Genomic DNA, 71498 nt, shown 5'->3' on the forward strand with positions numbered 1-71498 from the left:
TTGTAAAGTTGAAGGGTAAATGCTAAGCAAGTGAAAACAATGGGAAACATCAGTTCCTGCATCTCTATCCATGAGTAGCCCAGAGCACTGGATCTTGTGAGACACTTCAGCTAATAAAGTTAAGGAAGAAGCACAAGAAAGATAGAGATAAGGAGAACTTCTTCAACGGTCACATTGCTTTGGGATTAGATGCAATTAGTCGGCAGAATGATCTCAGAAATGTTATCTGGCCCATACAGTTTTCAGAGGAAAGAGAGCTGCAGGATGTAATGTGCTCCTCGCCCCATGTGGAATTAGGAGCAAACTAATCGTCAAACACAGAGGAAAAAATTCTGTGAATGGAAGGAGTTCTCAAAGTTTGGTTTGTAACTAATTGGGCCTTCAGGAACAAAGGGCCTCTCAAGTCCCTCCCCCAGCCTAAAAACCTGTCCAAAACCACTCATGACTCAGGGGTCTTCTATCAGCTTTTTCTAATTCTCCAATGTGAACTAGGGAATCCTGTTCAATTCGCTCTCTCCATAACCATTCAGGCGCTGTGCTAGTGATCCTTTTATTTAATGACAGCCTCTTGCACAGACACTCTGTGATTCTGAACAGTGGGAAGGGTTTGGGACTTTTGTTGTTTCCCCCCTTCCCCTATTCTTGAGCTTCAGGCATTTATTTCTTCATAGTTTAGGACAGGGGCATGCGGCCCATCAGGGTAATCTGCTGTCAGGCTGTGAGATGTTTTGTTTACATTGATCGTCCGCAGGCATGGTTCCCTGCAGCTCCCAGTGGCTGCAGTTCTCCTTTCCTGGGCACTGGGAGCTGCAGCTGTCTTTCCTTATTCCTCTTTTTCTTTCTTCTGAAAACTTGGTGGGACAACTACATTCCTTCAATCATTCTACTAACTTCATAGATGCTTCGCTGGTATATTCAGACGCCTTGAATGGGAACTGTCCAATGCAGTTCAGGAGCAATGGGAAGTATGGGGAGGAGTAGTCACAATGACTGGTTTTATTGCTGACTCTGCCACTTGCTCCCTGTGTAACCTTCATCTCAATATGGTCTCTCAACCATTTTTTGGTTTCTTTCTGAAAATCCTGTCTCTCTCTCCCTGCCTCCTGCACCCCTTCAGAGAGAGCCCGCTCCCTGGAAGGTGGGTTGGGAATGCATCGGCCCACTGTGGAGTCCCAGACTCCCCGTGCCCTGGCCAGGGAGGAGTGGAGGAGCTGCGTATGGGAGAACCCCATCAATCGAATAATACAACCGGCTCCAAAGACAAGTCAGACAGCACCTATGGCTCTGCGCACACCTGCTTCGCACGTCTGCGGAGCCGCGGCCCAGAACCCCCGAGGAGGCTGCGCGGTGCAGGGCGCCTACCCCTGCTGGTGGCAGCAGCACAAATATCAAGGTGGCGCGTCTCACTGCCCTTGGTAACAGCTATTCCTCAGCTGCAGGGAGCTTAGGACTGAAGAACCGAATGCACAGCTCAGCAATTCCTCAGCAACAGCTGGGCGCTGCAGGGAGCTGCTGCTGCTTACTTCAGCAGACATAAATTGTCTTGTAACAAAACTTTTCCCATTCTGAATTCTATTTTGAGGTTTTTTCTTTCAGTACACATAAAAAAAATTCAAAAGTACACACTTACAATTCCTTTGGACCATTCTTATCCTCAGGTATAAAGAAGGCCATGTGGCAGACATAACCTGTGGTGTACCTCATTTCACACACCAGAAAGAATCCACTGGGGGAAGCAAAAGTGGATGGGAATCTGGGAGGCAGTGACCATGAGTTGGTTGAGTTCAGGATCCTGACGCAGGGAAGAAAGGTAAGCAGCAGGATACGGACCCTGGAATTCAGAAAAGCAGACTTCGACTCCCTCAGGGAACGGATGGCCAGGATCCCCTGGGGGACTAACTTGAAGGGGAAAGAAGTCCAGGAGAGCTGGCTGTATTTCAAGGAATCCCTGTTGAGGTTACAGGGACAAACCATCCCGATGAGTCGAAAGAATAGTAAATATGGCAGGCGACCAGCTTGGCTTAATGGTGAAATCCTAGTGGATCTTAAACATAAAAAAGAAGCTTACAAGAAGTGGAAGGTTGGACATATGACCAGGGAAGAGTATAAAAATATTGCTCAGGCATGTAGGAATGATATCAGGACGGCCAAATCGCACCTGGAGCTGCAGCTAGCCAGAGATGTCAAGAGTAACAAGAAGGGTTTCTTCAGGTATGTTGGCAACAAGAAGAAAGCCAAGGAAAGTGTGGGCCCCTTACTGAATGAGGGAGGCAACCTAGTGACAGAGGATGTGGAAAAAGCTAATGTACTCAATGCTTTTTTTGCCTCTGTTTTCACTAACAAGGTCAGCTCCCAGACTGCTGCGCTGGGCATCACAAAATGGGGAAGAGATGGCCAGCCCTCTGTGGAGATAGAGGTGGTTAGGGACTATTTAGAAAAGCTGGACGTGCACAAGTCCATGGGGCCGGACGAGTTGCATCCGAGAGTGCTGAAGGAATTGGCGGCTGTGATTGCAGAGCCATTGGCCATTATCTTTGAAAACTCGTGGCGACCCGGGGAAGTCCCGGATGACTGGAAAAAGGCTAATGTAGTGCCAATCTTTAAAAAAGGGAAGAAGGAGGATCCTGGGAACTACAGGCCAGTCAGCCTCACCTCAGTCCCTGGAAAAATCATGGAGCAGGTCCTCAAAGAATCAATCCTGAAGCACTTGCATGAGAGGAAAGTGATCAGGAACAGCCAGCATGGATTCACCAAGGGAAGGTCATGCCTGACTAATCTAATCGCCTTTTATGATGAGATTACTGGTTCTGTGGATGAAGGGAAAGCAGTGGATGTATTGTTTCTTGACTTTAGCAAAGCTTTTGACACGGTCTCCCACAGTATTCTTGTCAGCAAGTTAAGGAAGTATGGGCTGGATGAATGCACTATAAGGTGGGTAGAAAGCTGGCTAGATTGTCGGGCTCAACGGGTAGTGATCAATGGCTCCATGTCTAGTTGGCAGCCGGTATCAAGTGGAGTGCCCCAAGGGTCGGTCCTGGGGCCGGTTTTGTTCAATATCTTCATAAATGATCTGGAGGATGGTGTGGATTGCACTCTCAGCAAATTTGCAGATGATACTAAACTGGGAGGAGTGGTAGATATGCTGGAGGGGAGGGATAGGATACAGAAGGACCTAGACAAATTGGAGGATTGGGCCAAAAGAAATCTGATGAGGTTCAATAAGGATAAGTGCAGGGTCCTGCACTTAGGACGGAAGAACCGAATGCACAGCTACAGACTAGGGACCGAATGGCTAGGCAGCAGTTCTGCGGAAAAGGACCTAGGGGTGACAGTGGATGAGAAGCTGGATATGAGTCAGCAGTGTGCCCTTGTTGCCAAGAAGGCCAAAGGCATTTGGGATGTAAAAGTAGGGGCATAGCGAGCAGATCGAGGGACGTGATCGTTCCCCTCTATTCGACATTGGTGAGGCCTCATTTCGAGTACTGTGTCCAGTTTTGGGCCCCACACTACAAGAAGGATGTGGATAAATTGGAGAGAGTCCAGCGAAGGGCAACAAAAATGATTAGGGGTCTGGAACACATGACTTATGAGGAGAGGCTGAGGGAGCTGGGATTGTTTAGCCTGCAGAAGAGAAGAATGAGGGGGGATTTGATAGCTGCTTTCAACTACCTGAAAGGGGGTTCCAAAGAGGATGGCTCTAGACTGTTCTCAATGGTAGCAGATGACAGAACGAGGAGTAATGGTCTCAAGTTGCAGTGGGGGAGGTTTAGATTGGATATTAGGAAAAACTTTTTCACTAAGAGGGTGGTGAAACACTGGAATGCGTTACCTAGGGAGGTGGTAGAATCTCCTTCCTTAGAGGTTTTTAAGGTCAGGCTTGACAAAGCCCTGGCTGGGATGATTTAACTGGGAATTGGTCCTGCTTTGAGCAGGGGGTTGGACTAGATGACCTTCTGGGGTCCCTTCCAACCCTGATATTCTATGATTCTATGATTCTATGACCATTGCGTGACTCTGACCCACGACAGAGATGTATTTCTAAGAAAAGAAAAAGCAGTACACATGGGGCATGTGGTGACTTCATCCTGACAGGTGGTTTGACTTAAAGCAAGTTTGTGATGGTTGAATTACATATGGAGATTTCCAAGGCCACCGCACTCGTGGAGAAAATTGAAACTGACAGACTTGTAATTCCTATGGAGAAGTATTATCCTCATGTTTAAGAAGACACAGTGAAAGTGGATCAGAACATTAGCCATTTTCTCTAAATGTTGGTGCTTAGATCCAAGGATACAAACATTTTTAACCCAACATGTTACTAAGCTTGTCTTGGAACACAGTGTAACAGGGATCAACCTTGGGCTCAGCCTGTGGTAGGATGCGTCAGAAGTATTAGGGTGTATTTCTGTTTCTGCAGCTGAGCCCCATGTGACCTTCACCTCAATGTGCCTCTGTTTCTAGGCCTATGAAACAAAGAGAGTCAGGGTGTTAAGGCTGGAAGTTCTTCAGGGTGCTTCAAACTCAAGATTTCATAGCCCCTCGCAAACACGCACTGGTGTTTCACACATGGAAAGGGTAGTATTCTCAGCATATTAATAAATTGTTGTGGGAATTACACAACTCCGCATTGATTAATAGAGTCATAAAAAAAGTGGAGGCCAAAGTCACTAGTATCCTTCTGTGAATCAGGTTATCACTTAAAGCCACCCAATTTGGGGCTGTTTCATTTTCATTGAAAGAGAGTTTTGTATTTGGTATTGTGAGGGGGCAAGGCCCACTAGCTATAGAAAAGTAGTAGAAGATAGATATATTAGCTCCAGGCTAAACAAATCCCTGGTACCAGGATAAGTGAAATGGCAGCTGCTCCAGGTCAGTTAAGGCACCTGGGGCCAATGAAGAGCTTTCCAGAAGGCAGGGAGAATGGTAGGTTGATTGGGATACCTGAAGCCAATCAGGGGCTGGCTGAAACTAGTTAAAAGCCTCCCAGTCAGTCAGGTGGGTGTGCATTCAGGAGCCGTGGGAGGAAGCTGCGCTGTTGGAGATACTGAGCAGTACACACCATATCAGGCACAAGGAAGGAGGCCCTGAGGTAAGGGGGAAGTGGAGCCGGAGGAAGTGGGGGCTGTTGTGGGGAAGCCGCGGAGGGAATTGTACGTGTCATGTTTCTAAAAGGTCAGCTACTATAGCTAATAGTATTAGGGTCCTTGGGCTGGAGCCTGGAGGAGAGGGTGGGCCCAGGCTCCTCCCCTTTTCCCCCCTGATTAATCACTGAGACTGGGAGACAACAGAGACTGTGCAAGGGAGGATAGCTTCTCCTCGCCTCCGTCGCTGGCTTATGTTGAAAATGGCTCAGTAGACTGTGCTCTCTTGGTGTAAATCAGCACAGCTGATTCAGCTTCAAAGAGCTTCAAGTGGTTGCTTGAAATCAAAGGAAGATACTTCTGACTTCCTCCCTGCACATGGGACCCACTCTTGAGGACACATTTTACACTTCAAACAACATTCTGCTTCTGGCAGGAATGTTTTCTGCAACATGCCCTGTGGTTGGTCAGATTTTATCTCAAATCGCATCACACAGCCTCTCCTCCTTCTCCAAGAATACATGATTTTTGTTTCTCCTGGTCTTGTTGCTGGTCTAAGTCAGCTGAATTGTCGTACAACACCTCAATTTATTTCTATAAAAGAGCACTGCTTTCCTTCACTCTCTGCCATCCCTGAACTTGACCCATGACCGAAGCTGCTGGAGGAAGCCCTTTGAGACAGCATTGGTGACCCAAATGGAGGTCCAGTGGTAAGTCAAGTTGTACTCACCATAGGGTGAAATTCACCCTGAACAGCAGGTCATCGCAAAGGCTCCATTGAAGTCCCTGATAAGATCTAGTTTATAAATTCATTGTGGGATTAAAGTAGTCTATAGGCAGCGTACTATCTCCTGTGCCAAAGGGGGAATTTCAGACTAAGGGTCCAGACAGGAAACACACTGGAGGCAATGAATGAAACTTCAAAGGGACTTGGATCTGGCCCACTGGAGATGGAGCTGGTAAGAATGCAAAAAAGTGGCTCCCACCTTCCTAGCCGGTGTAGAATGAACTGCCCCGTGTCCCTAACAACAACCAGCATGAATGGAAAGGACCAGACTAGATTCCTTTCATCAGAGCCTGTCGTGCTACTGATGCCACTCAGAAACAGCCTGAAGCTCATTCTCACTGCAGCCCCCATGAAGTCAGTGGAATGACACGAGGAACGCAGTCGGCCTGTACAATTTTAAGATGAAAGAAAGATGAAGAGTGCAACGTGCGTCTCACGCCCACTGAGGCTGCAATTAGCCCAATCATCACAACCCCTGAGGAAAAGAGCTCTATCCAAAGGACGACATAGCAAGGCAATCAAGTTTGTTTTGTAACTAATTCAGACCTCCTCCACAAATGACATGGCAGATCCTCCAGGCAGTCCCAGGGACTGTATAAAAGCACACAAGACTCAGCGCTCTTCTAAACACTTCTCCGGACTTCATCTCCTCAGTGAATTAGGTAATTCCATTTCGACTCAATCTCTTACTAACCATAGAGATGTCACAGTAGAGTCCATTTATATTTAGGACTGAATCTTGCTCTTACTCCCTGTGATTTGCATCAGAGATCATGATTTTCTTCCACTATTATGTTGTGCAGTAACTCACTTGCAAGTGCTAGAGGATTCACGATTCGAAGCTGATCGGGGAATTTATGAGCAACATATGCATTTGGGAAACATAATTCCTGTAAACTGCAAATAGAATCGGGGCATTTACATCTTCTAGGTAACTCTTGGAAGTCCCTTCGCCATTTTTCACTTAGTTGGATTAGGAAGAAACCTGTTCAGGTTAGTCCAGAAAGGGCCAATTCAGTGGTCTTCTCCTTTACGCTGATCATAGAATCATAGAATATCAGGGTTGGAAGGGACCCCAGAAGGTCATCTAGTCCAACCCCCTGCTCGAAGCAGGACCAATTCCCAGTTAAATCATCCCAGCCAGGGCTTTGTCAAGCCTGACCTTAAAAACCTCTAAGGAAGGAGATTCTACCACCTCTCTAGGTAACGCATTCCAGTGGTTCACCACCCTCTTAGTGAAAAAGTTTTTCCTAATATCCAATCTAAACCTCCCCCACTGCAACTTGAGACCATTACTCCTCGTTCTGTCATCTGCTACCATTGAGAACAGTCTAGAGCCATCCTCTTTGGAACCCCCTTTCAGGCAGTTGAAAGCAACTATCAAATCCCCCCTCATTCTTCTCTTCTGCAGGCTAAACAATCCCAGCTCCCACAGCCTCTCCTCATAAGTCATGTGTTCCAGACCCCTAATCATTTTTGTTGCCCTAAAGAGGCACGCAGGCTGTTTACACTAACCCCGCAGGGTGAAGGCATCAGGGGCCTGAAGACAGGCATCATTTACATTTATTATCACTTGATGCTGCTGTTACTCCTCATTATTGGAGACAGGAGAATGGATGAAGCTGACAAATGGTGTGATCCAATCTATCAATTCCTATGTTCTTCTGAGCAGAAAGAGCCATTGGAGGTGCTTCTTCTCGAATGGTGTTATTTAGTGTCACTCCATGAAAGTCAGTGGACCTAAACCCACTGTACCCCAGCTTGTCCTTAGTGATTTCTTTGGAGAAAAGCAAAGTCTCTGTTTCTTCATCATCAAAGGACTACACTGTGATACCGGACTCAACTGGTTTGCGTGCAGAACTTAAGTCCTCAAATGAAGGGATGCAATTACCAATATCCCAGCCATCTTCTCTTTGAGAAATGTCTCAAATGAACACAGAATCCTAGGTGTCCAGCATAGAAATAGTTCCCCTTAATCCAGTTGGTGTTTTTTAGACAACGACATTGAGAGGGGCTCAAAGGGGCTGGTTGGGAGGGAAGTTTAGTGCGAGTGGACAAGAGGCGTAGAAAAAGGATATAGGAAATATATGTGACCATGAACATGGGGGCTAAGGCCACTTCTCCTCTCTCTCTCTCTCGGGACCCAGGAAGACCTCGCTGCAATAGTAACTGAGATTTGAAGCCTTTCATCCACTGGCACTTGTACCTTCTCTTTACTCTAGTTCCTGGTGTGTGTTTCAGGTTTACCTCCATCCCAGAAAGATGAGTTACTCCAGCTTTCGCTATCCAGAATGCGGGGTGGCCCGGCCCTGTCCAGTTACTGGCAGCTGCAACGTGCCATGGGTTAGGCAGTGCCCTGACTCTGAAGTGGTGATCAGACCGTCACCGGTGGTCGTGACCCTCCCGGGACCAATTCTCAGCAATTTCCCTCAACACAGTGAAGTGGGAGCCATAGGAGCACCTGTGGTCGGACCCGGTTTCGGGGGCTCCTTCGGTCCTGGGGGATTGTACGGCTATGGAGGCCGTTACGGAGGATGGTATGGTTTAGGGGGCTATGGTGGGTACGGGGGCCCTTGGGGTTACGGGAGATGTGGTTATGGGGGATTAGGCGGTTACCTGTGCGGTTATGGTTACGGGGGGGAATATGCGGTTCCGGGGTATCTTGCCATAGGTACCTCAGTGGAAGCTGTGGGCCATTGTAAAGCCTGCAGGAACATCTGTGGATGAAGGAAGAACCAGGAAATGAACAGCAACATCCAGATTCACCGCTGACCTTTTGGGCATGGCTTTCAGAAGTGCTGTGCAAACATGGCTCCAGTTGAGCTCAGTGGGAGCTGTGTGTGCTCAGCACCTTGGTCTGATAGCCCTGCTGCATTTCTAATGTTACGCTTTAGGACCCTTTGTGCAAAGGCTTTTCCAGTCATGTGCTGATTCTCGCTTACACATGTCGAGTCATTCTGAATTACACGCAGGCTGTTTACACTAACCCCGCAGGGTGAAGGCATCAGGGGCCTGAAGACAGGTATCATTTACATTTATTATCACTTGAAGTCCCTCGAGAGTGGGAAAAAGAGACCTTGCTGTCAAGCAGAATTAGGCCATATATGTTCTATCCTTTTCATCAATCCGTACCTCTGGTGTCTTACTTTGACCTTTGCTTTGGAAGATGTCTAATGGAGAAGCTGCCTAATTCCTGCTTCTCTTTTGCTTTGTCACATTACACATCGATTGGGGTAGAACAAAAAACTTAAAATGGTTACAATGGGGACTCATTTGTCAACCTCTGCATCTGCACCAATGCAAAAAGAACATTGTGTCTGAAATACGTCCCATTGAGGCCTTTGATCAGTCACAGCTCTCCTTGAGTCACTGGAAATACATTCTTTCTGCTCTGTATTATTTCTTCCTGTAACTCTGTACTGCCAATTGCATTTGCATTAAAACCTATGCAGCATCATAAGATCAGTCTCTGGTTCTCTTTGTTTCTCCCTCCTCATTTAAAAATTGCGCTGTAGGAGATTCATCCCTTTATCAGCGGCAGCACCAGGTACTTCTCAAGTTGCACCTTTTCAAAGCCATGCAGTGATCGGCGCCATTGAAGCGCTTCAGTTCACAGCATTATGAGAGCCGTCCTTAGATTGGTGGAGTTCCTCTTTGGTTTTTCTGTTTTAGCAAAGACTCTTTTCCTGCAAAGACCAGACAGCTTTTCCATTTAAGAAGGGAAGTTTTCCTATGGTTTGAAGAAGACCAGTCACATGGTCCACAGTAAGAGTGTTTGTGAGTCTTTGCGGGATAGCGACCCAGGTTTTTGGAAGGAAAAGACAAGTGGCCACCAAATGGCTTGGTTTCAGCAAGGTTAACTGTAGCCCCAACTCCTTGATTGGCAGAGCAACTTTCAGGACAGGCTGATTTTGCTTCTGGAGTGCTTTGAAAGTTTAGCTCTTCACGAGAAAGGTCTTCTCAACCTGAACTCCATAGACCACCCACCCTATTCGACGGAGCCTGCCTTCCCCTGGCTTTGAGTGTTTCAGTAGGGATTATTCAGAAAGACAAATGCCAGGTAAACATTATAAGACAGAAAATATCTTCTTGCCTCTAGATAAATCCAAGTCACACCCACATCTTGAATACTGCATGCAGATGTGGTCACCCCATCTCCAAAAAGGTATATTCGAATTGGAAAAGATTAAGAAGGGCACCAAAAAGCCGTAGGGGTGTAGAACAGCTTCTCTATGAGGAGAGATTAAGAAGACTGGGCCTTTCACCTTGGAAAAGAGATGATTAAGGGGAGATATGATAGAGGTCTATAAATTGATGACTGGGGTGGAGAAAGTAAATAAGAAATCTTATTTACTCCTTCTCATAACACAAAAACTAGGGGTCACTGAATGAAATTAATAGGCAGCAGGTTTAAGACAAAGAGAAGGAAGTATTTCTTCAGAGAATGCACAGTTAACCTGTGGAACTCTTTACCAGAGGATTTTTTGAAGGCCAAGACTAGAACATGGTTCAAAAAGAAAACCCTAGATAAATTCAAGGAAGTCAGGTCCATCAATGGGTATTAGCCAGGATGAACAGGGATGGTGTCCCTAGCCCCTATTTGCTAGAACCTAGGAATGGGAGACAGGGGATGGATCATTTGATGATCACCGGTTCTGTTCATTCCCTCTGAAGCACTTAGCATTGGCCATTGATGAAAGACAGGGTACTGGGCTAGATGGACCTTTGCTCTCACCCAGTTTGGCTTTTCTTATGTTCTTAATTTCTTCTCTGGAGCCCTCAGCAAATACCAATCCCTGTTTCCATTCCTATTGCTCTGCCTGGGGTAAGGATGAATGTTCAAACCTATGTATCTCTTGCATGTTATTTTGTTGCACATTTTGAAAAATAAACTCTCCAACAGAGACTGTGTGGAAACTTAATTGTGTAGCCAGCAGCCCTTTTTCAGAATAATTCTCTTTTTTCCAGGACATTCTTCTCTTCTGCTCTGCTGGGACCTCCCGTGACATGTAGCACTTAGCATCCATCTAGAAAGCCCACTACAACCTAGTGGGAGGTGTAAATTCAACCAGGTCTGCTCCTTGACACCAATTTTGTACTCATTTTGCAATGCTGGAGATGAACTGAGAAGTTTTAAGTTTTAAGGCAATGGGGCAGAAATAGTTCAGCTTCATATTGGGATTTAGGATTTCATTGCACCAATAAAACTCAGTTCAATTAATCTTCTCTAAGTCTTTGCCCACATGTGTTCATCAACTGGTCAGCAGCAATGTCCACTCCCTAGTGAAATGACATGACCTAAAGTTGATTTCAGAAGGATATTGCAAATACACCTGAGTGCATCCGTTCTGCCCGTATATGTAAATTGCATGACACCAAGTCATCTGCAGGAGTCACGAAAGACAATGTAGCAAATAATTAAGGGATCATTTTGCAGTTCCCTAGAAGATAAGAAATTATTAGTAATAGTGAGCATGTATTTATCAAGAACAAATTGCATCAAACAAACTAATAACTTATTTGACAGGGTAACAAGACTTGTGGATAGGGGGAAAGCTGTTGATGTGGAATATCTCAATTTTTGTAAGGCTTTTGATACTTTCTTGCATGATCGTCTCATAAACACACTTGGGAAATACAACCTAGATGCAGCTACTAAAAGGTGGATGTATAATTGGTTGGTAAACCATTCCCAGAGACTAGTGATCAGATGTCCACGGTCATGCTGGAAGAGTATACCAAAATGTGTCCCACTGGGATCAGTATAATCACCAATAACCACAGGAATCCCCATAACCGTACATTCCTCCTTAACATTCTTAGCCTCTCTGACCACATATACACCCATCACCACATCTGATGTCAGCTGCTCGTTGGGATCCCACTGTACTTTCCTGAATTGCTCCTGGGAAGGTCACAACAGCAGGTAGGGCTTGTATGAGCACTGTGGAGTCAGGACACTGTCTTACATATGGCCTGTTGTAGCTGTCCACACATGCTTTCTGGAATATCATTCCACACATTTGTGAAGCAAGACAGCTTTCTGCCACTGAGATAAATCTGAAGCATGCAGCATGGAAGACAGTAAACTTAATCTATAAGGGTCGTTTGAATAAAAACTTTAATGATAAGCTCCTATTGCAATTGAGGACATGGAAAGAAAGAAAGAAAGAAAGAAAAACCTAAACCAGCTCTTTTGAGTCCTTGTTACTTCCTTTGTCCTACAAAAATACTCTTTCGAAGAAGTATAAATGTGTAGAATTTTTATCATTAATGCTTGGGATTTACAGTCCATTAAAAATATATATCATGCAGAACATGGCTGGGATAGTATTAAAACCAAACTTTGAGAACTCCTTCAATGGATGTAATTTTTTCCTCTGTGTTTGTGACTATCAGTTTGTTCTTCGCTGAGGAGCACATTACATCCTGAAGCTCTCTTTCCTCTGAAATCTTTATGGGCCAGCTACATTCCTGGGATCATTCTGCTGACTTCATGGATGCTGCAATGGGATATTCGGAAGCCTTGAATGGAAACTCTCCAGTGCCATTCAGGAGTTTTGGTAAGTATGTGGCATGAGTAATCACTATAACTGTGTTTTATTGATGACTCTGCTGCTTGCTCTCTGTGTTACCTTCACCTCAATGTCCTCGTTCACCTCCACATAAACAGATCTCATAGTGATATTATGCTTGACGGTCATAGTCTTTCGCGGAATTAAATGCCCCCAAATTGTGGGCTGTAGGTTTCTCACAACAATATTTTTGGTGGCCTCTGACAAACTCATCTCTGTGTCCTGGCCTCCCATGGCCTTCAGTGCAGAGCCTGTCTCGGGGAAGGTGGTTGGGAACTCATTGGATGCTTGCAGAGTCCCAGGCTCCCCATGGCCCGGCCGGGTGGGAGCGGGGAAGCTGCCCAGGGAAATGACCAGCAACCCATGCCACAGACTCCTCTGCTGACAACCTGAATTCAGCCCCTTGTGCGTGCTGAGCTAGTTCTTAATTCCATGATCATATGCCGGCTTTCCACAGGACCCTGCCTCCAAGAGTCATGCTGTTTCCTTTCCTAACCCTTGCTGGCTCCTCTCCTCCCTGCACACCATGCTCCTGCCCTTCCCCATATCTTGGACCTGCCTCTCTCCCCCTTCTTGTAGCTATTGCTCTGCTCTACTCTGCGCTGATTAGGCCTCAGCTGGAATATTGTGTCTAGTTCTGGGTGCCACATTTCAAGAAAGATGTGGACAAATTGGAGAAAGTCCAAAGAAGAGCAAAAAAAAAAGATTAAAGGTCTAGAAATATGACCTATGAGGCAAGATTGAAAAAAGTGTGATTGTTTAGTCTGAAGACACAACTGAGAGGGGACATAAATACAACTTTTAACTTCATAAAACGTTGCTAGAAGTGTTACCCAGGGTTCTTTCAACCCAAAGCTCTTGGTAACTTTTACTCTGTGCGAGGTGGTGTCAGGAAATAAATCAGGGGAGACACAGCCGTCCGACCGATCGATGGCTGGCACAAACAGGACAACGCAAGAGTGCTTTCACTTAAAGCTAAACTTTACTAAGTCTCAAGCACTTACACATGTCCACAACAGATTAGCAAAACACCCCCAACCCTCGATAATTACTGAAGCTGAGGGTGTCTCTCTAGTGGCACAGTGGCAGCACATCTGCCGGTGGGGAACACAAGATGCATCCAGAGGGAGAGTCCCTGAACAGCCCCTTCTGAGAAGCCCCACTGCCTCAAACTTTCCCCCCTTAGTTATACATTAGTAATATAATGACATGTCACTTAAATAAAACTTGTCAAGCAAGCAGTTTCAATGGTCAAGCAAGAGGTTTCCTTCTGATTATTGATTAACCAGGTGTGGGTTTTTTTCCAGAGTTTGCACGCCTTGAGAGACACATTCCTGAGGGCACATCCTGCTCTTCTACAATGCATGTATCAGCAGCTTCAACACAATTCTGATCAGAAAGGATGCGGGGTCAGGCTGCCCTTTCTGTGGCACCCAAAACTCCCTCCCCCTCCTGTCTTGGTTAAGCTGGGGCTGCTGCATGGCCAATTTACGGCCTGCTGACATGACTGCTTTTAGCAATAAGCAATAATGGTTTCAGGCAATTTACTGGTTTGCCAAAATCTCCCCGTACACAAGGAAGAGGGAGAAAAATTATCTTTAATCTTTGAGGATAGGCCAAAAAACAATGGGCTTAATTTACAGGAAGGGCAGTTTGGGTTGCACATTAGGAAAAACTTCCTAACTGTCAGGGTAGTTAAGCACTGGAGTACATTGCCTATGGAGTTTGTGGAATATCTGCCATTGGAAATTTTTAAGAGCAGGTTAGAAAAACACCTGTCAGGAATGGTTTAGATAATACTGAGGCCTGCCTTGAGTGCAGGGGACTGGACTAGAAGACCTCTTGAGGTCCCTTACCTTCCTACTCTTCTACAATTCTATAATTCTTATATAAAAGTCCCTGGATATACCATGGCTTGACATTGCAGGAACTGCAGATGAAAAGATTACATTTCCCACTACATTTTTCTTCAAGATTTTTGTGGTTCTCCATTCCCAGAAGACAAACATATTTCACTAATCAATTTTTGTTATTTGACTACACAAAAGGAAAAATGTACTCTGATAGACTCAGGCCAGTTGGGTACAGAGTAGTAGAAGGCAGATATACTGGTCACTGGATAAGCAGTTTTCTGTTCCCTGACTGACTAGAGCGGGGGCTGCTCCAGGCTAGGCTGGATACATAGAATCATAGAATATCAGGGTTGGAAGGGACCCCAGAAGGTCATCTGGTCCAACCCCCTGCTCAAAGCAGGACCAATTCCCAGTTAAATCATCCCAGCCAGGGCTTTGTCAAGCCTGACCTTAAAAACCTCTAAGGAAGGAGATTCTACCACCTCCCTAGGTAACACATTCCAGTGTTTCACCACCCTCTTAGTGAAAAAGTTTTTCCTAATATCCAACCGAAACCTCCCCCACTGCAACTTGAGACCATTACTCCTCGTTCTGTCATCTGCTACCATTGAGAAGTCTAGAGCCATCCTCTTTGGAACCCCCTTTCAGGTAGTTGAAAGCAGCTATCAAATCCCCCCTCATTCTTCTCTTCTGCAGGCTAAACAATCCCAGCTCCCTCAGCCTCTCCTCATAAGTCATGTGTTCCAGTCCCCTAATCATTTTTGTTGCCCTTCGCTGGACTCTCTCCAATTTATCCACATCCTTCTTGAAGTGTGGGGCCCAAAACTGGACACAGTACTCCAGATGAGGCCTCACCAATGTCGAATAGAGGGGAACGATCACGTCCCTCGATCTGCTCGCTATGCCCTTACTTATACATCCCAAAATGCCATTGGCCTTCTTGGCAACAAGGGCACACTGCTGACTCATATCCAGCTTTTCGTCCACTGTCACCCCTAGGTCCTTTTCCGCAGAACTGCTGCCTAGCCATTCGGTCCCTAGTCTGTAGCTGTGCATTGGGTTCTTCCGTCCTAAGTGCAGGACCCTGCACTTATCCTTATTGAACCTCATCAGATTCCGTTTGGCCCAATCCTCCAATTTGTCTAGGTCCTTCTGTATCCTATCCCTCCTCTCCAGCGTATCTACCACTCCTCCCAGTTTAGTATCATCTGCAAATTTGCTGAGAGTGCAATCCACACCATCCTCCAGATCATTTATGAAGATATTGAATAAAACCGGCCCCAGGACCGACCCTTGGGGCACTCCACTTGATACCGGCTGCCAACTAGACATGGAGCCATTGATCACTACCCGTTGAGCCCGACAATCTAGCCAGCTTTCTACCCACCTTATAGTGCATTCATCCAGCCCATACTTCCTTAACTTGCTGACAAGAATACTGTGGGAGACCGTGTCAAAAGCTTTGCTAAAGTCAAGAAACAATACATCCACTGCTTTCCCTTCATCCACAGAACCAGTAATCTCATCATAAAAGGCGATTAGATTAGTCAGGCATGACCTTCCCTTGGTGAATCCATGCTGGCTGTTCCTGATCACTTTCCTCTCATGCAAGTGCTTCAGGATTGATTCTTTGAGGACCTGCTCCATGATTTTTCCAGGGACTGAGGTGAGGCTGACTGGCCTGTAGTTCCCAGGATCCTCCTTCTTCCCTTTTTTAAAGATTGGCACTACATTAGCCTTTTTCCAGTCATCCGGGACTTCCCCGGGTCGCCACGAGTTTTCAAAGATAATGGCCAATGGCTCTGCAATCACAGCCGCCAATTCCTTCAGCACTCTCGGATGCAACTCGTCCGGCCCCATGGACTTGTGCACGTCCAGCTTTTCTAAATAGTCCCTAACCACCTCTATCTCCACAGAGGGCTGGCCATCTCTTCCCCATTTTGTGATGCCCAGTGCAGCAGTCTGGGAGCTGACCTTGTTAGTGAAAACAGAGGCAAAAAAAGCATTGAGTATATTAGCTTTTTCCACATCCTCTGTCACTAGGTTGCCTCCCTCATTCAGTAAGGGGCCCACACTTTCCTTGGCTTTCTTCTTGTTGCCAACATACCTGAAGAAACCCTTCTTATTACTCTTGACATCTCTGGCTAGCTGCAGCTCCTGGTGCGATTTGGCCCTCCTGATATCATTCCTACATGCCCGAGCAATATTTTTATACTCTTCCCTGGTCATATGTCCAACCTTCCACTTCTTGTAAGCTTCTTTTTTATGTTTAAGATCCACTAGGATTTCACCATTAAGCCAAGCTGGTCGCCTGCCATATTTACTATTCTTTCGACTCATCGGGATGGTTTGTCCCTGTAACCTCAACAGGGATTCCTTGAAATACAGCCAGCTTTCCTGGACTCCTTTCCCCTTCAAGTTAGTCCCCCAGGGGATCCTGGCCATCCGTTCCCTGAGGGAGTCGAAGTCTGCTTTCCTGAAGTCCAGGGTCCGTATCCTGCTGCTTACCTTTCTTCCCTGCGTCAGGATCCTGAACTCAACCAACTCATGGTCACTGCCTCCCAGATTCCCATCCACTTTTGCTTCCCCCACTAATTCTACCCGGTTTGTGAGCAGCAGGTCAAGAAAAGCGCCCCCCCTAGTTGGCTCCTCTAGCACTTGCGCCAGGAAATTGTCCCCTACGCTTTCCAAAAACTTCCTGGATTGTCTATGCACCGCTGTATTGCTCTCCCAGCAGATATCAGGAAAATTAAAGTCACCCATGAGAATCAGGGCATGCGATCTAATAGCTTCCGCGAGCTGCCGGAAGAAAGCCTCATCTACCTCATCCCCCTGGTCTGGTGGTCTATAGCAGACTCCTACCACTACATCACTCTTGTTGCACACACTTCTAAACTTAATCCAGAGACACTCAGGTTTTTCTGCAGTTTCGTACCAGAGCTCTGAGCAGTCATACTGCTCCCTTACATACAGTGCTACTCCCCCACCTTTTCTGCCCTGCCTGTCCTTCCTGAACAGTTTATAACCATCCATGACAGTACTCCAGTCATGCGAGTTATCCCACCAAGTCTCTGTTGTTCCGATCATGTCATAGTTCCTTGACATCACCAGGACCTCCAGTTCTCCCTGCTTGTTTCCAAGGCTTTGTGCATTTGTATATAAGCACTTGAGATAACCTGTTGACCGCCCCTCATTCCCAGTATGAGGCAGGAGCCCTCCCCTCACAGACATTCCTGCCTGTGCTTCCTCCCGGTATCCCGCTTTCCCACTTACCTCAGGGCTTTGGTCTCCTTCCCCCGGTGAACCTAGTTTAAAGCCCTCCTCACTAGGTTAGCCAGCCTGCTGGCAAAGATGCTCTTCCCTCTCTTCGTAAGATGGAGCCCGTCTCTGCCCAGCACTCCTCCTTCATGGAACACCATCCCATGGTCAAAGAAACCAAAGCCTTCTCTCCGACACCACCTGCGTAGCCATTCGCTGACTTCCACGATTCGACGGTCCCTACCTAGGCCTTTTCCTTCCACGGGGAGGATGGACGAGAACACCACTTGCGCCTCCAACTCCTTTATCCTTCTTCCTAGAGCCACATAGTCCGCAGTGATCCGCTCAAGGTCATTCTTGGCAGTATCATTGGTGCCCACGTGGAGAAGCAGGAAGGGGTAGCGATCCGAGGGCTTGATGAGTCTCGGCAGTCTCTCTGTCACATCGCGAATCCTAGCTCCTGGCAAGCAGCAGACTTCTCGGTTTTCCCGGTCAGGGCGGCAGATAGATGACTCAGTCCCCCGGAGGAGAGAGTCCCTGACCACCACCACCCGCCTTCTCCTCTTGGGAGTGGTGGTCGTGGAACTCCCAACCTCAGGACATAGCATCTCATGCCTTCCAACCATCGGAGTCTCCTTCTGCTTTCTCGCCCCAGACATATCATCTGGGGCCTGCAGAGAGTCAGGTGAGGCCGTTAAGCTAATGGGAGCACCTGACTCTAATTAAGGCACCTCTGATAGTGTCAAAGAGTTCACTCCGGTCAGGCCAGGGGAAGGAAAAGGGAGCCAGAGGAAAGGGAGTGTGGCTGAAGGGCTGGGTAATGAAGACACCCTCAAGCCACTGGGAAGGGAGCCATAAGGTAAGGGTGAAGAAGGCGTTAAGAGAGAGAAGTGGAGAGCTGTGGGGAAGTGGCCCAGGGAAGAGTAGCAACTCTGGCAGTGAAAGGTTGGCTGCCAACAACTGCTGCCATTAGGGTCCCCCCAACCCGCCACTACAGAAACACCTCCTGGGAGGGGAGGACAGGCCCCTGTCAGGACAGGAGGCTAAACTGTTCTTGAATAAGCCTGTAGGGACAGCAGAGACTGTGGGAGTTCTCTCACCAACCTCCTTGATGGCTTATGATGAAAAGGGCTCAGTAGACTGTAACCCTGGCCCTAGAGAGAGAAGGGCTACGTGGAGGGTTGCAGTGAGCCTCTGAGGCTAGCATAAACCACCTGGAAGTGTGGGACTCATGGCGACAAGGTCAGAGCTCTGCCACAATATCCAGACCATTCTGCCTCTTTAAGGACATGGTATAATACTCAGGTGGCGAGGGGAGATTTAACCATCTGGCTACAGGTTTGGTTTAAGCACAATCCTGCTCTAGTCTTCTATATATCAGACCAGACCTATGGACTGTTCCTTGGAACGGAAGAACATAGGCGCTACAGAGGATTAGGCCTCTCTCCCACAGTGGTCAATACCAGGTGCTTCACAGGGAGGGGTAAAAATCCAGAAGAACGCAGGTTTGGGATCATCTGCCCACCGAGTAACTTTTTCACTGTCCCCCTGCCAATCAGATCTATCTCCATGATTGGATGATACCCTGAAACATGTGAGTTTATATCCTTGCCAAACTTGAAGAAATGCAGTAAATCCATCTCAGTCTCCATTTGCTCCAAGGTGCTGCAAGCACCATTCTGTCCACATCACCAAGAGACACGTCTCAACTCCTCCCTCTCTCCTTTGAGATACACCAGGATCAATAAAGAATTTAAAGCTGAAGCATTAAAGAGTGAATTACTGATGAATAAACTTTTGCCATTAAGCAATGATCTTTTCACTGGCACATCACAAGCTTCGTTGAGAACAAATGCCCATATATAGCCATGGTCCCATTCTAAAATACCTTAGTTTTGGGGGTTTTTTTTTGTTTTTTGTTTTGTTTTGTTGTAATCTGGAAGATCTGGTAATTCTTGTCCTTTGAATTCCAGTGAGAGCATTTCGTGCAAGATTCCAGACCCAACAGGACTGGACCTGGGCTTAAATCAGCCACTATTCCACTGATCTGGATCCTGGACACAGCTAAGCCAACCTCGTTCCAAAGGAGTCACTGATTTTAGATGCCTTAGAGGAGAGGCAGGCCCGTTTTTCTGAAGTGCTGAGGACTCAAAATCCCATTGTAGTTCATGGGGACTGTTCATGCTCAACATTTCTTGATTTCAGGCCACAAGCTTTCTTGACTTGTTCACTAGCACTGGAGGTATCCAAAATAGGAGGAGACTTTTGTCCAAACAATGTCCAAGCCTTTGGTGATGTTAAAAGAGAATGAATGGAAAATAAATTATACTGGGAAACTGATACTATTATGTGGTATATATTTGAATTTGAAATAAAGAGGAGTAGAAAATTGTCAAAATAAAGAATAAAGAAGGAAAGCAGAGTAGCTAGACTATATTTCAATGGGTTCATGAAGGGCCCTATCCTATCCCCAGCTCCAAAGTGATATATTTCTTACACAGTTGTATTACTTCTTTATTGCAGCTGTAGAGTGTTACCATCAAGTCTGTTTGCCACCATTTTTAATTACTTATTTCACCCCAGTCAGTCTCAACTGAAGCAAAACACGATAGAAGCAGAAGCTTAAAAAGTTTATCCGTTTTGCAGCTGATGTTAGAAAGTTCAAAGGAAGAAAGAAATGGTCCATATTCATGGATAGGAGATAAACTAGCCTAATTCTAAATGACACTAAAGTCTTTTGACACTGTTCTGATATGGAAAAGAAGCATTCAAGTCAATGTAGATGTAGGTAACATATTCCTTATGGCCCCTGCTCCATTTGCACTTTAGAGAGTGATGTAAAAACCCTCAGTGTACTTGAAAATCAGGCCCATTTTGTTGATAATAGAAGAAGTCCACAGCCAGGAAGTCATTAGAAGAAACCCATCAAGGGTAACATGGGAATCATTAGGAAGGTTTGCAGTGGTGTTGATGAAATGCAGTTTGCTCATCAGTGCCAGATTAAGGTACAAATTAACTAAGATACAGCTTAGGGCCTCACAATATGAGGGTCCTCTAAAAAGGAAAAAACTGACTCCATGTCAAATTTTATCAAAATCGGTTGATAAATAAAGGAGAGATGGGAAAAAGAAGATTCTCTCTAAATATAGACATTTCATTCAAATATGACAAAAATATACATATCTGGCTACACAAATACCCTTAACGTTTGTTAGGATATAGATATTCAGGCCTGTCTGTAAAGGCCTAGACTCTAAGAATGGAGGTCTATGTTTATCATTTAGCTAGTAATAGAGGTAAGAAGAAAGAATCGGTGTAAGGGCCTTCCCTCCCTGTGACAGTCTGAGGCCCTGTTCTTAGGCTCAGGCCTTTGGCTAAGCAGCAGAGGCAGCCCTAAGCTGGGAAGCGACCGGTCACCTCCTCACATTCCAACCGAGTCAATATGGGGCTGTTAGGAAGGGGATCTGATCTATCACCTCCAGAGAAAGGGAAGAGCCTAGAAGATGTAAAAGGAAATTTAGGTTGACAGTTTTCTGTCTGGTAAGAACTCACTTATCAATAGACACAGCTGGGAACCCTTTATGTCTTTATAGATGTAGTTGTGAAATCCTCACTTCTGTATTGTTTTGTCATTATAGGTTCCCCTTTGCTATTGTTTATTTGCATGGTCTCTGTCTGGTTCTGAGATGGTTTCTGTCTGCTGTATAATTAATTTTGCTGGGTGTAAACTAATTAAGGTGGTGGAGCACTATGTTGGGGTTCAGGCTCTGGCTGAGCCTTTTGTGTAGGGTTAACGGCTGCTGCTGGTTCAGGTTCGGTGGGGCCCTCTGGTGTTGGGGTTGCAAGTGCTGGCAATGGTTCAGGTGCTGGTTGTTCCACCGGTTCTGGTTCTGGGACTGGCTCTGTCTGGGTCTCTGGGACTGGATCCACTACTGCTGTTGCAGACATTGGCCTGGGGTCTGGGTCCATCACCTCTGACCGGGTCCTCTTAGAAGTTTTTGGAACAGAGCTAGGCGTGACGGCTGGTTTAGCCTGGCTGCGGGTGACCGTTCCCACCCTCTTGTCTAGCTTCACACGATTGGCCAAGTCTTCCCCCAACAGCATGGGGATGGGATAATCATCATAGACTGCAAAAATCCACATTCCTGACCAGCCCTTGTACTGGACAGGCAACTTGGCTGTAGGCAAATTGAAAGAGTTGGACTTGAAGGGCTGAATCATCACTTGGATTTCTGGGTTGATTAAATTGGGGTCCATTAAGGAAGCATGGATAGCTGACACTTGTGCTCTGGTGTCCCTCCACACGGTGACCTTCTTCCCACCCACACTCACAGTTTCCCTCTGCTCCAAGGGTATCTGGGAGGTATCTGGGCCTGAGGACCTCTGGTGTGATTCCGGTGCAATGAACTGTAATCTGTTGGGGTTCTTGGGGCAGTTGGCCTTTACATGCCCTGGCTCGTTACATTTAAAACATTGTCCAGCTGACGGGTCACTGGGGCGAGGCGGCTTGCTGGAGAACGGTGTGGTTGGACGATAAGGTGTCTGGAGGGTTCCTTGGGGGGTAGGTGGGGCCTTGGGCTGCCCCCGGTAGTAGGGTGTGGTCTGAGGTTGTCCCTTCTGGTCTCCGCTCCAACTGCGACCAGTTTTTTTCTTTTCTGCCACCTCCACCCATTTGGCTCCAATCTCCCATGCCTCGATTACAGTTTTGGGCTTCCCATCTAGGATGTATCTTTCTATTTCCTCAGGAACACCCTCTAAGAACTGCTCCATTTGCATTAGGAAGGACAAATCTTCTGGAGATTTAACACTTGCTCCTGATATCCAGGCATCCCAATGTTTCACAATGTGGTAGGCATGTCGGGTAAATGACACGTCTGGTTTCCACCTTAGGGCTCTGAACCGCCTACGAGAATGCTCGGGTGTTATCCCCATTCTGACTCTCGCTTTGGATTTAAACAGTTCATACTTGTTCATGTGTTCCTTAGGCATTTCAGCCGCCACCTCAGCTAAGGGTCCACTGAGCTGCGGCCTCAGCTCTACCACGTATTGGTCTGTAGAGATGCTGTACCCAACGCAGGCCCTTTTGAAGTTTTCTATGAAGGCCTCGGTATCATCGCCTGCCTTGTAGGTGGGGAACTTTCTGGGATGGGAAGTGGTACCTGGAGAAGGATTGTTAGGGTTTGTTGATATATTCTGCTGAGGCTTTGCCTTCTCCATCTCCAGTGCATGCTTCCTCTCTTTTTCCTTCTCCTCCTCCACATGCTTCCTCTCTTTTTCCTTCTCCAGTTCTTTGGCCCTTGCCTCCATAGGTCTCCTGCAGGCAGCTTCTAGGGCTTTTTCCTGCCTCTTTCGCTGCCTCCAGTCTGGCTAACTCCAATTTGTGTTGTGTCTTGGTTTCTGTCATCTTTGCCTCTCTGTTTTTAACTAACTTTACACCCGAGAGTGAGAAATAAAACAAACAAACAAACAAAAAACTTGGCTTGTAAAAGTTTGCTGTGCTGTAATATGATACCTATATTCTCTGATAGTGATTGTCAGCCTACAGAAAAAAAAACAAAAAAAAAAACGCCAAACCCTAACGTCTTTGTATCCAGGCAAATAGGCAGAAAACCCCTCTAGTTGCTCTTAGGTAAAAAAACTTCTTCAGGTCTGTGAAGACTGGTGAATTTCGCTGCAGGAGGTTAAATACCCTGCCTTTAGGTAGAGAAAACTCCAGCTCACAAAAGACAATTCCCTTTTGTCTCTGCTCTGGCCCCAAAGTAGAGAAAAACAAAAAACATCTAACTGCTTTCAGCAAAAAACCTGCTTTTCGGCAGCCCAAAGGAAAAAAAAATTCCTTTTTAAGATCTGTGCTTCAGGTTCAAAAAATCTCAAATTGATCTCAAAATGATTTCAAGTTAATCCCACCGCTCTGCCACCATGTCAAGTTTCCTTCCCCACTCTGAACTCTAGGGTACAGATGTGGGGACCTGCATGAAAACCTCCTAAGCTTACTTTTACCAGCTTAGGTTAAAACTTCCCCAAGGTACAAACTATTTTACTTTTTGTCCTTGGACTTTATCGCTGCCACCACCAAACATCTAACAGGTATATAACTGGGAAAGAGCCCATTTGGAAACGTCTTTTCCCCCAGAATCCTCCCAAACCTTACACCCCCTTTCCTGGGGAAGGTTTGATAAAAATCCTCACCAATTGGTACAGGTGAACACAGACCCAAACCCTTGGATCTTAAGAACAATGAAAAAGCATTCAGATTCTTAAAAGAAGAATTTTAATAGAGGTAACAGTAAAAAAGAAGTAACAATAAAAAGAATCACCTCTGTAAAATCAGGATGGGGTCAGTCCTGGGGCCGGTTTTGTTCAATATCTTCATAAATGATCTGGAGGATGGTGTGGATTGCACCCTCAGCAAGTTTGCAGATGACACTAAATTGGGAGGAGAGGTAGATACGCTGGAGGGTAGGCATAGGATACAGAGGGACCTAGACCAACCAGAGGATTGGGCCAAAAGAAATCTGATGAAGTTCAACAAGGACAAGTGCAGAGTCCTGCACTTAGGATGGAAGAATCCCGTGCACTGCTACAGACTAGGGACCGAATGGCTCGGCAGCAGTTCTGCAGAAAAGGATCTAGGGGTTACAGTGGACGAGAAGCTGGATATGAGTCAACAGTGTGCCCTTGTTGCCAAGAAGGCCAATGGCATTTGGGGATGTATAAGTAGGGGCATTGCCAGCAGATCGAGGAACGTGATCGTTCCCCTCTATTCGACACTGGTGAGGCCTCATCTGGAGTACTGTGTCCAGTTTTGGGCCCCACACTACAAGAAGGATGTGGAAAAATTGGAGAGAGTCCAGCAGAGGGCAACAAAAATGATTAGGGGACTGGAACCCATGAGTTATGAGGAGAGGCTGAGGGAACTGGGGATGTTTAGTCTACGGAAGAGAAGAATGAGGGGGGATTTGATAGCTGCTTTCAACTACCTGAAAGAGGGTTCCAAAGAGGATGGCTCTAGACTGTTCTCAGTGGTAGTAGATGACAGAACGAGGAGTAATGGTGTCAAGTTGCAGTGGGGGAGATTTAGGTTGGATATTAGGAAAAACTTTTTCACTAGGAGGGTGGTGAAACACTGGAATGCGTTACCTAGGGAGGTGGTGGAATCTCCTTCCTTAGAAGTTTTTAAGGTCAGGCTTGACAAAGCCCCGGCTGGGATGATTTAATTGGGGATCAGTCCTGCTTTGAGCAGGGGGTTGGACTAGATGACCTCCTGAGGTCCCTTCCAACCCTGATATTCTATGACGGTAAATACCTTACAGGGTAATTAGATTCAAAACCTAGAGAATCACTCTCGGCAAAACCTTAAGTTACAAAAAGACATAAAAACAGGAATATCCATTCCATTCCATTCAGCACAGCTTATTTTCTCAGCCATTTAAAGAAATCATAATCTAACACATATCTAGCTAGATTACTTACTAAGTTCTAAGACTCCATTCCTGTTCTGTCCCCATCAAAAGCTTCACACAGACAGAGAGAGCTTTTGTTTCTACCCCCTCCAGCTTTTGAAAGTATCTTGTCTCCTCACTGGTCATTTTGGTCAGGTACCAGCGAGGTTACCTTTAGCTTCTTAACCCTTTACAGGTGAGAGGATTTTTCCTCTGAGCAGGAGGGATTTGAAAGGTGTTTACCCTTCCCTTTATATTTATGACAGTTGTGCTGATGAAGAAACCTTGTGTGTCCCTTTAATGAATTTGGTCAGGGAGAGCATGGCAGAGAATCCCCTGAAAAGCTCTGAATTTAGGGCGGAATTAAATCCCACCCTAAAGCAGGAAACACCGGCCCTTTCAAAGTACCACAAAGCGGTATTTTCCTCACCAGGTTTAACTGCCAAGATTGCACACTCCAAGCAAACCTCAGGGCCCCGCCCTGTTCCTAGCAGAGCATCCCCGGCTGAAGGGGAAATGCAGAAACAAGTTCAGGAGGAGGTGGGAAGCGTGCTTGAAACAGGGGTAATCACTGAGTCAAAAAGCCCCTGGGAGTTGCCTATAGCAATGGTACCTAAACAGGACAAAGCCCTGAGAGTGTGACAGACCCAGGGCACAGTCCAAACTAGGGAGTAGCTGTGTCACCCTGGCTCTAACCTGGGGGGGCCCGGCACACTGCTCTGCTTCTGTAGCTTCCAGTCCTGGACTGCTCCCCAACAGGCTCCAGCCCATCAGTCGCTTCCAGCTTGGGGTGTGTGTGAACTGCAGCCAGGCACAACTCAGCTCTTACCAGCCTTGTTTCTACTGCAGGATGATGCCCACACAGACCCAGTCCTGGATTTCCCCCCAGAAATGGATTTCCTGTACTGCTCAGCCCTCTCCTGGACAATACAAGCTTAACCTGCAGCAAGGGAGATTTAGGTGAGATATTAGGACAAACTTGCTAGCTATAAGGATAGTTGAGTATTGGAACAAGCTTCCAAGGGAGACCCTACCAGACCCCTCTCCTTTGGTACAATTACACAGGAGAAAAGGTAGCAACTCCAGAGTGATGCCCTGGAGCACAGCGCTGCAGGAATATGATATGGAAATTTTCCATATTAAAGGCAAAGAGAATGTGGTGGCAGATACAGTGTCCGGGCAGGAGGGTTCCAAGCTGACGCATACGGATTAGCCAGTGGAAGAGTCCACAGAGTCAGGGTAAAGGGTGAGGTGCGACCCGGGACCCTCAGGAGGCACAGAGTTGCTGGCGTTTTACAGGGATACCCTGGGTCAGATGTGTACAGGTTAAGATTACCAAAGGGTGGCATGTGAGGTATATAAATATAAAGGGAAGGGTAACCACCTTTCTGTATACAGAACTATAAAATCCCTCCTGGCCAGAGGCAAAACCCTTTCACCTGTAAAGGGTTAAGAAGCTAGGATAATCTCGCTGGCACCTGATCAAAATGACCAATGAGGAGACAAGTTACTTTCAAAGCTGGGGTGGGGAGGACAGGGGAAGGGACAAAAGGTCTGTCTGTGTGTGTGATGCTTTCGCCAGGAACAGAACAGGAATGGAGTCTTAGAACTTGTTAGTAAGTAATCTAGCTAGAACTGCATTAGATTTCCTTTTGTTTAAATGGCTGGTAAATAAGCTGTGCTGAATGGAATGTATATTCCTGTTTTTGTGTCTTTTTGGTCAGGTGCCAGCGAGGTTATCTTAGCTTCTTAACCCTTTACAGGTGAAAGGGTTTTGCCTCTGGCCAGGAGGGATTTTATAGTTCTGTATACAGAAAGGTGGTTATCCTTCCCTTTACATTTATGACATGAGGGCTCTGCCTAGAGCTGGTCATCATAATCGTTGCAAAGCGTACGGACAGATAATGTTTCTGGAATTATGTATCTGTACTGGAAATCATGTGCTTAAGGTCTGGGAGTTAAGGCAGGTTGCACAAAGGGATGAACTTGCTCCTATCAGGCAGGAGGGAAGAGACCTGTCTCTCTTGCTCTCCGGCTGGTCCTGTGTGTATTGGGTATTGTCCGCTTTACAAAGGAGACCTGTCCACAGACGGAGCTGAATGCTGATCAAGAGCATGTGAAATCAACAGCAAAGAGGCACACAGGAAAAAACAACAACCAGCAGGACAGCACCCTGTTTGTGAGTAAAGACCTTGGAGTGTTGGAGCATCCCTGGGGGGGCAGAGGTTCCTCCCCCGCCCCATACCCTTCACCAAGGAGACAAGCTGACAGCATGGCTTCCCTCATGAAAACGGAGCACAGCTAGGCCTGGCTGCAAAACACTGCAAGGACTCTGGGTGTGCGTTAGTTAGATACGTCCAGGTTTTACAATGCGGGTTCTGCTTTTATTTGATATGTAACCATTGGTTTCCAGTATTCCTATTTGCTACCATTTGACTCTCTTTGTTAAATAAACTCTGCTTCTTTTCACTCTAAACATGCCTAAGGGCTGTGTGTGAAGCGGTGTCGTGATGTGAGGTGGAGCTGGTAAGGTGGGCTGGGCTGTTCCTTCGGGAGCAGTGAAACATGCGAGTGTCCAGTGGAGCAGGGCTGGATGCTCCAGGGAGCCCCTCGGAGGGCTCGGGGGTTGAGGTGGGCCTGTTGCTAACATGCAGAGGGACAGCGGAGCCTGCCTAGGCTGAGAAGGTGGGATTTGTGTTGCCCACGGCAGAGGAGGTAGGGAGCTGACGCATGGCCAGGTACAGTCATGGCTTCCCGACATTAGTGTATGTTGTGCTCAGGTTTGGTGTCCGCACTTCAAAAAAGATGTTGAAAAATTGGAGAAGGTTCAGGAAAGAGCCAGGAAAATGATCTGAGCTCTGGACAACCTGGCTTACAGTGAGAGACTAAGAAAACTCATCCGCTTTAGTTTATCCAAGGGTAGGTTAAGAGGGGACTTGACCATGGTCTGCAATTACCCACTGGGGGAAGAGATTTCTGACTGTTGACAGTTCTTTAAGCTGGCAGGCAAAGGAGGAACCTGTAGGCAGACAAATTCAGACTAGAAATAAGATGTCCTGTTTTCACAGTGAGGGTAATTAACCGTTGGGAAATCTGACCTAGGGACGCAGTGGGTCAAACCTGGATGCCTTTCTAAAGGATATGCACTAGCTCAATCGGAAGTTCTGAGCACGATGCAGAAACAATTGCATGTGTTATATAGGAGATCAGGCTGGGTCATCATAATGGTCCCTTCTGGTCTTACTGTCTATGAATCTATGGGAGTGGTGAATTGCCTCCCAGGGAAGGAGTGGGAGTCCGCTGTCACGGAATATTTATAACTTCCCCAGACCGAATAACACTCCAGACAGAGCTGTCTGCTCTCTAACATCTAGGCCAAGATAACCCCCCTGCTCAGTGAGCCAAAGCAGGTTCTCCCTCCCCAGAACCCCCTAGGGTGGTTTGTGCCTCGCCTGGAGCTTGTTTTTGTGTTCAGTTTCCCTACAGAGATGGGGATGTGGTTATTGTAACCACATCTGGGTATAAATATATCCTGTCTGCAAGGAACCGGCTAGAGTGTGTGTGACACAGAGAACGATAGGGAGAGCCCTGCCCTCTAGTGGATCAGAACTGCACAACGGTGTATTGTGAGCCCGGTCAGAGGGACAGCTAGGGGGTGATTCTCCTGTCGCGCAAGTGGGTGGGTCCTGTGTATCTGGAGCAGGAGGATCCAATTTCTATCCTGAGTGCCCGCAGCATGAGCACAGACCATGCAGCATATTGCAGTGGGACCCTTCCCCTGACACAAGGAAGACAGAAAAGGGTCAGCAAATGGAAAGAATTGGACAGGGGCTCGTGAACGGGGCTCGGCCGGAGCAGCTCGGGGAACGCTCAGCTCTGGGCCTCTCATCCCAGTGCAGGCCGGGGCCCTCTCTGCACAGCTCCGGGGAGAGCTCAGCTTGTGCTCAGCTCCAGGGATCTGGCGCCAGAAAGATGTCAACACAATGGAGGGAACTCAAATAAGAGCAGCTACACTACTGAGTCGTGGGGTGAGGGGGAGGCTGAAAGCACTAACCCTGCCGAGGCTGGCTTAGGGACAGCCAAGAGGCAGCAGGAGAACAGGGAGAGGAATCAGCATGATAAAGGGGTGTGATAAGGAGGAGTGGGCTCAAACTGAGCAAAGGGAATGTAGCCTGAGGGTCTGGGAAGACGCCCTGGCAGAGAGATGGGTGAGGAGAGCGAACTGGCCAGCCAGGGGATGGGTGGGAAGCCCATTGTAGGCTGGACAAAGCCCTGGACAATAGCTCGTAGCTGATGGTGGCAGTGACCTGTGCTCAGAGAGGGTCAATCCCAGGGGCTGATGGGGAAACATTAGGGCACGGAGCAGTCCAAATGAGACCCTTCCCCTTCCTCACCGGTGGGCAAAAAGCGCTGGGCAAGGATCCAGCAATTGTTCGCCACGGGAGAGGGGCATTGGTGGGCTGAGCTGCGTTGCGTGGGAGCCAGTTGCTGCACTAGGTCCCCTAATCTCCCCACTTGGGACTAGCTCCGTCCTCGGCACCACAGGGAGGAGAGCTCAGGCGCGTGGGCTGCCCCCGGTGTCCGCTACTGTGAATGGATCTCCCCCAGGAGTGAAAGTCAGAACATGAGGGGGGGCCCTTGAGCTACTGGGGCTAGTGCAAATGACCCTGGCCTGTCGGGGGCACTGCAGCCAGCCTGACCTCGCCTCACCCTCTTTCCACACGCCCCCTGGAGCTCAGCACTCACATGATGGCCTGCTCCAGTTCCACTGTCCGACTGAAGGAGCCAGGCCCAAGCTCCCCGGGTCCCCCTGGGCCTGAGGAGCTGGGGGCTGACTCGCCAAAGACGGCTGCACAGAGTGTTAAGTCAGTAAAGATTTTCAAATGCATAATTCTTGTCCAGCCCGTCCCTCTCACTAGCGCCCGCGAGCAGCCGCTCCCTCGGCTCCTCCGGCCGCGCTCGCTTAATCCACCACGTCCACGATGAGGGGCGCCAGGTAGTCGGAGTGGCGGATCCCAAAGGTCTGGCCACGCTGCTGGACGTACTGCAGGGGGAGGGGGCAGAACACCGCAGGGTCAGTGCGTGAGATCTCAGCTCCTCCCCCCAGCACCCGCTGGTACCCTGCGGGGAGCCTGGCTTCCACGTTAGAAACACACACACGCCCCCTCCCCCGTCAGATCTCAGGGCATCCCCCCCCCCGCCCACAACTACAATCCTGCTTGAGACCTTAGCTTCCCCACTGCGTGCGCACACCCCCCCTCCATCACCCACACACACACACGGCATCACCCCCCCCCTCGCACGCACACGGCATCACCCCCCCTCGCACGCACACGGCATCACCCCCCCTCGCACGCACACGGCATCACCCCCCTCGCACGCACACGGCATCACCCCCCCACTCGCACGCACACGGCATCACCCCCCCACTTGCACACCCACGGCATCACCCCCCCTCGCACGCACACGGCATCACCCCCCCTCGCACGCACACGGCATCACCCCCCCACTTGCACACCCATGGCATCACCCCCCCTCGCACGCACACGGCATCACCCCCCCACCCGCACGCACACGGCATCACCCCCCCCTCGCACGCACACGGCATCACCCCCCCACTCGCACACTGCATCACCCCCCCACCCGCACACCCACGGCATCACCCCCCACTCTCACAGTGCATCACCCCCCCACACACACACTGCATCACCCCCACTTGCACACCCACACACTGCATCACCCCCCCACTTGCACACACACTGCACCCCCCCACGTCCCATCCACAACAGCTCTTGTGAGCCCATGTGTGTGTGTGTGTCCCAAGCCCCCGCCTCACCTTCTCCGGGCTGTGTGCCCCGGGCCCTGGTTTCTGCGTGTTGTCCCCAGGAAGCATGTTGCGGGCGAGAATGCTGTACTGAGGGGCCCGGGTCTTGTACACGCTGGGCTCCACCACCCGGTAGTTACAGGGCCCTGGCGTCTGCACACAAGGAGAGGGGAGCTCAGTCGCCAACAGGCCCCCCCAGGGGCGCCCCCACCCCCCCCAAAGCAGGCCGAGCCGCAACCCAGCCGGCAGCCTGAACCCCCATTCCCCACGGCCAGGCGCGTCCCCCATCTCCCCCTCCCCAGCGCCGCTGCTGCCTCTCACCTTGCTCAGGTCCTCACAGAAGGTGCCGATCAAGCTGCGCCCCAGGAGGGAATAGTTGGGGGCAGAGCTCTTGCTGACGACCTTGGGCCCGATCATTGGGGGGAGCCCGTAGGCGGCAGGCCCTGGGATGGAGGGAAGAGCGGGTCAGCAGGGGTCAGATCTGCCATTCAAACACCACTGTGGACAAATCAGAAATCTGACAGGGCAGCTCTGGGGGATGGGGCGGGGGGCAGGAGTGAGGTGAGATTGGGAAGGGGGAGGGCTGGGGAAGGCAGGAGTGAGTTGAGGCTGGGGAGGGGCAGGGCTCAGGGGGGCGAGGGCAGAAGGGAATGGGGAGGGGTGGGGAGGGCAGGAGTGAGGCGAGGCTGGGGAAGGGCAGGGCTCAGGGGGGCGAGGGCAGAAGGGAATGGGGAGGGGTGGGGAGGGCAGGAGTGAGGTGAGGCTGGGGAGGGGAGGGGCAGGCCTTGGGGGGTGAGGGCAGAAAGGAATAAGGGGGTGGAGAGGACAGGAGTGAGGTGAGGCTGGGGAGGGGGAGGACTGGGGGGGTGAGGGCAGAAGGGAATGGGGAGGGGTGGGGAGGGCAGGAGTGAGGTGAGGCTGGGGAGGGGAGGGGCAGGCCTTGGGGGGTGAGGGCAGAAAGGAATAAGGGGGTGGAGAGGGCAGGAGTGAGGTGAGGCTGGGGAGGGGAGGGGCAGGCCTTGGGGGGTGAGGGCAGAAAGGAATAAGGGGGTGGAGAGGGCAGGAGTGAGGTGAGGCTGGGGAAGGGCAGGGCTCAGGGGGGCGAGGGCAGAAGGGAATGGGGAGGGGTGGGGATGGCAGGAGTGAGGTGAGGCTGGGGAGGGAGAGGGGCAGGGCTCAGGGGGGCGAGGACAGAAGGGAACGGGGGGTGGAGAGGGCAGGAGTGAGGTGAGGCTGGGGAAGGGCAGGGCTCGGGGGGGCGAGGGCAGAAGGGAATGGGGAGGGGTGGAGAGGGCAGGAGTGAGGTGAGGCTGGGGAAGGGCAGGGCTCAGGGGGGCGAGGGCAGAAGGGAATGGGGAGGGGTGGGGATGGCAGGAGTGAGGTGAGGCTGGGGAGGGAGAGGGGCAGGGCTCAGGGGGGCGAGGACAGAAGGGAACGGGGGGTGGAGAGGGCAGGAGTGAGGTGAGGCTGGGGAAGGGCAGGGCTCGGGGGGGCGAGGGCAGAAGGGAATGGGGAGGGGTGGAGAGGGCAGGAGTGAGGTGAGGCTGGGGAAGGGCAGGGCTCAGGGGGGCGAGGGCAGAAGGGAATGGGGAGGGGTGGGGAGGGCAGGAGTGAGTTGAGGCTGGGGAAGGGCAGGGCTCAGGGGGGCGAGGGCAGAAGGGAACGGGGGGGTGGAGAGGGCAGGAGTGAGGTGAGGCTGGGGAAGGGCAGGGCTCGGGGGGGCGAGGGCAGAAGGGAATGGGGAGGGGTGGGGAGGGCAGGAATGAGGTGAGGCTGGGGAGGGCTCGGGGGAGGGCAGTGGCAGCTGTGAGGCTGTGGCATCCCTCCCCTCCCACCCTGGGTGAGGCCAGCCTTGCTCTCTCCCATTGGCTGCCCTGCCATGACGGAGGGGCGCGCGGGCCAAATCTCAGCCAGTGGCTGCGACTCGGTGCAAGGGGTGGCTGCACCATTGGGCTCGTTTCCCCCGGTTGCCGGGGCCCCCCCGAGATGGGGACCCTGGACTCGATCAGCTGCGGGCACCAAAACCTGTGGGTCTAAGGAGCCAGCAAGACTGCCTGCTGCTCCTGGAGGGGCAGGAACAGTCTCTCCCCACGAATTGGCATGACCCCCCGCTCCGAGAGCCTCATCTACCTGGGCCTTAGTCATCTGAAAAGCCCCCTCACAAGCCTCCTGGGCCAGCCCGTCTCCGCTCTCCTAGCCGGCCGAGCTTTGCGCTGGCATCGAGGGCGGGCACCCAGAGCAACGGTGTCCCCAGGGGAGAGCTGGGCCCTGTGCATGGCTCTGGGAACAGGGTGACTCCCCCCTTTCCAGTTACGGCAGCGGGGAAACTCCCAACTGACCCCTGCCATCTCTCGGGTCCTAAATCCCCGCCTGGCGCTCCATTGCCAAGGGCTTGGATTCTGGCACAGTCAGCCGAGCGTACGGGGCCCAGGCATGACGTTCCAGGTTGGGGAAGCTGCAATTAGCTGGTTGTTTTATGATTGCACTGCCCCATTCCCCCGTGAGCAACTGGGGGAGTGCAGGGCCGTGGGGAATGATCATTATCCCCCAGCTTGTGCCGGTCACACCCTCTGAACCAGGCCCCTCTCCCAGAAGTGTGCTGGGGAGAAGCTGAGCAGTCGGGGGGCGAGGGATGATCACAAACAGATCCGGGACCAATCCTGCAACAGGCTTAGCAGAATTGTCTCCTCCAGCGGCTCTGGCCTCTCTGCAGCATTCAGCAGTTGCAAGAATCCAGGGTCCACTTGCACCCCGAACCAGTGGGTTGATCCCCTCTCTGACAGTCTCTTGCCACCCTGCCCCGTAGCACCCGCTTTGGATAAGAGGCTGGGAAAGCCGTGAACTGGCTCTAGGGTCCCTGGGCGTGGAGACAGGCATATGCTGGAGTCAGGGCTTCCGGGAAGGGGAAGGGGAGAATCCAGACAAAGGTCTGAGCCAACGGGCACTGATTTGCACCTTGGAACCTTGAGGCCAGCCATGCAGTGGGGCAGGGGGAGCAGGAGCTGGGTCGGAGCTTAGCCCCGTGGGCTCTCCTACCTGGAGTCTGGTCATTCGCAAACTCCTTCGTGCGCGAAGCAAGCGAGTAGATGGGCGCGGAGCGATAGGCCCATTTCCCTGCCTTCTCTGGAGAATATCGACCTGAAACAAAGAGGGAGGATAATATCGGATCATAGATGGGAGGGGCTCACCCCATACCCCACTGATTGGCAGGCTCACAGATAGCCCGCGCTCCTGTCCTATGCCCTACAGCACCCCCTGCTGGAAGAAGCTGGGGCTAGAGTCGCTGGGAGCTCCCCCCACAGCCAGCACCCTGCCCCGCTCCCCACAATGTCCCCTGCTGGGAGAGGGCGGGACTAGAGTAACTAAGAACTCCCCCATATCTAGTGCTCCTGCCCTGCACTCTACACACAAGTCTGCAAATATCAGAAGGGTGTGAAGCCTGCGACAGAGCGGGATTAGCAAGGAGGCTACACAAGGAGGAGGGGAATTAGGAGGAATGGCATAGAATTAACAAGAAGGGAATTTAGGCTGACTCTCAGGATCAGTCCTTGGCAGCGATATCTATGGGGCTGGGGAATCATCTCTCCAGGGTAACATAAGAACATAATGGTCATCAGATCAATCCAATGGTCCATCTAGCCCAGTGTCCTGTCTTCTGACAGTGGCTGGAGCCAGGCTCTTCAGAGGGAATGAACTGAACCGGGCAATTTTTCGAGTGATCCATCCCCTGTTGTCTAGTCCCAGCTTCTCGCAGTCAGAGGGACTGGGGACACTCAGAACGTGGAGTTACATCCCTGACCATCTTGGCTAAAAGTCATTGATGGACCAGTCCTCCAGGAACTTATCTAATTCTTTTTTGAACCAAGTTATAGTCTTGGCCTTCACAACATCCCCTGGCAACAAGTTCCACAGATTGACTGTATGTTGTGTGAAGAAATACTTCCCTTTGTTTGTTTTAAACCTGCTGCCTATTAACTTCATTGGGTGACCCCTGGTTTGTGTGTTATGTGATGGGGTAAATAACACAACACTTCCTTGTTCACTTTCCCCTCACCACTCATGATTTTATAGACCTCTGTCATATCCCCCCTTAGTCGTCTCTTTTCCAAGCTGAAGAGTCCCAGCCTTCTTGATCTCTCCTTTCATGGAAGCTGTTCCAGACCCCTAATCATTTTTATTGCCCTTTTCTGTACTTTCCCCAATTCTAATATATCTTTTTTAGGGCTGTCGATTAATCGCAGTTAACTCACGCAATTAACTCAAAAAATTAACTGCAATTAAAAAAATTAATCATGATTAATCACACTGTCAAACACTAGAATACCAATGAAATTTATTAAATATTTTTGGATGTTTTTCTACATTTTCAAATATATTGATTTCTATTACAACACAGAATACAAAGTGTACAATGCTCACTTTATATTAGTTTTTATTAGAAATATCTGCACTGTAAAAATGACCAACAAAAGAAAGTAATTTTCAATTCACCTCCTACAAATACTGTAAGACAATATTGTGAAAGTGTAACTTACAAATTTAGATTTTGTTTCTTTGTTACATAACTGCACTCAAAAACAAAACAATGTAAAACTTTAGAGCCTACAAATCCACTCAGTCCTACTTCTTGTTCAGCCAATCGCTAAGACAAACAAGTTTGTTTACATTTACAGGAGATAATGCTGCCCGCTTCTTATTTACAATGTCACCTGAAAGTGAGAACATACATTCGCATGGCACTTTTGCAAGGTATTTACATGCCAGATATGCTAAACATTCATATGCCCCTTCATGTGTCAGCCACCATTCCAAAGGACATGCTTCCATGCTGATGATGTTGGTTAAAAAAACAATGCATTAATTAAATTTGTGACAGAACTCTTTGGGGGAGAATTGTATGTCCTCTGCTCTATTTTACCCGCATTCTGCCATATATTTCATGTTATAGCAATCTCGGATGATGACCCAGCACATGCTGTTTGATTAACGAACACTGTCCCTGCAGATCTGACAAAACACAAAGAAGGTACCACTATGAGATTTCTAAAAATAGTGACAGCACTTGACTTAAGGTTTAAGAATCTGAAGTGCCTTCCAAAATCGGAGAGGGACGAGGTGTGGAGCATTCTTTCAGAAGTCTTAAAAGAGCAACATTTCGATGTAGAAACTACAGAACCTGAACCACCAAAAAAGAAAATCAACTTTCTGCTGGTGGCATCCTACTCTGATGATGAAAATGAACATGCATCGGTCCTCTCTGCTTTGGATAGTTATCGAGCAGAACCCAAGTCATCAGCATGGACACATGTCCCCTGGAAAGGTGGTTGAAGCATGAAGGGACGTATGAATCTTTAGTGCACCTGGCACGTAAATATCTTGCGACGCCGGCTACAACAGTGCCATGAGAACACCTGTTCTCACTTTCAGGTGACATTGTAAACAAGAAGCAGGCAGCATTATCTCCTGCAAATGTAAACAAACTTGTTTGTCTAAGCCCTGGTCTACACTAGGACTTTAGGTCGAATTTAGCAGCGTTAAATCGATGTAAACCTGCACCCGTCCACACGATGAAGCCCTTTTTTCAACTTAAAGGGCTCTTAAAATCGATTTCTTTATTCCACCCCTGACAAGTGGATTAGCGCTTAAATAGGCCTTGCCGGGTCGAATTTGGGGTACTGTGGACACAATTCGATGGTATTGGCCTCCGGGAGCTATCCCAGAGTGCTCCATTGTGACCGCTCTGGACAGCACTCTCAAGTCAGATGCACTGGCCAGGTAGACAGGAAAAGAACCGTGAACTTTTGAATCTCATTTCCGGGGACTGCGGGAACTGTGGGATAGCTACCCACAGTGCAACACTCTGGAAGTCGACGCTTGCCTCGGTACTGTGGAAGCACTCCGCCGAGTTAATGCATTTAATGAACTTAGAGCATTTTCTGTGGGGACACGCACACTCGAATATATAAAAACGATTTCTAAAAAACCGACTTCTATAAATTCGACCTAATTTCGTAGTGTAGACATACCCTTAGTGATTGGCTGAAGTAGGACTAATTGGACTTGTAGGCTCTAAAGTTTTACATGGTTTTATTTTTGAATGCAGTTATTTTTTGTATATAATTCTACATTTGTAAGATCAACTTTCATGATAAAGAGATTGCACGACAGTAGTGGTATGAGGTAAACTGAAAAATACTATTTCTTTTGTTTTTTACAGTGCAAATATTTGTAATAAAAATAAATCTAAAGTGAGCACTGTACACTTTGTATTCTGTGTTGTAATTGAAATCAGTGTATTTGAAAATGTAGAAAACATCCAAAACTATTTAAATAAATGGTATTCTATTACTGTTTAACAGTGCGATTAATCACTCATTAATCGCGATTAATTTTTTTTAATCACACGATTAATCATGATTAATTTTTTAATCATGCAATTAACTGCAATTAATTTTTTTTAATGGCTTGACAGCCCTAATCTTTTTTTTTAAGATGATGTGACCAGAACTGTACACAGTATTCAAGGCGCGAGCGTACCATGGATTTATATAGTGGCACTATGATATTTTCTGTCTTTTCTGTCCCTTTCCTAACCGTTCCTTACATTATTAGCTTTTCTGACTGCTGCTGCATATTGAACCGATGTTTTCAGAGAACTCTCCACAATGACTCCAAGACCTCTCTCTTGAATGGTAACAGCTAATTTAGACCCCCTCATTTTGCAAGTATAGTTGGGATTATGTTTTCCCCATGTGCATTACTTTGCATTTATCAACATGGAAATTTCACCTGCCATTGTGTTGCACAATTTTGAGAGATTTTTTGTAGCTCTGTGCTGTCAGCTTTGGACTTAACTATCTTGAGTAATTTTGTATCATCTGCAAATTTTGCCACCTCACTCTTCACCCCTTTTCCAGATCATCTTTGAATATGCTGAGCAGCACAGGTCCTAGTACAGATTCTTGGGGAACCCAGCTATTTACCTCTCTCAAACATTAAAACTGACCATTTATCCCTACCCTTTGTTTCCTGTCTTTTAACCAGTTACAGATCCATGAGAGAACCTTCCCTTTTATCTGTCGCTGCTTACTTTGCTTAACAGACTTTGGTGTGTGACCTTTTCAAAGGCTTTCTGAAAGTCCAAGTACACTATAGCCACTGGATTACTCTTATCCATGCGTCTGTAGGCCCCCTCAAAGAACTCTAATAGATGGGAGAGGCATGATTTCCCTTTACTAAAGCTGTGTTGACTCTTCCCCACCAAATCGTGTTCATCTGTGTGTCTGATCATTCTGTTCTTTATCATCCTTTCAACCAATCTGGCTGCACCTGAAGTCAGGTTTACCAGCCTGTAATTGCCAGCATCGCCCATGGAGCCTTTTAAAAAATAAATAAATAAATACAAAATCGGCTTTACAGGGAGCTCTATCACTCGGGACAAACACACCTGGATTGTCCAGAGCCCTGGAGCATGGACTGGAAGGAGCAACCCTTTTCCATCACAGGCATTAAATCACACACACTACACACAAATTAAGCCGCACCCACATAGCTTGGCTGTACAGAGCGAGTGAGAAGGGGACAGACTCACCTGGCCCAGGGGTCAGGAAGGGCATCAGATCCCTGGGACGGCCATAGATGGAGTAGGCAGGGTTACCATCTTTGCCCTTCATGGTCATCTTGGCTGGCACCATGTACTTGGGCCCCGGGGAGCACTCATCCTGCAGATAGGGGTGGCGGATGCCGAAGCTGTATGCAGGGTCTCGGTAGCGGGAGGGGTCGTGAAGGGGGTAACCTGCAACAGGAAGGAGAGGTAGAGCCAGGGCGCAGAGGGCATGGGCCAGATAGTGAGAGCCCCCAAGAAAAGCCCTGAAGGGAGCGTGGGGCATGGCAGAGCTCTCTCCACACAGGCCACTGGGGCAGGCATGGACCCCAGTCCAGACCTGAGAGGGCAAGGGGAGGAGAGAGCTCCCTCAGCACAGGCCTTGTTGTGTAGGAAGAGCAGTGAGTGGGGGAGAAATAAGAGATCCCTTGGTGCAAGGGGGCATGGTGAGGGGCGCCCTTGGGGTGAACACAGGATGGATGAGCAGCCCCATTCGGCTGTGGGTGGAGAGCGCCCCCAAAGCAGAGCATTGGACATGTGCACGGAGCTGCCAGCTGGCCCGTGTGTTCCTCTCTCCACGATGCTGGCGGAGAGCCCCGGGCCACCCCTCCTCATGGACCCTGTGGGGGATGGGAGCTCCCCTTCCCGCTGGCCTGGCCGGCTCTTCGCTGACGCTTTCTCTCACCTACGTTTGTGGGGAGCCCATACTTGGGCCCGGGACTGCTGTAGAGAGCAGCGATGGGCCCTCTGGGCCGGTGGGGTCTCCATGTTCCCACCCAGACGTCGGCAGACATGCTGGATCCCCGGTGCTTTCCCACAGCTGGTGAGGAGACAGAGAGCCCCGGTTAGGGAGAGGGCTGGGCAGCAGCAACAGCCCTTTGCCCCCACAGGTGGGAATGGGGCCCCCACGCCTACTTGATGCCCATCCCCCTGCAACACACAGGCTGGCCTGTCACACTCCAGTAGGGGACAGCAGCACATCTAAAACCACAGCAGCATGTCTACTGGTTAGAGCAGGGGACTGGGAGTGAGGCAACCTGGGATCTCCTCCCAGCTTTTCCAGCCTCTCTGCATGACCTTGGGCAGATTGCTTTACCTCCGTGTGCCTCGATACAGTGGGGATGGCCACACGACAGCCCTGTCTTTGGGCGGCTGTTCGAGATGCCCGGATGAAGGGTTCCGTGCGCCAGGATCATTATTTCTCCTCAGTCAGCAGAGAGAGCTGCTCTGGGAATGGCCCCGTCACGCGTCAGCCGGGGGAAGGCAGTCCCCCAGAGAACCCAGCACGCCGCCGCAGGAGTCCTGTGACCCGGGCCCCGACCCCAGGGGCGAGGGCAGAGGTGGCGGGCGGACCTGGGCTCTCCCTAAGGTGACACAGCCATCCTTGCCCCGCACCCGCGCTCTGCCCTAGCCGGAATTCCCCTCTGGGGATGAAGCTTTCTCTGCTGGGTCTCGGGCCCGGGAGAGGCCTCGGTGGGGACGTTGCCGCTGCCCCGGCGTCGCTGGGTCTGCAGAAGCAGTCGCGCGGCTGCAGGAGAGATGGCCTGGCGGACTGCAGCACGGCAAGGAAGGATCCTACTTTCCCTCTGCTTTTTTAGCCCCCCTTCGCGGCTCCCTGGAGCGCTCCTGCCGCTCCCAGCGGTGCATTAGAGGCCGCCCCCCAGGGAGGCCTGCCCTGGCACACAGAGGGAGAGGCGCTGGTGCATTGAGACGCCACGCTGGGCTCCCTGCTGCACCCGCTCCGCACCTGACGAGCGCAGCCAAAGGTCACACCGGCTACCGGGGGGGAAGGTCTCCGGGGATGAATTGTACAAGGAGACAAAAAGAACAGGACGACTTGTGGCACCTTAGAGACTAACCAATTTATTTGAGCATGAGCTTTCGTGAGCTACAGCTCACTTCATCGGATGCATGCCGTGGAAACTGCAGCAGACTTTATATATACACAGAGAATATGAAACAATACCTCCTCCCACCCCACTGTCCTGCTGGTAATAGCTTATCTAAAGTGATCATCAGGTTGGGCCATTTCCAGCACAAATCCAGGTTTTCTCACCCTCCAGCCCCCCACACAAATTCACTCTCCTGCTGGTGATAGCCCATCCAAAGTGACAACTCTTTACACACGAAAGCTCATGCTCAAATAAACACATTGTGTAAAGAGTTGTCACTTTGGATGGGCTATCACCAGCAGGAGAGTGAATTTGTGTGGGGGGCTGGAGGGTGAGAAAACCTGGATTTGTGCTGGAAATGGCCCAACCTGATGATCACTTTAGATAAGCTATTACCAGCAGGACAGTGGGGTGGGAGGAGGTATTGTTTCATATTCTCTGTGTATATATAAAGTCTGCTGCAGTTTCCACGGCATGCATCCGATGAAGTGAGCTGTAGCTCACGAAAGCTCATGCTCAAATAAATTGGTTAGTCTCTAAGGTGCCACAAGTCCTCCTTTTCTTTTTGCGAATACAGACTAACACGGCTGTTACTCTGAAACAAGGAGACAAGACCAGCAAGGCCAAGGAGCTCTTCCTGCCCCGAGGGCCGGGATTTCCTGAGGCAAAGAACCTCATAAGGTTTGCCCCAGGGAGATCCTGCACGCTCTCGCTTTCTCTTTTATCCAGTTACCACGGCATCAGGGACAACAAACAGAGGCTGCCCGAAAGCGGTGGGTGGAGCCAGCTGAAATTTCGCCAAGGGAAGAAATGGGGGCAGGGTCAGCCACAGCTCAAAGGGGAAAGTTCATTTCCAGGGGGACTAGAGACCAATGTCTGGGAGCTCCAGGGCTCGGACTCCGACAGAGGCACGAGGGAGTCCCATCCCCAGAGCAGGCAGAGAACCCACCGTTTTTCAGAGGAACAGCTGCTGCTGACCACACACCATGGCCTCTGCAGCTCTGCCAGATCTCAAGTGCTGGGCAAGCTGCTGCTGTTGATGCAGAGTTTCAGGAGAGGGTGGGGAGGAAAGGGCGTGGAGCAGAAGAACAGGCCTGGGCATCAGGACTCCCAGGTTCTCTCTCTGGTTGTGCCTCTGACTACCGGTCTCTGTGCCTCAGTTTCCCAATAGGTAAAATCATGATATTGATCCCATATAATGTGTTTATATCGGTAAAGCACTCTGAGATCTTTGGCTGGGAGATACTAGAGAGGGCAAAGGATCACTATGATAAATTGGTAAAGCTGGAAATACAAAGGCAGTGACCGTGAAGGGACGACCCCCAGCAGGAAAGTTAGAGGGGCTAGGATCAGCGCTGCAGTCAGAGAGATTTGCTCAGTACACACTGTATGGAGAGGAAGCTCAGAAAGAGCAGCTGCTCCTGCTAGTCCCAGGAGTCGGGGATGTGTGTGTGTGAGGGGAGCTGGGGGCCCTGGGAGATCTGGGGGGCCTGGCCAGGGAGCTGGGGGCCCTGAGGGATCTGGGTTGCAGGCAGGAATCTGGGGGATCTGAGGGTGCAGGCATGGAGCTGGGGGCCCCAGGGATGTGGAGGTCTGGGCAGGAAGATGGAGGCCCCTAGGGATGTGGGATGCAGGCAGGGAGCTGGGGGCCCCAGGGGATCAGGGGGGTTGGGCAGGGAGCTGGTGGCCCCAGGAGGATGGGGGGTTTGGGCAGGGAGCTGGGGGCTCCAGGGGGATCGGGGGGTACAGGCAGGGGTCTTGGGGCTCCAGGGGAATCCAGAGGTGCATGCAGGGAGCTGGGGCCCCCAGGGCGATTGGGGGGTGCGGGCAGGGAGCTGGGGCCCCCAGGGCGATCGGGGGGGTGCGGGCAGGGAGCTGGGGCCCCCAGGGCGATGGGGGGGGGTGCAGGCAGGGAATTGGGGACTCCAGGGCGATCGGAGGGGTGCAGGCAGGGGTCTGGGGCTCCAGGGGGATCGGGGGTGCGGGCAGGGAGCTGGGGCCCCAGGGGGATCGGGGGGGGTGCGGGCAGGGAGCTGGGGCCCCAAGGGCGATGGGGGGGGTGCAGACAGGGAGCTGCGGCCCCAAGGGGGATCGGGGGGGTGCAGGCAGGGAGCTGGGGGCTCCAGGGGGATCGGGGGGGGGTGCGGGCAGGGAGCTGCGGCCCCCAGGGGGATCGGGGGGGGGGTGCAGGCAGGGAGCTGCGGCCCCCAGGGGGATCGGGGGCGGGGTGCGGGCAGGAAGCTGCGGCCCCCAGGGGGATCGGGGGGGGGGGTTGCAGGCAGGGAGCTGCGGCCCCCAGGGGGATCGGGGGGGGGGTGCGGGCAGGGAGCTGCGGCCCCCAGGGGGATCGGGGGGGGGTGCGGGCAGGGAGCTGCGGCCCCCAGGGCGATCGGGGGGGTGCAGGCAGGGGGATGAGCCCCCAGGCGGATCGGGGGATGCGGGCAGGAGTGTCCCCGGGAACCCGGGCGCGGGGGGGATGGAACCCACCCGCGTCAGCTGACACAGAACACTGACCTGGGTGCGGACCCGAGAGAAGCCTGCGGCGGGGCGCTGCGGACCCGAGGGAAGCCTGCGGAGGCGGCGGCCGCAGCACTGAGCCGGGCGGCGGCGGCGGGGCTGGGATTAACCCCCCCCCCATTGTTTACAGCGTCTCCCGGCAACCAGCCCGGTCCGCACCGCCCCCCGCCCGCTGCCTCCCGGCAACGGGGCCGGGCAGAGGACCCCCCCCCCCCCGCCCGCCCCCCCAAGGATGCCCCCCGGGCAGCCCCCACGCCCTCGGGCTCTCGTTCTCTGCTTCCCGCCCCGCTTAGCGCGCCCATCACCCTGGTATCGGCCACCAAGCCAGGTCCCTTCCCCCTGGGGTCCCCCCCCCGCCCCAGTGCCCAGCTCGGCACGGATCCGGCCCCTGGGCCGGCTGGGGTGGGAGCCCCGAGGAAAGGGCTCCGGGGGCTAAGCACAAGGCATTTCTGGGTGGTCTCAGAGTGCGGCCGCCAGTTCTTGCTCCGACCGTCCAGCGTCTCTGCAGCCTCCCGGGAGACCCCCAGCGCCGGGAAGGAGGGTCAGAGACCCACCCCCTGCCCTGGATGCCAGGCTCCCCTGCACCGCCCTGGCGGGAGCTGTCCAGGGGCCGCGACCGGCGCCCAAATGCCACAGCCGCCTGCACTCACCCTCCAGCTCCCCACACGCTCCCGGGCCCTGCGTCTGTCCAGAAGCGCTGCCCAGAGCCCCCGAGAAGGCTGGGCCCTGCGGGGCGCCAACCCCTGCTGGCAGCGCCCCGGGGCGAACACCAGGGTCCTGGGTCTCATTGCCCGTGGTACCAGCCATTCAGGAGCAACAGGTGGGTGCTGCAGGGAGGGGCCGCTGCTTTTCCCTTGCACCCCCTCACTGTCCCCCCAAGGCAGTTCCCTAGAATTCAGGACTTGAGGCACCTTAGAGACTAGAACAAGTCCTCCTTTTCTTTTTGCGAATACAGACTACCAGGGCTGCTACTCTGCACCCTAGAATTCAGTGACATTCTGTGCCTTCCAACTGAGGGCAGGAAGACATCCTGGTGGGGGTGTATTTTTCCACTTCAGAAATCATTCAAATTACGGCTGAAAAGCTTTCTGTGGGAGACAGGTCTTGCAGAACGCCCTAGGTTGGTCAGACTTGTAATTAACCCCAGTCTCATCCCACAGCAATCGGACTGTTGAAGTTCTCTTCAAATCTGTCTGTTTTCTGCTTCTTCCTTTTCTTTCCTAGCTGAAGTCTCTCACAAGACCCCGTTCTCTTGGTGGCTCATGGATGGAGCTGCAATGGCTGATGTTTCCCATTGATTTCACTGTATATTAGATATGGGCTGCTCTAGGTGGAGATGCAGACTCTGCAAAGAAAGATGCACTCCAAACACCGTTTTGTCTACCCTGGGCTGGGTAAAGTGCCTTCCTTGAATGTGAAGTCGATGGAACTGTTTCCTTTTACAGTGGCTCAGCACCTACCCTTCAACTTCAAAATATATAAAAAAGGGAAATGCAAAACTACACTGAACAAAAATCAAAGAGCCCCAATTTCAGAGACTAGACGTCAGGAACTGAGCACTGCAATGACATGTGAGAGCCTGACATGCATTTTTACAATGAATCTGATCTACACTATAGGAACATCTAAAGCCAGTAAAAAGTTATAACTACTATAATAATACACCTCTTTGGCCGTATAAAATTTCATGAGTGTTTGTGAAGTGCTTTGAAGTGCTTAGATCAGAGGAAGCTTCAGGCAATCCACCCTGCAAGTTAGAATTATACCTGTTTGCCACGGAGGTAAAGGGAGGCACATTCTGGTGAAGGTCAGACAGGGAGCGACTGTCAGAGTCAGAAATAAACCCCGATAGTTGGGACGACTCATGCCAAACACTAACCTGTATCTCCGGAACCCTACTGGACACTTCCAGATATGTCACTAACCTGAGAGTAACTCCTAGACAGGTTCATTCTGAAACTTTTTTTATTTTGAAGATTTCGGGGGAAACTTTTGGGTGAAACATCTTCTCATGTAAGTGTGAACAATGACCAACCATTGAGAGTCTTGTCACCCACTTTAACACCCTTTACCTGTAGTTGCTTTCTCAGTAGTGGGGATTTACACTTGAGCAGAATTAAATTGTAACAAAAATTGTCCTGTTTTGAATTCTATATTGAGATTTGTATTACTTCACGGCAGATGAACAAGCTTGAAATGTACACTCTTGTAATTCCTTTGCACAATTATTATCCTCGTATATAAAGAAGGTAATATTAAAGCTACCCTGTACCTCATTTCACAAACCTGAAAGAATTCATTCTGTTACTCTGACCCGTTAGAGAGATGTGTTTCCAAGGAAGGAAAGGTAGCGCACACAGTCCACCTGGTGACTTCATCCCAACGCGTGCTATGATTTAAAGGAAGTTTTTGACACTTGAATTATATATTGAGATTTACAAGGCTATCGCACTCTTGGAAAATTGACAGACTTGTAATTCCTTTGGAGAAGTATTATCCTCATTGTGACAGGATTAGGACTCACCACCGCTGGCACCTCCCACTGGTTGCTCTGGGAATTAGCTCTGTCCAGTCATGGAGCACCTTTTGTGTGTGGTGCCTTGCCCTTCATCTGCTCTGCTGCTTTGGGGACCCTCGTTGCTCCCCGCTCAGCAGCGTCCTCTTCAGGACACTGCCCTCTGCTCCAGTCTCACCCCCTTCCAGGGGTCTGGTGTTATCAGCAGTCTTCGATCTACATTAGCTCTAGTGGCCGACTGCAGCCTCAAAGTCTAGCCCCTTCCTGTATCAGGCTATGCTCCTCCTCAGCCAGGTATAGTACAAGGGGGAAAGGGGAGGACCCAAGCCCATCTGCCACTCTGGGTCCCGACCCAGGGACCCTCTAGCGGCAGCCTCTCTGTCCTCCTTCTCTCCCCTTGTCAAACTATTGTCCCTGGGCTACTTCCCCTTCAGCCCTTTGCACCTGCTCAGCCCTTTGTAGCAAGGCCTGCAGCCTGGGGTTTTCCTTGGCTGGAGCTCCCCAGCTCCTTCTGCCCTTCCCAGCACTGCTCTGTCCAAGGTACTACCTTTCCACACAGAAGCCAGTCCTCCTCCCTTACCAGTCAGGGAGAAACTGACTGCTCTCTTCCTGGGCCGCCTTTATATGTGGCTGAGCCTGGCTGAGACTGGCCCTGATTGGCTGTCTTTTAGTCAGCCTGTGATTGGCCGCCCACCTGCACTGCCTCCCTGGCCTGCTGAAGCCCCATCTAGCATAGGAGTGGGGCAGCCACCCCTCTACACTCATATTTAAAGAAGACACAAATAAAGTGAATCACAGCGTTAGTCAGTTTTTATTGCTGATGCTTAGATCCACGGATGCAAATATTTTGCAACAAGACATGTTCCTAATCTTATCTTGTAACACAGTGTAACGGGGATCAACCTAGAGCTCAGCCTGTGGTAGGAGGAGTCAGAAGTATTGGGCTGTATTTCTGTTTCTGCAACTGATCCCTCTGTGACCTTCACCCCAACGTGCCATTTTTTCTAGGGCTATCAAACGAAGTAAGGATGTTAAGACTGGAAGTTCTTCAGTATGCTCAGAACTCAAGATTTCAAAGCCCGTCACAAACACTTGCTGGTGTTTCACACATGCAAAGGGCTGTATTCTTAGAATATTCATTATCAAAGTTCCCTCCCCACTCTGAACTCTGGGGTACAGATGTGGGGACCTGCATGAAAGACCCCCTAAGCTTATTTTTATCAGCTTAGGTTAAAAACTTCCCAGGGCACAAATCCTTCCCTGTCCTTGGATGAGTACTGCTGCCACCACCAAGTGAGTTAGACAAAGATTCAGGACAACGATCACTTGGAGTTCCTGTTTCCCCAAAATATTCCCCCAAGCCCCTTCACTGAGACTCATCAAGCCCTTGAATCGCTACCCCTTCCTGTTTCTCCACGTGGGCCCCCATGATACTGCCAAGAATGACCTTGAGCAGATCACTGCAGACGACGTGGCTCTGGGAAGAAGGATAAAGGAGTTTGAGGCGCAAGTGGTGTTCTCGTCCATCCTCCCCGTGGAAGGAAAAGGCCGGGGTAGGGACAGTCGAATCGTGGAAGTCAACGAATGGTTATGCAGGTGGTGTCGGAGAGAAGGCTTTGGATTCTTTGACCATGGGATGGTGTTCCAAGAAGGAGCCGTGCTAGGCAGAGACGGGCTCCACCTAACGAAGAGAGGGAAGAGCATCTTTGCCAGCAGGCTGGCTAACCTAGTGAGGAGGGCTTTAAACTAGGTTCACCGGGGGAAGGAGACCAAAGCCCTGAGGTCAGTGGGGATGTGGGAATCACAAGCAGGAGAGCGCGAAGGGGGAGGGCTCCTGCCTTATTCTAAGAAAGCAGGACAAACAGCAAGTTATCTCAAGTGCCTATACACAAATGCAAGAAGCCTGGGAAACAAGCAGGGAGAACTGGAAGTCCTGGCACAGTCAAGAAATTAGGATGTGATTGGAATAACAGAGACTTGGTGGGATAACTCACATGACTGGAGTACTGTCATGGATGGATATAAACTGTTCAGGAAGGACAGGCAGGGCAGAAAAGGTGGGGGAGTTGCATTGTATGTAAGGGAAGAGTATGACTGCTCAGAGCTCTGATATGAAACTGCAGAAAAACCTGAGAGTCTCTGGATTATGTTTAGAAGTGTGAGCAACAAGGGTGATGTCGTGGTGGGAGTCTGCTATAGACCACCGGATCAGGGGGATGAGGAGGATGTGGCTTTCTTCCAGCAACTGATGGAAGTTACTATATCACAGGCCCTGGTTCTCATGGGAGACTTCAATCACCCTGATATCTGCTGGAAGAGCGATACAGCGGTGCACAGACAATCCAGGATGTTTTTGGAAAGTGTAGGGGACACTTTCCTGGTGCAAGTGGTGGAGGCAGCAACGAGGGGCAGAGCTCTTCTTGACCTGCTGCTCACAAACCGGGAAGAATTAGTAAGGGAAGCAAAAGTGGATGGGAACCTGGGAGGCAGTGATCATGAGATGGTCGAGTTCAGGATCCTGAAACAAGGAAGAAAGGAGAGCAGCAGAATACAGACACTGGATTTCAGAAAAGCAGACTTTGACAACCTCAGGGAACTGATGGGCAGGATCCCCTGGGAGAATAACATGAGGGGGAAAGGAGTCCAGGAGAGCTGGCTGTATTTTAAAGAATCCTTAATGAGGTTACAGGGACAAACCATCCTGATGTGTAGAAAGAATAATAAATATGGCAGGTGACCAGCTTAGCTTAACAGTGAAATCCTTGCTGATCTTAAACACAAAAAAGCAGCTTACAAGAAGTGGAAGATTGGACAAATGACCAGGGAAGAGTATAAAAATATTGCTCGGGCATGCAGGAGTGAAATCAGGAGGGCCAAATCACACCTGGAGTTGCAGCTAGCAAGAGATGTTAAGAGTAACAAGAAGGGTTTCTTCAGGTATGTTAGCAACAAGAAGAAAGTCAAGGAAAGTGTGGGCCCCTTACTGAAAGAGGGAGGCAACCTAGTGACAGAGGATGTGGAAAAAGCTAATGTACTCAATGCTTTTTTTGCCTCTGTCTTCACGAATGAGGTCGGCTCCCAGACTGCTGAACTGGCAGCACAGCATGGGCAGGAGGTGACCAGCCCTCTGTGGAGAAAGAAGTGGTTTGGGACTACTTAGAAAAGCTGGACGAGCACAAGTCCATGGGGCTGGATGCGCTGCGTCCGAGAGCGCTAAAGGAGTTGGCGGATGTGATTGCAGAGCCATTGGCCATTATCTTTGAAAACTCCTGGCAATCGGGGGAGGTCCCAGACGACTGGAAAAAGGCTAATATAGTGCCCATCTTTGAAAAAGGGAAGAAGGAGGATCCAGGGAACTACGGGCCAGTCAGCCTCACCTCAGTCCCTGGAAAAATCCTGGAGCAGGTCCTCAAGGAATCAATTCTGAAGCACTTAGAGGAGAGGAAAGTGATCAGGAACAGTCAGCATGGATTCACCAAGGGCAAGTCATGCCTGACTAATCTAATTGCCTTCTTTGACGAGATAACTGGCTCTGTGGATGAGGGGAAAGCAGTGGACATGTTGTTCCTTGACTTTAGCAAAGCTTTTGACATGGTCTCCCACAGTATTTTTGCCACTAAGTTGAAGAAGTATGGGTTGGATGAATGGACTTTAAGGTGGATAGAAAGCTGGTTAGATTGTCGGGCTCAACAATTAGTGATCAATGGCTCCATGTCTAGTTGGCAGCCGGTATCAAGTGGAGTGCCCCAAGGGTCGGTTCTCAGGCCGGTTTTGTTCAATATCTTCATTAATGATCTGGAGGATGGTGTGGATTGCACCCTCAGCAAGTTTGCAGAGAACACTAAACTAGGAGGAGAGGTTGATATGCTGGAGGGTAGGGATAGGATACAGAGGGACCTTGACAAATTAGAGGATTGGGCCAAAAGAAATTTGATGAGGTTCAACAATGACAAGTGCAGAATCCTGCACTTAGGATGGAAGATTCCTATGCACCGCTACAGACTAGGGACCGAATGGCTCGGCAGCAGTTCTGCAGAAAAGGACCGAGGGGTTACAGTGGACGAGAAGCTGGATATGAGTCAACAGTGTGCCCTTGTTGCCAAGAAGGCCAATGGCATTTGGGGATGTATAAGTAGGGGCATTGCCAGCAGATCGAGGGACGTGATCGTTCCCCTCTATTCGACATTGGTGAGGCCTCATCTGGAGTACTGTGTCCAGTTTTGGGCCCCACACTACAAGAAGGATGTGGAAAATTGGAAAGCGTCCAGCGGAGGGCAACAAAAATGATTAGGGGACTGGAACACATGAGTTATGAGGAAAGGCTGAGGGAACTGGGGATGTTTAGTCTGCGGAAGAGAAGAATGAGGGGGGATTTGGTAGCTGCTTTTAACTACCTGAAAGGGGGTTCCAGAGAGGATGGCTCTAGACTGTTCTCAGTGGTAGCAGATGACAGAACGAGGAGTAATGGTGTCAAGTTGCAGTGGGGGAGGTGTAGGTTGGATATTAGGAAAAACTTTTTCACTAGAAGGGTGGTGAAACACTGGAATGGGTTACCTAGGGAGGTGGTGGAATCTGCTTCCTTAGAAGTTTTTAAGGTCAGGCTTGACAAAGCCGTGGCTGGGATGGTTTAGTTGGGGATTGGTCCTGCTTTGAGCAGGGGGTTGGACTCGATGACCTCCTGAGGTCCCTTCCAATCCTGATATTCTATGATTCTATGATTCATCCCCTTTCCAGGAAAGGCTTGAGAATAATCTACCAACCAGATAGGTAACCAAGGTAAGCACAGACCAGACCCTTGGGTTTTTAGGACACTAAAAACCGATCAGATTCTTAAAAAAACAGAACTTTATTATAAAGAAAAAAAAAACGTAAAAGAAGCACCTTTGTAAAATCATAATGGAAGATAATTTTACAGGGTACTAAGATTTAAAACATAGAGGATTCCCCTCTAGGCCAAACTTCAAAGTTACAAAAAACAGGTATAAACCTCCCTCTTAGCACAGGGAAAACTCACAATCTAAAACAAAAGATAAACTAACGCATTCTCTTGCTATACTTACAATTTGTAATCTTAGAGGCTTATTTCAGGTATGGTTTTAGGGGAGGCGTTTTTTTCCTGCCTGGTCCCTCTCTTTGTCCCTAGAGAACAACAATGAAGCACACAACAATAAACCTCCCCCCACAGATTTGAAAGGATATTCTTCTCTTATTGGTCCTTTTGGTCAGATGCCAACCAGGTTATTTGAGCTTCTGAACCCCTTACAGGTAAAGGATGGATTTTATGCTACCCTTTAACTGTATGGTTATGACATTTCACACATGCAAAGGGTTGTATTCTTAGAATATTAATAAATTATTGTTTGGATTAGACACCTCTGCATTGAATAACAGAGTCACTTTAAAAAAAATGGAGGCCAAGGTCTCTCGTGTCATTCCCATAATCAGGTCATGATCTAAAGTCACACAATCTGGTGCTATTTAATTTTCATTCAAATGTAATTTTGCATGTGGTATTTTGTGAAACATTTTTATTGGAAAATGCAGGTGCTCTCTTGGTGTAAATCAGCACAGTTGCTTCAACTTCAAAGAGGTTCAAGGCCTTAAAATCAAAGAGGTTCTGCCCTCTTCCCTGGATATGGAACCCACCCTTGGGGATATCTTTTACATTCTAAACAACATTCTGGTTCAGGCAGGAAATGTTTTCTGCTACATGCCCTATGGCTGGTCAGATGTTATGTCAAATCTCATCGCACAGCCATCTCCTCCTTCACCAAGAATGAGTTATTTTCATTTTTCTTTGGCTTCTTGCGGGGCTCAGTCAGCTGCATTGTCTTACAAGACCTCAGTTTCTTCCCTGCTCATGGATGGAGAGATGGTTTCTGATGGAGTACAGATTCCAAGACTTAACTCAAACCATATCTATAAAAGAGCACTGCTTCCTTTCACTCACCATCATCCCTACTTTGACCCATGAGCAAATCTGTCCTAGGCAGCCCTTTATGACAGCATGAGTGACCCAAGTGGAAGTCCAATGTTAGGTAAATTTTTACTCACCATAGGGTAAGATTCACCCTTGGGCAGATGGCCATCACAAAGGCCCATGCTCCACTTAGGTCCCTAATAAGATCCAGTTTGAAAGTTTAAAGTGGGACTAAAATTGTTCATAGGGCATTTTACTATATCCCTGCCAACGGGTGAATTTCAGATTTAAGGTCCTGACGGGAAACCTGCTGGAGGAAATGGAATGGCTCCCACTGACTTCAAAGGGAATTGGATCTGATCCGCTTGGGATGCACATGGTGAAAATGCACAAAAATGGCTCCCTCATGCCTAGCAGGTTTACAGTGAACGACCCAATGCCCCTGGCCACGACCAATATGAATTGAAAGGACCAAACTGGATTCCTTTAATCAGAGCCTGTTGTGCTACTGATGTGGCTCAGAATCACCTTGACATTCATTCTCACTGCAGCCACAAAAAAGGCAGTGGAATGACACGAGGAACGCAGTTGGCCCTTAGAATTTTAAGATGAAAGAAAGATGAAGAGTGCAACGTGCATGTCACGCCCTCTGAGGCTGAGATTAGCCCACTGATCACAAACCCTGAGGAAAATAGCTCCATCCAAAAAGGATTTAGAAAGGTAATCAAGTTTGTTTGGTAACTAATTAGGACCTCCTTCAGAAAGATTCTCCAGGAAGTCCTAGGAACTGTATAAAAGCGCTCACGACTCAAGGCTCTTCTAATCACTTCTCCAGACTTCATGGTGAACTTGGTAGGTCCAATTTGACTCAATCGCTTTCAAACTCTAGAGATGTGACAGTAGGGGCTATTTACATTGAAGCCTCAACCTTGCTTTTACTCACTGTGATTTTTTATGAGGGATCAGAGTGTTCTTCCACAATTATCTTGTGTAGTTATTTAGTTGCAGGAACTGGTGGATTCATGATCTGAAGCTAAAGGAGGGACTTTGCAACATATACAATTGGGAAACATATTTCCTATTAACTGGAAAAAGAATTAGGGCATTTAAATCTTTTCAGTAACTTCAGAAAATCACTTAACCATATTTCACTTATCTGGATTATGAATACATTTTCCCAGGTTAGTACAGAAAGGGCCAGTCCAGTGGTCTTCTACTTTATTCTGAAGCAGCTGTTATGCCTCACTATTGGAGACAGGAGAATGGATTAAGCTGACAAGTGGTGAGATCCAATCTAGCAATTCCTACATTCTTCTGAGCAGAAATACCCATTGAAGGTGCTTCTCCTCAGATGGTGTAATTTAGTGTCGCTCCATGAAAGTCAGTGGACCTGAACCCATTTTACCCCAGCTGAGGAGCTTCTCCTTAGTGATTTCTATGGAGAAAAGTAAAGTTTCTGTTTATTCATCAGCAAGTATTGATGACTCCCAAGTTTTGGAAAACCAAAGAGCCACTCTCTGATACTGGACTCAACTTGTTTGCATGCAGAGGTTAAATCCTCAAATGAAAGGAAGTGATTACTGTGATCCCAGCCATGTTCTCTTTGAGAAATGTCTAAAATGGATCCAGAATCACAGGTGTCCATCATGGAAACAGTGACACTTATTCCAGTCAGTGTTTTTCAGAAAATGTTATTAATAGGAGCTCATGGGGCCAGCTAGGAGGGAAGTTTAGTGCAAGTGGAGAAGAAGTGTAGAAAGAGAAAATAGGAACAAATACATGGCCACACACATAGAGACTAAGCCTACTCCCCCCATCTCTCTCGGGCCCCAGGCAGACCTCACTACAATTGTAACTGAGCTTTGAAGCCTTTCTTCCACCAGCCCTTGTACCTTCTCTTTACTCTAGTCCCTGGTGTGTGTTACAGGTTTACCTCCTTCCCAGAAAGATGACTTTCTCAAGCCTGTGCTATCCAGAATGCGGGGTGGCCTGGCCCTGTCCAGTCACTGGTAGCTGCAATGAGCCATGAATTAGGCAGTGCCCTGACCCCAAAATGGTGATCAGACCCTCACTAGTTGTCATGACCCTTCCAGGACCAATTCTTAGCAATTCCCCTCAGCACAGTGGAGTGGGAGCCGTAGGAGCACCTGTGGTCGGAGCCGGTTTCAGGGGCTCATTCAGTTCGGGGGGATTGTACAGCCATGGAGGCCATTATGTAGGATTGTATGGTTTAGGGGGGTTATATGGTTATGGTGGCCATTACGGATATGGGGGATTACTGGGCCATGGGGGATACTGTGGTTACCTGGGTCTTTATGGTTACAGGGGATTATGGGGATATGGGGGATATGGCCGTAGGTATCTTGGTGGATATTGTACAATGCTAAACCTAGCAGGAACATCTGTGGAAGAAGGAAGAACCAGGAAATGAACAGCAAGATACAGATTCACCCCTGACCTTTTGGGCATGGCTTTCAGAAGTGCTGTGCAAACAGGGCTCCAGTTGAACTCAATGGGAGCTGTGTGTGCTCAGCACCTTGGTCTGATAGCCCTGCTGCATTTCTAACGTTACGCTTTAGGAGTCTTTCTGCCAAGGCTTCCCCAGCCATGTGCTGATTCTCTTATTTACATGTGGACTCATTCTGAATTACACGCAGGCTGTTTACACTGACCCTGCAGTGTGAAGGAAATAGGGGCCTTAAGATGGATAGCAGTTACATTTAGTATTAGTTTAAGTCCCTTTAAAGGGGAAAAAGAGACCTTGCTGTCAAGGAGAATTAGGCCCAACATGTTCTATCCTTTCCATCAATAGGTACCTTTAGCACCTCACTTTGACCTTTGCTACGGCCGACGTATAGGGAGAAGTTGTATAATTCTCTGCTTTTATTTTGTTTTGTCTCACTTCCCACCAACTGGGGTAAAACAAGGAACTTGCAGTGGTTGCAAAGGGGACTTGTTTGTCAACCTCTGCAGCTGCAACGAAGCAAACAGAACATCTTGTCTGAAATACACCCCACTGAGGTCTGCAATGGGTCGTGGCCCTTCTTGAAACTCTGGAAATACATTCTTTCTGCTCTGCAGTATTTCTCCCTGTAACTGTGTACTGCCAATTGCATTTGCATTAAAACCTCTGCTGCAGCATAATGTCGGTCTCTGGTTCTCCTTGTTCCGCCCTCCTCGCTTAAAAATCGCATGGGACAAAATTCTTCCCTGTGGAGCTAGTAGCACCAGGCACTTCTCCAGTTGCAATTTTCGAAGCCCTGGAGTGACAGGAGAATCCAGCCCTGGGAGTGGTTGATAGCATTCTGCAGGCCCTGAGTACCAGGGTGCAGTTCCTCCTTGCATTACCTGTTTTAGCAAAGAGTTTTTTCCTGGGAATACTTAGACCGATTTTCACTTCAAGAATGTAAGTTTTTTCTTTGGTTTCAAGAAGACTAACCATATGGTTCATGGTGAGCATCTGGGTGAGTCATTGAAGGAATGGACCCAGGTTTTTGTAAGTGTCACCTGACCTCAGTGGGTCACATCTCAGAATGCCAGATTCAGGACAAACTGCTGAGGAATATGGCAGACTCACCCCACGTTGGTGGTTATTCTAACAATAGATACCAAGCTAGTAACAAAAGTAATGGGTTGGATGACAGAAACCCCCATGGGGCTGCCAACTGATGTGCCAAGACTACTTCTGCCCCTGCTTTCTTGCCCTGGCAGCTTGGGACTCCAGAGACTTGCCTGGCTTGAGCCAGACCCGCTAGCCTGCTGCAAACCCAGACCCAGGTCTGAACCACATCTCCTAACAGCTGTAGGCTTAAACTGAAAGCAGCTTAAGAAGTGTTCCTTTCTTTAACACTCAGATGTCCAACTCCCAGTAGGGTCCAAACCCCAAATAAATCCGTTTTACCCTGTATAAAGCTTATACAGGGTAAACTCATAAATTGTACGCCCTCTATAACACTGATAGAGAGATATGCACAGCTGTTTGCTCCCCCAGGTATTAATACATACTCTGGGTTAATAAGTAAAAAGTGATTTTATTAAATACAGAAAGTAGGATTTAAGTGGTTCCAAGTAATAGCAGATAGAACAAAGTGAATTACCAAGTACAATAAAATAAAACCCGCAAGTCTATGCCTAATACAGTAAGAAAACTGAATACAGATAAAACCTCACACTCAGAGGAGTTCCAGTAAGCTTCCTTTTACAGACCTGTCTCCTTCTAGTCTGGGTCCAGCAATCGCTCACACCCCCTGTGGTTATGGTCCTTTGTTCCAGTTTCTTTCAGGTATCCTTGGGGGTGGAGAGGCTATCTCTTGAGCCAACTGAAGACAAAATGGAGGGGTCTGCAAGGGGTTTAAATAGAATTTCTCTTGTGGGTGGAGACCTCCTCCCTCCCCTGTGTAGAATTCCAGCTACAAGATGGAGTTTGGGAGTCACATGGGCAAGTCACATGTCCATGCATGACTCAAAACTTACAGGTAGCAGCCATGGTTCACATGCTACCTTGAATGTTCTCAGGTAGACTTCTTATGTGGATTGAAGCCTTCCAAGATCCATTGTCCATTAAGTGCTTCTTGATTGGGCACTTAACTTGCACATTTCTTTCTCAAGAAGCTGACCAAATGCCTTACTAAGGCTATTTAAAACTAAACAAGTATACAGCCAATATTCATAACTTTGAATACAACAATGACACATGAATACAAATAGGATGAATATCTTCAGTAGTTCATAACCTTTACTTAGATATGTTACATGGCATATGTAGCATAAAATATATTTCAGTTATGTCATATATACATTCATAAGCATATTTCCATAAAGTCTTATGGGGTGCACCATCACACTGTCTTATCACAGTGGTTAACAAGAAGTCAAAAATGCAGTCTTCTTAGTCATTCCAGCTCTTATTTCACCACCCCGACACTTTACGATGACTAGTTATTAAAAACCAATTTCATCGTATAGAGGGTTCTACTAATCCTAAGAGATCAGCCACATAGCCAGGCCAATATATAATTCAGATCTAACACATTTCCCTGCCAATGGGAGATGCAGAGTTGGTGCTGGGGGCGGGGGCAGCATACAGAGTCCCCTCCCCCTCCTCCCAGGGGCTGCAGGAGGGTCCTGCAGGAGGGTCCAGGGACATGCTGGCTGCTTTAAAGGGAGCCTGCCTTAAACCCGCTGCGCCACCTACTGGGAGCTGCCTGAGGTAAGCCCAGTCGAAGCCCGCACCCCTTATGCCCCCTGCACCCCTGCCTCAGCCCAGAGCCCCCTCCTGCACCCAAAGCCCCTACCCAACCCAGAGCCCCCTCCTGCACACAAACTCCCTTCCAGAGCCTGCACCCCACACCCCCTCCTGCACCCCAACCCCCTGCCCCAGGCTTAGCCCAGAGCCCCCTTCCACACTCCAATCCCCTCGGCCCCAGCCCAGAGCCCGCACCCACTCCCACACTCCAACCTGCTATCCCAGCCCAGTGAAAGTGAGTGACAGTAGGGGAAAGCAAGTGATGGAGTGGGGAGGGGGGATGGAATGAGCGGAGTGGGGCCTTGGAAAAGGGGCAGGGGTGGAGCAATGCTGTTTGGGTTTGTATGACTGGACAGTTGACAACCCTATCTGGAGCCCTCTGACCAAACCAAACCCCATTTCCAGCACTACTGCCCCCCTCCCTAGTGCTAAGGATGAATGTTTAAACCAATGTATCTCTGGCATGTCATCCGAGAGCATTTTGAATAATAAATTCTCCAACAGAGACTCTGCGGAAACTTAATTATGGAGTCAGCAGCCATCTCTGAATAATTCTCCTTTTTCCAGGACATTCTTCTCTTCTCCTCTGATGGGATGTCCAGTGACATGTAGCACGTAGCATCCATCTCGAAAGCCATCTTTTATGGCAACCTACTGTGCAGGGGGAGGTTTAAATTCAACTAAGTCAGCTCCTTAACATGAGCTTTGAACTTACTTTGCAATGGTGGAGTGGTCGGGTATTGGGGCGGAAATAGTTCAGCCTCATATTGAGATTTTTTTATTTCATTGCACCAATATAACTCAATGAAATTAATCTTCTTCTCATTCTTTGCCCTGATGTGTTCATCAACTGGTCAGCAGCAATCTCCACTCCTTGCTCAAATGACATGACCAAAAGTTGATTTCACAAGTATGTTGCAAACACACGTTTTCTTTTCTTTTCTTTTCTTTTCTTTTCTTTTCTTTTCTTTTCTTTTCTTTTCTTTTCTTTAAATTGGAAGGCCTAGCAAATCTGATCCTTTGAATTCCAGTGAGAGCATTTCACACAAGCCTGCAGGCCTAACAGAACTGGACCTGGACTAAATCAGCCACTATTCCAATGATCAAGCTTCTGGACGCAGCTAAGCCAACCTCTTTCCAAAAGAGCCATTGATTTTATATGCCTAACAGGAAAGACTCCATGCCCATTTTTCTGAAGTGCTGAGGATTCAAAACTCCCACTGAAGCAAACCAGAGCAGTTCATGCTCAACATTTATTTATAGCAGGCTACAAGGTTTCCTGAATTGTACACCAACGCTGGAGGTATCCAAATCTGGAGGACATTTTTGGCCAAACGATGTCGATGCCTTTGGTGAAATGAAAAGATAACGAATGGAAGAGCAATTAAACTAGAAAACCAATAGTATGGGGTAGTATATATTTGAATTTGAAATAAAGAGGAGTCGAAAATTGTCAAAAAAAAGAATAAAGAGTAGCAAGACTAGATTTCCATGGTTTCATGAAGGGCCATGTCCTATCAGCAGCTCCAAAGCGGTGTGTTTCTCATACAGTTCTCTTACTTATTTAGTGCAGTTGCAGAGTTTGACACTCAAGTCTGTCTGCCCCCATTTTTTAATTACTTGTTTCACCCTGGTCAGTCTCAACTAAAGGAAAACACAATAAAAGTGAAAGTTGAAAATTTTCTCCATTATGCAGCTGCTGTTAGAAAGTTAAAAGGCAGAAAGAAAGGGTCCATATTCCTGGATAGGAGATCACCTAGCATCATTCTCATTGACACTAAAGTCTTTTGACACTCCTCTTTCATGGGAGAGAGCCATTCAAGTCGATGTAGATGTAGATAACATACACCTTACAGACCCGGCTCCATTTGCACTTTGCAGAGTGGTGTAAAAACCCATCATGTAGTTGAGAATCAGGCCCACTGTACTGTTAATAGAGGAAGCCCATAGCCAGGAAGGCATTAGAAGAAACCCATGGGGAACATGAGGAATGTTTGCAGAGGTGCTGATGAAATGCAGCTCTCTCATTATTTCACACTGAGTTCGGTGTACTCACCACTTCTCAAAGCCACGCTTATGTGATCAGACATGAATCTGTATCTTGCCATTCATTTCCTGGTTCTTCCTTTTCCTATGGATATGCCTGCTGGATTTAACATGGCCCACAGTTTCCACTAATGTAATGATGGCCCCTCGCCATCCCCACAAACCTTGTATTCCCCCAGAACCATATGGGCCCCTCTGACCATAGAGCCCGTCCTAACTGTATTGGCCACATAACCGTGTAATCTCCCATAATCACAGGGACCCCCATAACCATATAATCCTCCATAATGTTCTAAGCCTCTATCACCACATGCGCCCCCATCAGCACCTCTTATGTCAGCTGCTCCTGAGGATCCCTCTCTGCTTTTCCAAGGAAAAGAGCTGAGAATTGCTCCTGGGAAGGTCACAACTGTCAGTGGGGGTTGAATTAGCACTGTGGAGTCAGGGAACTGCCTCACGTCAGTGTCATGCATGGTTCGTGGCATGTCACTCCACACGTGAAGCAAAACATCTCTCTGCCATGGAGATAAATTTGAAACACACAGCAGGCAAGAAAGAAAGAAAGAAAGAAAGAAAGAAAGAAAGAAAGAAAGAAAGAAAGAAAGAAAGAAAGAAAGAAAGAAAGAAAGAAAGAAACCCAACCAGCTCCTTTGAATCCTTGTTACTGTCTTCGTCTTTAAAAAAGCCATGCCTCTAAGACGTATAAATACAGTAAAACCTCAGAGTGATGAACACCAGAGTTACAAAGTGACCGGTCAACCACACACCTCATTTTTAACTGGAAGTATGCAATTGGGCAGTAGCAGAGACAAATAAAAAAAGCAAAATACAGCACAGTGTGTTAAATGTAAACTACTAAAAAACTAAAGGGAAAGTTTTTAAAAAAGATTTGACAAGGTACGTAAAACTGTGTGTTTGTTTAGTTTACATTAAGATGGTTAAAAGCAGCATTTTTCTTCTGCATAGTAAAGTTTCAAAGCAGTAAAAGTCAGTGTTCGATTGTAAACTTTTGAAAGACCAGCCAGAAGAGTTATTTCAAAGTCACAGACATTTCACAGTTTTGAAGAACTTCCATTCCCGAGGTGTTCGTAACTCTTAGGTTCTACTGTTTATAACATTTCTTTCATTAATGCTTGGGATTTCCAGTCTATTAAAAAAAATATCACACAGAACATGGCTGGGATAGCAGGTGCTTTGGTTTGTAAACCTTAGCAAAACTGAAGTGTTTTCTTTTTTTATCAAAGCCCAACACTAAACACAACCTCCTCCCATGGTGTAAATCTGTGTTGTTTCACTGCAGCTACACTAAGTTAGACCAGATGGGGATCTGCCCCTAGAATTACTCCTGCACATGAGAAGGTAGCAGTTGCCAGGCTGTAAGAGACGAGTGGCCCATCTAAGGCAGTATCCTGTCTCAATGAGTGTCACTCACCAGCTGCTTCAGAAGAAAGCAGAACAATGAATTAGTCCTTTATGGAGGAAATAGGGAGTTTCTTCCTAAACCCTAAATTAAAAATTGGGGGGAGAAATTTTTCCGAGCTCCCTAAGGGATTTGAATGCCCAAGTTCCCACTAAAATCAATAAGCTCTCGTGTCCCAACTCCATGTCTTGCTCCAAAAATCCAGAACTTAACATCTAAACCATGAAGAGACCAACGCCTGAAACTTGATAATGGGAAAAAAATGAAAATACCCCAAACCCTTCCCATTGTTAAGAGTTACAAAGTGCATGTGCAAGATTAATTACTAAATTAAAAGGATCCCTAACACATCATTTGAATGGTTATGGAGAAAGCAAGTTGAATAGGATGTCTCCAGTTCACATAGGAGAATAAGTTAACATGGTTAGAAGCCCCCTGAATCATGAGTGTTTTAATAAACTTTTCTAGACTGCCTGGAGGACTTGAGAGTTCCTTTGTTCCTACAAACCAAATTTTGATAAATCCTTCAATTGATATAATTTTTTTCTATGTGTTTTTGACAACTAATTTGTTCTAGGGCTGTCAATTAATCACAGTTAACTCACATGATTAACTCAAAAAATTAATTGCAGTTTTAATTGCACAGTTAAACAACAGAATACCAATTGAAATTTATTCAATAGTTTTGGATGTTTTTCTACATTTCAAATATATTGATTTCTTTTACAACACAGAATACGAAGTGTGCAGTGCTCACTTTATATTATTATTTTTTATTACAAATATTTCCACTGTAAAAATGGAATACAAAAGAAATACTGGTTTTCAATTCACCTCATACGAGTACTACAGGGCAATCTCTTTATCATGTAAGTGCAACCTTAAAATGTAGATTTTTTTGTTACATATCTGCACTCAAAAACAAAACAATGTAAAACTCTAGAGCCTGCAAGCCCACTCAGTCCTCTTTTTATTTGCAATATCACCAGAAAGTGAGAACAGATGTTTGCATGGTACTTTTGTAGCTGGCATTGTAAGGTACTTACATGCCAGGTTTGCTAGACATTCGTATGCCCCTTCAGGCTCCAGCCATCATTCCAGAGGATATGCTTCCATGCTGATGATGCTCGTTAAAAAAAATGATGCATTAATTAAATTTGTGACTGAACTCCTTGGGGGAGAATTGTATGTCTCCTACTGCATTTTACCCACATTCTGCCCTATATTTCATGTTATAGCAGTCTCGGATGATGATCCAGCACATGTTTGTTTTAAGAACACTTTCACTGCAGATCTGACAAAATGCAAAGAAGGTACCAATGTGAGATTTCTAAAGCACTTGCTTCAGTCTGCACTGCTTTGGATGGTTATCAAACAGAACCTGCTATCAGCATGGACGTATGTCCCCCGGAATGGTGGTTGAAGCATGATGGACATATGAATCTTTAGTGTATCTGGCACATAAATATCTTGCAACGCCAGCTACAATGGTGCCATGTGAACACCAGTTCTCACTTTCAGGTGATATTGTTAGCAAGAAATGGGCAGTATTATCTCCTGAAAATGTAAACAAACTTGTTTGTCTGAGCAATTGGCTGAACAAGTAGGACTGAGTGGACTTGTAGGCGCTAAAATTTTACATGGTTTTACTTCTGAATGCAGTTATTTTTTGCACATAATTCTACATTTGTAAATTCAACTTTCATGATAAAGAGATTGCACTATGGCACTTGTAATAGGTGAACTGAAAAATAGTATTTCTTTTGTTTCTTTGTTACAGTGCAAATATTTGTAATAAAAATAATAATATAAAGTGAGCACTGTACACTTTGAATTCGGTGTTGTAATTGAAATCAATATATTTGAAAATGTAGAAAACATCCAAAAATATTTAAATAAATGGTATTCTATTACTGTTTAACAGAGCGGTTAATCACATGATTAATTTTTTTTTAATTGCTTGACAGCCCTAATTTGTTCCTAACTCCACCTGGTGTGATGTGCACACAAGGCCGGCCCCAGACCAAATGGTGCCCCAGGTGAGGAGCATCTTCGGTGCTCCCGCCTCCATTTTTAAAACTTTTGAATACCTTATTTTTATTGCATTTATAGCCTATTTCATAACTTTGATGTATGATTTGCATACATGATTTATCCGTCACATAAGACGATATATTTGCATGCTAGGATCTAAAAATCTGTATTTATTCATGACATATAAAAGCAAATAAAAAAATCATTTCCTCTAAGCTTATAGAATTTTTTTTAATTTTAATTTTATATTTTTGAAATGTACTAACATCAAGAAATTGAACTGTGCACAACACTGGATAGACCAGTATTAAATAGTGTTACCATAGTTGACAGCCTTACAATGTTACCCTAGTCCTTTAGTTCAAAAGTTCGCTTTTCTCACCTTTGCCCTTGCAAACTGAAGCACAGCATCAGAGAGATCCAAAGACTGGCCAATGGCATTCTCAAGTGATAAAATAGCAGGCAATGTCAGTCTCTCATTGGCCATCATCGATTGAAGATATATTTTAATAATCTGGAGCTTTGAAAAACTGCACTCATAACTAGCGATTGTGACTGTCAGTGTGAGAGGAATCCTCAAAGCTGTCCACACATTAGGAAAAGTGTCCTTCAGCTCTGCATCATGAATGAATTGGAGAACTTGGTGTGGAGAGTGCTTCCCATGTGGCAAAATGTGATGGATGCTGTCCTATTTGACATAGTGGTCTTTATCATTGATGTCCGAATATTCCCCATGCATCAGCGTTCATTGAAGGTCTGTACAATTGCTCAAGAATCTTTTCCCATCCGCTGACCACTTATTACGGTAATACATAAAAACCCAGGTCTTTTCACTGTGGTTCATTTGTCTCAACCTTTTTCCGATGGACACTTGATCAGTGTCAATGAGTGAGCAAAAAACCCTCCCTCTTTAATTTTTCTTCCGAGCATCCCATCACCTTATCTCTGCCCTTGTAACCAGACTGTCTCTTTTTCTGATGAATACAAGTTTCCTTGAAGACAGGCTCAGCTCCTAAGTTTTCTGCCATTTCTTTGGCAACGCTGAGGGCCTCTTCAAATCTGTTGTCTCTGTAGACCACAACGAAATCAAGGCAGCTTCTCCTCAAAGTAGTAGCGGTCATGATGTCCATCGACTGAGTTTGTAATGTCTTGCTGACAATGTTTACTTGGAACAGGATATTGTGCCAAACCACAATTGAGACCAGAAATTTGAAGTCAGTGATCTAGTTTGCCAGGCTTTGCACCTTGTGTCAGATTCCGGCCTCAGCTTTACTCAACTGTGCCAACTCCATCAGGGTGTCATAAAACTCAGTGACTTGGTACCTCACTGGCCTTATGCAGTGAATGCAGTTCTCCCAGCAAGTGTCACTTAGTGGCTTCATGGTCAGATTTGTTACATTGTCCGTGAAGATCTTCCACCTGATAGTTTATGCTGAAAACAGGACATATATCCTTTGCAGTACTCTCAAGAGAGATACTGAATCTAAAGATGACGCTGCATCTGACACAACCAGGCTGAGGAAAATGGCAGCCACATGGCAATAAGAAAGCTCTTAAATTCAGCACAAGGATCCTTGCCTGGACACCACTGTTTCTTCCCTTCATGTTCACACCACTGTTGTAACCTGAAGTTTTGTTTTATTCTCATTCAAAACATTCATAAACAATTCTGTTAGGCCTTTTCCAGTAGAGTCGTCCACAGACCGGAAACAGATAAAATGTTCCTTTACTTGGATACAGCCATCCTCCTCGTCGTTACTGTAAATGACATCTTTTCACTGTGACTAATGTAGGGAATGCAGTCCATTATTACAGTGTAGTACCTTGCTTTGGCGAGCCGCATCAGTGTTATCAAGCACCTTCCTTGCTATAAGGTCAATTGATTCATTTTGAATTGTTTTGCTGCAGTAACCGTCCATAGTTTTTTTACTAACTACTCGATGTAGCTGGTCACGTGTGACATTGTCGTATTTTCCAAGGAGCTCTACCAAACCAAGGAAATTATGTTATATTCAGTGAAAAACTTATCTGACGAGCTCTGGCAAGGCCAAATTATTCTTTGCAAGGAAGAGGGTAGTTGAGATCAGACGCTTGAGCACGTTCCTCCAGTGCTGGGTTTCTACATTAATAATGCACTGGTTTTCTGTGTCTATGCGTTTATTCAGCTTGGGCCTGGACTTGACCTCCATCCATTTGGAGTAGGCCATAAAATGGCCAGATGACTTTTCATGTTGCTTCAGAACATCAGCTAAGTTATGCCAGTAATTGTATCTGAAAAGCGCAAGTAAATATAAAGGGAAGGGTAACCACCTTTCTGTATACAGTGCTATAAAATCCCTCCTGGCCAGAGGCAACATCCTGTTACCTATGAAGGTCTAAGAAGCTCAGCTAACCTGGCTGGCACCTGACCCAAAGGACCAATAAGGGAACAAGATACATTCAAATCTTGCGGGGGGGAAAGGCTTTTGTTTGTGCTGTTTGTTTACGTTTGTTCTCTCTTGGGACTGAGAGAGGCTCGACAGAAATCCATCTTCTCCAACCCATCCTAATCCAAGTCTCCAATATTGCAACCAGTATCGGTAAGCCAGGCAAGGTGGATTAGTTTATCTTTTGTTTTATGTAAAATTTTCCCATGTTAAGAGGGAGGTTTATTCCTGTTTTCTGTAACTTTAAGGTTTTGCCCAGAGGGGTATCCTCTGTGTTTTAAATCTGAATACCCTGTAAAGTATTTTCGATCCTGATTTTACAGAGGTGATTCTTTTACCTTTTCTTTAATTAAAATTCTTCTTTTAAGAACCTGAATGATTTTTCATTGTTCTTAAGATCCAAGGGTTTGGGTCTGTGTTCACGTGTACAAATTGGTGAGGATTATTACCAAGCCTTCCCCAGGAAAGGGGGTGTAGGGCTTGGGGGGATATTTTGGTGGAAAACGTCTCCAAGTGGGCTCTTTCCCTGTGCTTTGTTTAAGACGCTTGGTGGTGGCAGCATACTGTTCAAAGACAAGGCAAAGTTTGTACCTTGAGGAAGTTTTTAACCTAAGCTGGTAAGAATAAGCTTAGGGGGTCTTTCATGCGGGTCCCCACATCTGTACCCTAGAGTTCAGAGTGGGGAAGGAACCCTGACAACAGTCCAGAATGAAGTTCACTTTTTTTGCAACAGCGTTACACTGTTGATTCATATTTAGCTTGTGGTTCCCTCTGACCCCCAGATCCCTTTCCCCAGGACTCCTTCCTAGGCAGTCATTTCCCATTTTGTATGTGTGCAACTGATCATTCCTTCCTAAGTGGAGTACTTTGCATTTGTCCTTATTGAATTTCATCCTATTTACTTCAGACCATTTCTCCAATTTGTCCAGATCATTTTGAAATTTAATCCTATCCTCCAAAGCACTTGCAACCCCTACCAGCTTGCTATCATCTGCTAACTTTATAAGTGTACTCTCTATTCCATTATCCAAATCATTGATGAAGATATTGAACAGAACTGGACCCAGAACTGATCCCTGTGGGATCTCACTCATTATGCCCTTCCAGAATGACTGTGAACCACTGATAACTATCATCACTGTGAACCATTGGTAATTATCATCACTCGCCTTTATTCTGCCAGGAAAACTGGATGATTCTCCATTACTTTCCTCACATTTGCATTCCTTATCTTCAGCTACATCTTTTCATTCCTTAGTAATAGGACTTTCATCATTTATGCTTCATTTCTCAATTTCTTCTGCACTGGGACGATGGCTAATGCCCAGTCTATGTTGTTCTGTTTCTGATATTTTCCCATCAGATTTGCCCCTTGCTGTAAACTAAATTGTAACTGAGTTTTTTGCTTCCTATACTGAGCACCTGAAGGCTTCTTTGGGGGCATCTTTTATTTTCCATGAAGGAACACAGAGAGTATTAGGGAGAGCAAAGGTCTATGTTCTGCAGTCTTAGAAAGTCATCAAATACTATATGTTAAGCATGGCAAAAGAAGTACCGTACTTCTTTTTTATTGTTGCGTAGATAGGGGTTCGATAGATATCACAGGTGTCTCATTAAATATGTCCTGTATTAGTCGCTACTTACACTCTTCAACTCTTAAAACACGAGTACACTTTCACAATTACACAATAAAAAAAAGGTTGACAGTATCGCTGCTGGGCTCTCACTTCACATTGTTCTTATATCTCGCAGACTGACTGGCAACTCCCGGCCCCTTAGCTACCCATGAGGGCCTGGCTGACAAGATTTTAGAAGGTTTGAGGAAAACATAGTTCTGAGGACGTTTGAAAGGTTCCACGAGATTCTACAAAGGTCCATAACATTCTAGGAAGGTAGTGAAAAATGAATCCACCTACGGAATACCTGAAATATTTTACTTCAAACATTCTACTTTATTTTCTGCTGATAGCAACAAAAACAACACCGCAAGCCCAGCACCTCCCAAGCCCATCACCCCAGGTCATCTGCCCCTAAATCCAGCCCTACATGCACATTATATCCTGCAGCTCTCTTTCATTTGTAAACTTTATGAGCCAGCTGCATTCCTGGTATTCTACTGACTTCACTGATGCTGCAGTGGGATATTCGGAAGCCTAGAACAGTAACTGTCCAATGCAGTTCAGGAGCCATGGTGAGCAGGGGGTGAGTAATCACTAGGACTGGTTTTATTGCTGACTCTGCCACTCGCTCCCTGTGTAACCTTTGCCTCAGTGTGCTTGTTCACCTCCACATCAACCAGATCTCATAGTGATATTGTGCTTGATGATCAGAGGCTTCCTCAAATCAAAGGACTTCAAAGCACTGCAGGCTCATTACAGTTGTGTGTGTGCACAGGGCTGTATTATTTTAATAGCAGAATTTTTTCCTGGGATCAGATGCCCCCAAATTTTGGGTTAGGATTCAAGGGTTCTCACAACAATTTTTTTGGTGGCCACTGACAAACTTGTCTCTCTGTCCCTGCCTCCCTGAGCCCTTGACCGATAACCTACCCTGGGAACATGGGTTGGGAACTCACTGGCTGCGTGTGGAGTCCCAGGCTCCCCGTGCCCCAGCTGGGTGGAAGCGGGAAACCTACTCAGGGGCGCGCCTCAGTGACTGAATGCCGCAGCTGCCTGCACTGACAAAAGGATGCTGAGCTAGTGTACATCAGTACAGTTCCATAGATGTCAGTGATATTCTGTGATATTCTGTTCAGGTTAGAAGAAATCCTAGTGCGGGTAAATTTTGCACTTTGGAATGCCCTAGCTTGAATAGACTTGCAATTAATCCCACAGCAATCTGACCACTGAAGAAGTGTTCCTTAAATCTGTCTGTGTTGTGCTTCTTTCTTTTCTTTATTAGCTGAAGTTTCTCACAAGCCCCAGAGCTCTTGGCTACTCGTGGATGGAGATGCAGTAGCTGATGTTTCCCATTGATTTCACTGTATATTAGAGATGAGCTGCTGTAGGTGGAGATGCAGTGTATGCACAGAAAGATACACTCCTAATCAAGTTTTCTCTCACCCAGGTTGGGTAAAGTGCCTTCCTTCAATCTGAAGTTGATGGAACTGTCCTCCTTTACACTGGTTCAGCATCTACCCGTCAACTTGAAAATATATATTAGGGCTGTCGATTAATTGCAGTTAACTCACATGATTAACTCAAAAAAATTAATCTCAATTAAAAAATTAATCATGATTAATCGCTGTTTTAATTGCACTATTAAGCAATAGAATACCAAGTGAAACTTATTAAATATTTTGGATGTTTTTCTACAAAGCCCTGGCTGGGATGATTTAATTGGGGATCGGTCCTGCTTTGAGCAGGGAGTTGGACTAGATGACCTCCTGAGGTCCCTTCCAACCCTGATATTCTATGATTCTATGATTCTACATTTCCAAATATATTGATTTCACTTAGAACGCAGAATACAAAGTGTACAGTGCTCACTTTATATTATAAGTTTTGATTACTATTTGCACTCTAAAAATGATACAGGAAAGTAGTTTTCGATTCACCTCATACAAGCCCTGTAGTGCCATCCCTTTATCGTGAAAATAGAACATACAGATACAGATTTTTTTTTGTTACATAACTGCACACAAAAACAAAACAATGTAAAACTTTAGAGCCTACAAGTCTACTCAGTCCTGCTTCTTGTTCAGCCAATTGCTCAGACAAACAAGTTTGTGTACATTTATGGGACATAATGTTGCCGGCTTATTATTTATAGTGTCACCTGAAAGTGAGAACAGGTGTTCACATGGCACTTTTTTAGCTGACATTACAAGGTATATACGTGCCAGATAGGCTAAACCTTCGTATGCCTCTTCATGCTTCAGCCCCCATTCCAGAGGACATGCTTCCATGCTGATGATGCTCATTAAAAAAATAATGTGCTAATTACATTTGTGACTGAACTCCTTGGGGGAAAATTGTATGTCTCCTGCTCTGTTTTACCCTCATTCTGCCATATAGTTCATGTTATAGCAGTCTCTGATGATGACCCAGCACATGTTGTTTGTTTTAAGAACACTTTCACTGCAGATTTGACAAACTCAGTGAAGGTACCAGTGTGAGATTTCTATAGATAGCTACAGCACTCGATCTATAGATAGCTATAGCACTCGACCCAAGGTTTAAAAATTGGAAGTACCTTCCAAAATCTGAGAGGCACGAGGTGTGGAGCATGCTTTCAGAGGTCTTTAAACAGCAACACTCCAATGCGGAAACTACAGAACCCGAACCTCCAATAAGAAACTCAACCTTCTGCTGGTGGCACCTGACTCAGATGATGAAAACGGACTTGCGTCAGTCCGCACTGCTTTGGACCATTATCGAGAATTGAAAAATACTAATTATTTTGGTTTTTTGCACTGCAAATATTTGATATATTTGTAATCAAAAATAAATATAAACTGAGCACTGTGCTTTTTGTATTCTGTGTTGTAATTGAAATCAATATATTTGAAGATGTAGAAAACATCCAAAATATTTAACTATTATTCTATTATTAACAGCATGATTAACTGCATGATTTTTTTAATCGCTTGACAGCCCTAATATATATAAAAGGGAAATGCAAAGAATTTCAGAGACTAGGAATCATGAACTGAGCACTGGAGTGACATCTGAGACCTTGACATGCATTTTTAAAGTGAAGCTAATTTCAGTATTGGAACATCTAATCCTAATCAAAATTTACTACTATTACAATAATACACCTCTTTGGCCATATAAAATTTAATGAATGATTGTGAAGTGCTTTGAAGTGCTTAGATCAGAGGAAGCCTGAGAAAATCCATCATGAAAGTTACAAGTATACCTGTTTGACATGGAGGTAAACGGAGGCACATTCAGGTGAAGATCACACAGGGAGTGAGTGATTGGCAGGATCAGAAATAAACCCCAATAGTTGGGACTACTCATGCCAAACACTAACCTGTATCTCCTAAACCCTACTGGACACATATGTCATGGCTTCCAAATACATCACTAACTGGAGAGTAACTCTTACAGAGGCCCATTCTGGATTTTTGTTCTGTTGATTTTTTGGGGAACTTCTTAGGTGAAACATCTTCTAATCCAAGTGAGAACAATGATCAACCATCGAGAGTCTTCCAATGCACTTTAACTCCCTTTATTTGAAGGTGTTGGCTCAGTGGTGGGTATTTACACTTGAGCAGATTTAAATTGTCTGGTACCAAAATTTTTCCCATTTGAATTCCATATTGAGATTTTTATTCCTATTCTGCAGATGAACAAGCTTGAAATGTACACATTTGTAATTCCTTAGGACCATTATTATCCTTTTGTACTGAGAAGGCAATGTTAAAGAGAGAACCTACCCTGTGCCTTGTTACACAAACCTGAAAGAATTTGTCTCCACTGCTTTATTCTGACCCATTAGAGAGATGTGATTCCAAGGAAAGACAAAGGACTACAAACGGGGCACTTGGTGACTTCATCCCAATGGGTGCTATGACTTTAAGCAAGTTTTTGATGCTTGAATTATATACTGAGATTTCTAATGCTACCACACTCATGGAAAAGAGAAATTGACAGACTTGAAATTCCTTAGGAGAAGTATTATCCTCACATATAATGACAGTGAAAGTGGATCAAAACATTAGCCAGCTTTTTATTGTTGATGCTGAGATCCAAGGATGCAAACATTTTGTAACCAGACATGTTATTAACCTTGTCTTGTAACACAGTGCAACAGGGATCAACCTAGAGCTCAGCCTAGAGCTCAGCCTGTGGTAGGAAGAGTCAAAAGGATTGGGTTGTATTTTTGTTTCTGCAACTGACCCCCATGTGACATTCACCTCAGCGTGTCTCTGTTTCTAGGCCAATCAAACAGAGAGAGTCAGGGTGTGAAGGCTGGAAGTTCTTCAGCAACCTCAGAACTCCAGAGTTCAAAGCCCCTCACAAACACTCACTGGTGTTTCACACATGCACAGGGTTGTCATCATCATGTTCCTATTACGCCTCTGGCATTTAGAGCAGTGACAAAGCTCCTTCACTCCTGTCTGCTTCTCGCAAGTCTTTCAGTGGTTCCCCAGCTTTGCCCCAGGTTTTTCAGCTCAGCTTCCACAGCTCTTCACCATGTTGTTTTTGGTCGGCCTCTTTTTCACTTGCCTTCAGGTATCCATCTTACTGCAACTCTGGTGATGGAATCAGTTTCCATCCAAAGCACACGGCTGATCCATCTCCAATGCCTCCTGGCTATGATGGTGCGCAGATCCTCTTGGCTGCACTGTGTCAATAGATCTTGGTTTGCAAAGGGTTGTATTCTTGGAATATTAATAAATTGTTGTTGGGATTAGACACCTCTGCACTGAGTCATACAGTCACTTTAAACAAAATGGAGGCCAAGCTCTGGTGTCGTTCAGTTAACGAGGTCATAACGTAAAGCCACACAATCTGGGTCTGTTTCATTTTCATTCGAATGTAGTTTTGCATTTTTTTTTAAAACATTTTTATTGGAAAATGAAGGTGCCCCCTTGGTGTCAATCAGCAGAGTTGCTTCAACTTCACAGAGGTTCAGGGCCCCATCATCAAAGGAAGACTCCTCCAACTCATTCCCTGGACATGGAACCCCCCTCCCCCTTGTGGATATCTGTTACACTCTAAACAGGATGCTGGTTCTGGCAGGAATGTTTTGTGCAGCATGCCCTATGGCTGGTCAAAGTTAATGTCAAATCCCATCCCACAACCATCTCCTCCTTCCTCAAGAATGTGTGATTTTCATCTCTCCTCCACTCCTTGCTGGGCTCCATCAGCTGCGTTGTCTCAGAAGACATCCTTTTCTTGGCTGCTCCTGGATGGAGAGATCCTGACATAAAAGAACACTGCTTCCTTTCGCTCTCCACCATCCCGCTCCTTGACCCATGAGCAAATCTGATCTAGGCAACCCTTTGAGACGGCATTGGTGACCCAAGTGGAGGTCCAACTGTAGGTCACCTTTTGCTCACCATATGATGATATTGACCCATGGTCAGAGGGCCATCACGAAGGCC

At 47.6% G+C, this 71498-nt stretch overlaps 2 protein-coding genes across 3 annotated transcripts; one reads left to right on the forward strand and one right to left on the reverse strand.

Annotated features, from left to right (window-relative positions):
- Positions 1–6505: 6505 nt before the first annotated feature.
- Positions 6506–53698, forward strand: LOC311525193 (uncharacterized protein; the record flags this gene model as incomplete). Its single annotated transcript, XM_084637098.1, has 3 exons — positions 6506–6530; positions 8110–8429; positions 53449–53698. Exons 2-3 carry the CDS (start codon positions 8131–8133, stop codon positions 53696–53698), a joined length of 549 nt encoding a protein of 182 aa, XP_084493224.1. The 5' UTR covers positions 6506–6530; positions 8110–8130.
- Positions 27359–43515, reverse strand: LOC311532376 (ciliary microtubule associated protein 1A-like). Of its 2 annotated transcripts, none has more exons than XM_084650777.1 (7): positions 43483–43515; positions 39109–39243; positions 38412–38615; positions 33857–33958; positions 31142–31263; positions 30833–30973; positions 27359–30040 (listed from the first exon to the last, which is right to left on the reverse strand). In XM_084650777.1, the coding sequence occupies exons 2-7, from the start codon at positions 39215–39217 to the stop codon at positions 29960–29962; spliced, it is 759 nt and encodes a 252-aa protein (XP_084506903.1). In that variant the 5' UTR covers positions 39218–39243; positions 43483–43515; the 3' UTR covers positions 27359–29959. The 2 variants fall into 2 exon arrangements, with proteins under 2 accessions (XP_084506903.1, XP_084506902.1); XM_084650776.1 differs by lacking the exon at positions 43483–43515 and adding an exon at positions 42830–42917.
- Positions 53699–71498: the final 17800 nt, after the last annotated feature.

This window comes from Lepidochelys olivacea (assembly GCF_965140295.1).
Source record: "Lepidochelys olivacea isolate rLepOli2 genome assembly, chromosome: 1".
NCBI lineage: Eukaryota > Metazoa > Chordata > Testudines > Cheloniidae > Lepidochelys > Lepidochelys olivacea.

Excerpts from the sequence above, each read along its gene's own strand:
- LOC311532376 (XM_084650777.1), bottom strand. The coding sequence starts at position 39,217 with ATGTCTGCCGACGTCTGGGTGGGAACATGGAGACCCCACCGGCCCAGA. Across the intron at positions 33,959-38,411 it reads CTTCCTGACCCCTGGGCCAG|GTCGATATTCTCCAGAGAAG; the intron begins GTGAGTCTGTCC and ends TCTTTGTTTCAG. Across the intron at positions 30,041-30,832 it reads GGGCACACAGCCCGGAGAAG|TACGTCCAGCAGCGTGGCCA; the intron begins GTGAGGCGGGGG and ends CTCCCCCTGCAG.